Genomic DNA, 72,089 nt, shown 5'->3' with positions numbered 1-72,089 from the left:
TCTAGGTCTACTTCATTCTGAATATCACTACTGAAATCAGCCACAAAGTCTGCTAGAGCCTGAGACTTTATTGCATTTCTAGGTTCATATATCGAATCATAGGCACTTAATTTTACCGACCACTTAGCCATTCTACCCGACATCTCCGGTTTCCTAAGCACATTCTTAAAGTATAAGTAGTTTTAACGTGAATCCTATGTATCTCAAAATAATGTCTAAGCTTTGTTGATGCCATAACTAGCGCCAGTATTAACTTTTCTAGGTGAGAATATCTAGTTTCAGCATTTAACAAAATTTTGCTAACATAATAAACAAGATACTGCTGACCTTCGTGATCCTTTACAAGGACCGCACTTACTGCATTCCCTGATACTGCAAGATACAGGGATAATGGTTCACCATCTTCGGCTTCATCAATAGAGGCGCGGTCGAGAGATACTGCTTCAATTCCTGCAGTGCTGCTTCATGCTTCTCACCCCATTCAAATTTCTTATTCTTTTTCAAGATATCATAGAACTCTTTACATTTTTCCGAGGATCTTGAGATAAATCTATTCAAGGCTGCCACTCGTCCTGTTAACCGCTGAACATCCTTCATATTCGAGGGTGACTTTATATCCAGGATAGCTTTGATCTGCTCCGGGCTTGCCTCTATCCCTCTTTTTGTCACCATGTATCCTAAAAACTTTCCTGCCCCTACTCCAAAATGGCACTTTGCAGGATTTAGTTTCATATTATACTGGTCCAGGATATCAAATGCTCCCTTAATATCCTGGAGATGATCCTCAGCCTTCTTGGATTTGACTACCATATCGTCAATGTACACCTCCATGGTGTCCCCCAGTTTGTCTTTAAACATCATGTTCACCAATCTTTGGTACGTTGCACCTGCATTTTTCAAACCGAAAGGCATAGCAGTATAACAGTAAATACCTGTTGGTGTCATGAAAGCAGTATCCTCCTGGTCTGAAGGTTCCATTTGGATCTGCTGGAATCCTGAGGATGCATCCATGAAGGTTAACATTTCATGACTGGAAATGGCATCCACCATCGAGTCTATATGAGGCAGAGGTAATGGGTCTTTTGGACAAGCCTTGTTCAGGTCTGTGTAGTCTACACAAACTCTCCACTTCCCATTCTTCTTTTGAACCACTACCACATTTGCTAGCCATCTAGGGAATTTGACTTCTCTGATCATCTTGGACTTCAATAATCTTTCAACTTCCTCTTGGATAATCGCATTCCGCTCAGGAGCGAATTTCCTTCTCTTTTGTTGTATAGGCTTGAATGACCTGTCAATTCCAAGCTTGTGAGTAATAATGTCTTTGGATATACCTGTCATATCTTCATTCTTCCATGCGAATGTTGACATCCTGCATTTCAAAAAGTTAGTTAATTGATCTTCAATATCCCGAGGGATATTGACTCCTACGAGCACCGAGATATCAGGATTATCCTGATCCATGATAACTTTCTTCACATCCTGCTCCGAATTCTCCACGATATCCTGGGCCCGGATCTTTAATTGCTATGCTGCACTTGGTTTCGTCGAGGATTTCATTGAGGATGAGTAACATTCTTTTGCTTCCTGCTGATCGCTATCGACTTTGACAACTCCCCAAGGGGTAGGGATCTTGATGCATTGGTGATATGTTGATGGTACGGCCTTCATATCATGGATCCAGGGTCTTCCCAGTATGATGTTATAGCAGGATAGAGAGTCCATCACACAGAAACGTTGTATCGAGTTGACTCCTTCAACATATACTGGTAGCTTTATCTCTCCCACTGTGTTCCTAGCCTCTCCACTGAAACCAACGAGCACAGTAGACTTCGAAGTGATATCCATCGAAGACACATTCATTCTCTTCAAAGTCTCTAGTTGGATTATATTGACGGAACTGCCATTATCAACCAGTATCCTGCGTACAAAATGGTTAGCCACATATAACGTTATTACCAGAGCATCAAGGTGAGGATCCTGGACAGTATCCCTGTCATCAGCATCAAACGTGATCATTTTGTCAGTTGTGAGGGTAGTCATCCTGACAGGTTTGTCTCCCCTCTCAGCCTTAGCTTCTTTTGCATGTCTCTTCACCGCCGAATACGAAGTCCCACAAATGTCGGATCCTCCCGAAATGAAGTTGATTATCTTGGCATCCGCGGGAGGTGCGGCTGCTCGTTCAAGATCCTTCTCAGTATCCTGACCTTTATTCTTCTTCTTTCCCAAGAGATCTTTTAAATATCCCTTGCTTAGAAGATAGCTTATTTCCTTCCTCAAGGCAACGCAATCCTCCGTAACATGTCCGAAATCCTCATGGAAGGCACACCATTTGGATTTATCCTTCCAATCAGCTTTTTGTTGATTCTTCCGAGGCCACCTGGCTTTATCTCCCAAACCCTGCATAGCATACATTAGTTCAGGTATATTAACAGAAAAACAATATTCGGATAATTCAGGATATTCTTCAGGATCCTCATCTTCGACAGCATTCACTCTCTTGTTATCATTTCTGCCATATGGCTTGGAGCGGTATGGTTTGTACGAGGATTCTGACTTCCTGTTAGTCGATTCGTATGTTGAGGATGCATTCATCCTTTCTTGCATTTTCTTGTCATCTTCCAATCGAATATATCTTAGAGCCCTGTTACGAGCCTCGTCAAGATTCCTGCAGGGATTCATTACAAGATCCTGATAAAACTGAGAATCCTTTTGCAACCCCATCTTAAAAGCTTGCATGGCTGTTGCAACATCAAGATGTGGGATATCCAAGGATTCTCGACTGAATTTGTTCATATAATCCCTCAAGGATTCCTGAGGCCCTTGAGTTATCCTGTAAAGATCACTGGTTAGTTTCTCAAAACTCCGACTGCAAGAAAATTGACTGTTAAATAAATTCACTAAGTGAGCAAATGATGTAATCGAATGCGGAGGAACATTCAACAGCCATTTTAAGGCTGATCCTGTCAGAGTAGAACCGAAGCCCTTGCACAGGCAAGCTTCCTTGAGCTCCGGAGGGATAGGGTTGATCTCCATCCTCTCCCTATACTGGGCAATATGCTCTTCAGGATTCGTGGTTCCATCAGAAAGCTTCATGTTTAGAGTCTAAAATCTTTTTGGGATTTCAGCATCACAAATAGGACGTACGAACCGAGATATCCTGTGGCTATCCTGGGATACTTCAGGAATTGGCTGAACCGCCCCAGGTACACTGGATATCATATCCTTTAGTTTCTGAAGCTCCCTGGATAATTCTGATGTTACGGCTGTATCCTGCAAAGATCCAACACTGTTAGTGGCAATAGTATTATTATTATTAGACACGTTACCAGTCGGAGGATTCTGCCCATATCCTGAAGCATATCCTGAGCTCCTCAAGGTTGACATCCTAACCGAGGAGGGTATTTCAGGAGTATGATTCTGAGGAAGGCTGGGCACAATATTCCCCCTATTATCCTCAGTATACACAGCTGAACTAAAGTTCAAAGCTCTGGGCTGTAGTGGAGTGATGATATCCTCGGCAGATCTGCTTGAACCGGACTTCAGGAGTTGTATTTCCCTCAGCAGCATCTGGTTTGTTTCCGGTTGCTGCCTCATTTGTTCCTGCACACTCCCAAATAAGGTTAGAATTTCATCATTAGAAGCCAAAATCGGAGCAGATCCCTGAACATTCCGAGTAGGGATAATGTCCTGAGGTTGTGAAGAAGATTGCATCCTTGGAGGAGGTGGTGGAAGCACCGGACCAGTAGTAGCAGAAGTTGTAGCAGACACAGTGGAGGAGCTCATGTTTGATCTCGAGGCAATTGTAAACAATGTGGCAGAAAGTTTTGAAAACAGAAAACCAATTAGCGATTTCACAAAAATTGTTATCAAAGAGAGCACCACTTGCCCCACGGTGGGCGCTAAATTGTTTTGGTCAAAAATTACCGAAGCAATTAAGTGACCAAATTAGTTAAGTGAGGTAGTGTGCTAAAAAGTGTGTTGAAAATATGCCAGTTATCTTGTTTGGAAAAACAGTGTTTAGGATACGGCTCAGGATATTGAGCTGTATCTATGATCAAACAATGAGCAAAAAGTAAAGGGGGTTGACACGAGATGTACGAGGAAAGCCCTTAATCAATCTAGATCGCCGGCATAAAACCTCGGGAGCTGACAATCGCAGCTGCCTAGTTCTTCTTATTGCTTCAAATTTCAGGATACAGTGCAGGATGTGGTGCGGATCGACTAAGTGTTACAATATAATTTGGATACAAGTGTGGTGTTTGCAGTAAGCTAGAGAGTGAAAGTGTACGAGAGTGTTAGTGAAAAGTTGTGTGCCTTAAACTGATCCGCCCCCATCTATTTATAGCAAAGATAATGTAACTAACTATCCTCTAAAACCGGGGTCCAACGAATATTCCTTAGCCGAACGTTGTACACCTAGTCTTTCGGATTCAACGTCTCTCCCTCAACAGATACACCCGAGTCTTGAGGAGAAGAAGTCCAATTGACCATTAACAAGTCCCAGCCTTTAACCTGCACGTGATTAATTTGATATACCTCGGCATATTATTCAGGATGTTAGCAATATCCCCGTCCAGTATCCTGATCACAAATAAACAATCACAATCAGAATATCAGTCAGGATATGGTTTCAGAAAATGACCCATAACATTTGGTTTGGCAGACTTTAGCGAAATAGATGTCGAGTGTGTCCTTTTAGTTTCAGATGTTTAAAGACTGTATCATCTGTTAAGTAACAACAGATGTTAGCTTCATGATGCTTTTGTATTCATATTCAGCAGCAGAGGTGGTGTTTATCAGCAGAGGTTGTTTGCTACAACAATCTTTGTGTTTATCAGCAGAGGTTGTTTGGAACAACAGACTTTGCTTGAACAGATTTTCTGTTTCACAGAGCTTTTGGTTTGGCAGACTTTATCTAAATAGATGTTGAGTGCATCCATTTTGCAGATGTTAAAAGACTGTTATTTGTAATTAGAGGTTAATTCAAGTGAAGTTATGAAAATGATCACCCATAAATTTGTTGAAGCCTTTTAAGTGTCGATGACTACCCATAAATTTGTTGAAGCCTTTTAAGTGTCGATGACTGCCCATAAATTTACATAGTATAATTCAAGTTGTAATGTATCATGAAGAGCCAATTAAAAAATATGAAGAATGTACAACAAAAGTTTAAGTTAATATAAATAACAAGATAAGCATACATGATTATAATTTAAATATTCGTAAATCGTAAGTTTTCAAAATATAGAAGTTTGATACATCACCATCCCATAATTTATCTCAAATGAGATAATACCAACAACCACAACTATCTGTAGACTTTCTATAAGATCAGCTTGACTTTTTCTATAGAGTAGAGAAATTTGCATCTCAGATTTCTGTAGATACCATTGGGCTTCGTGAACTTCTTGGTCCATTGACAAGCCGCGTATCTAAATCGCTTACCATGCTTCTCCCGTCGAAAGTCAATTACAGTGTCAACTCCATTCAGATTTTCAACTGTCATCTGCAATGATCTATGAATCCTTGTTAAAGATGCTACTTTCACATTCAGACGCTTAAAAATAAATATAAAATACCAATAATTAATAAGAAATAAATAATATATTTAAGGAAAGTAACAAAAAAAAACAGCTTAATTGTAACAAACATTTAACATCCAAAGAATGAGGCATAATATATTAACAGAATAAACTTACAAAATGTTTGCTGTAGTACCATATGAATTGTAAGGGGTATACATCAGGATCAGCTTCATAATCTGAGACAGCGGCATCAAAATTTGCGCTGTTTCCGATACAACATAATCACTATCAGAATCTGCGTCATTGGATTCTTCAACATCCGACTGGTGATCCAAATCCTCGGTAATTGGAGCAACTTCTAAATTGGGTGAGGAAGTATCATCTTTCGGACTGTCATTCGCTTTGGGTGCAACAATCTCACATCCATTCAAATCAAAGACAGTAAGCAGAAAGATGTAATCCGCTACGTATCTTAAAACAAGTACAATTCCTGTTTGCATACCCATGTAGCGTACAACCTTTTCCCATCCATCGGTTATAAAGTAACAATTTCGAAGAGGATCACGTTGAAGTACTACATCAAAAGAGTCCTACTGATTCACATAGATCTTAAATGTCTCTTTAAGTTTACCAACTCCAATACTGATGTTAACTAAGTCCTTGGGTATTAGCTGAATAAAAAGATATAAAATTATGAAATCAACAAAGGTACAGTAAAATTAACAACTATATCACTAATTACTATAGTAACATTTAAGTATTGGATTAAAATACCAAAACTTACCAACACGTCCTTACAAACATCAGTAAAACTATAGGAGAATGAATCCATACATCCAAAGTTCCTCTCAAACGATATTGATGTGAATATAGAAATCATTGGGAGTTTTGTTGGATATGATGAACTTTTTCCAAAGGTGTCAACAGATATGTATATGGTGCAGTTTTTTTAAATACCAACAGACATCCTTCTTTCAATGAAAGGTCAGAGACAACCGAGGACCATCCTTCTTTTACAGCAAAACTTCCACTGTGTTTTGGGAATCCGTAATCCCATCTTATACCGTTTACACACTCTATAATGCCAACAATACTAGGAACTTCATTGAGTAAATGATTATTTGCAAAGTTTTGTGGTATTACATGTTGAGTTAAGTATTTAAGTATTGGTAAGTGTTATATGTGAATTAATTGTTAACAATAAAACCGTAGAAAATGGTTTTAATGTAATAATCTTACTAAGATTTTGGAATTAAGAGAGTCCAAATATTTATAAAAAGACATCTTCCAAGATATGATGTTTCTAGTTAAAAATCAAAGAAACAATGAGACAATGTATTTTATCAGATACTTCATTATTTATAAAGACTGTGATAACAAATATGAACCAACAATGTTTAACATATCTATGTCATTCAGATAACACATTTAATATTTATCGATTTATTTAGAGCATATCAATAAATAAAGATTCTTCTAAAAACTGTAGAATCGAGTAGCAAGGAAATAACTTTTCTTTCTGCAAGTCCATAAATAAAAGATTTGTCATTTAATCATATTATTTAATATCAAGTAAGAAAAACAACAAAATATACCTTATCGATTGCTTTCAAGAAACCAAATGTAGCACCATATCAAAGAAAACTTCAAATCAGAAACATTATAAAAAATAAAAAAAACTTGTAAAATTAAATTGATACATCATCTAAAACATGCAATACATGAGAACAGTCTTCATAACAGTTGTTAATCATGTGCATATGAAACTAATGTGCATACAAATTTTAATAAATATTATTATACCTTGATCAAAGTTGTTGATGATGTCAAAAGTAAGAAGTATTCAAGTGGAGTGATTGAATATTGAAATGGACATTGGTGATCAAAACTTGAAGCACTTTTATGAGATCAGACAAACAATTTTGTAAAGGGATGTGGAGAGTCGTTAAAAAGGAAAAGTATGTTTCTATCTGCCTCTATGTAAAAAGGTAAACCGCCATTGGAATAATAAATTACATTTTACCGCCATTGAGATAAGGAAGTTACATTTTACCCCCTAATACAGCTGTCATTTTCAAATAATTCAAACCATTTTCAAAATACATTGAAAGTCTTTTTCTTTAGTGCTCAACAATCTTCTTCATTTAGGTATTTGAAATTATGGATACAGATAATAGAATTTTATATAATAACAATTGATGAAAGGCCTTAGAAACAGTTCAAGTTTCCAGGTTTATCATGACTGGCATATGTCTGTCTTCCACCCCACCACTGAAGACACGCAGCCCCATCTTCTTCACCTACATCTGCCGAGATCTTCAGTTGTTGCATCCACCTCCGAAAACACTCTCTTCTCCAAGCTTAGCCAAATCACAAGTTTCAGCAGATTCTTTGTTCCATTCAACGGCCCCATCGTCCACCCTTTAACGATTTCTCTTTCATCAAATCCTTATTCACGTTAATTCGCTTAAAATTGCTCTGATTGTTCGACTTAACAGACCTAATTTCCAAAAACACCGGCGATCAGCGCTATTGATAGCGTATTTTTGCTACGACAAGTAGTGATTGCTAATCTGCGCCACTTCGGAGCATCCTACAGGTCTGATTGTAAATCTTTGAACTTTTTATGGTCTTTGTATGTATTTATAGGTTATTTGTACTTTGCATAATGCAGAAGTATTGAATTGTTAGGGGTTTTAGTTGAAAGATAGTTGTATAATCTTGAATCGTTGAGAAAGTTAGAGGTTTTGTGTGGGATTTGAGTGTGTGTTTGATTGGTATTTGATAAATGGAATGTGATGGTGACAATCTTGGATCAAATAACGGGTTGTTGGAAATTGGGTTAGGATTTCATGTGAATTGTGTTGTTGGTAAAACTAGGGTTGAGAAGATGGGTGTGAGGAAATTGGTGCAAAAGAAAAGATCTACTAAGATTGATGGCGTTGAGTCTGATGATGATGAACCGATTTGGTCGTTTTTTAAGGTTGTTAAACAGTAGAAAGAACATAACATTTCGGGTAGATCTTAGGAACAGTGTATAGATTGGACAGAAAAAGTATGTTAATTACAGTTATGCCATTACTTTCAATAAGGAAGAGAGCGACTAAGAAACAGGAGTAAGAAGGCCGGCCACAAATCCTTACGGCGGATTCACAGTGGTGCACCGGCGGCAGTTCTATTCCCATGGTACGGATGGTGTACAAGGCCGACCGGACATCGCATTTCTTCAACATATAAGTAAAGGCATTATATGTTTATGTCTATATGTCTACCTATATATAATCAAAAGCAAAATAAATTAAATAAAAACTAGCTACACTTTGGAAAACTAAACACCTTTGACATGTTCCTCTTAGAATTAGTGTTTTCTTTCTTGCATGGCCAGTTGAGTTGAGCTGGAAAGAAAACCCAAATCGAGTCAAAATTGCCCATGCCTAAGTATGCTACACTAAAGATGTAACAATAGCTAGGTAACAAACGTAAAGAGGACAAAGTTATCATACTGAATTAAAACATCATAATTACGAAATACATAAATTGTTTGGAAGATTCTAAGATATTGTTCAATTTAAGAATCTTTGTTTAAGACAGATACCCCAAAACCTAAAAGAAAAAAAAATTATATAAAAATACTTGATCACCTATGTTTTGTTTTGATACATTATGTGATATGTTTCCATATGTATGAGTTCGCAAGTTGTTCCCAGGTTATCAACAACCTCATAATTTAACATAAAAAGAGTGTATGTCTTAGATTGATACAAAAGTATATTTAAAAACTAAATATCCATTCGATTGCTGGAGGAATTGGCTCATGTTTTGACTAATTAGCGAAAGAGTCGCTTTTGATCTTGTACTTTTTAAAAATAAAAACGAGCAGTTGAAGAAAGAGGCATTAATCAATAAAGCTCATTAACGTTAACATTATTAATGAAGTATTTCACTATTTAAATCCAATTATTCTTACTTGGCAGTAATTTTGTATGTGTTTTTAATAATTTTGTGGATTACAGTTAATATATTTCTTTCTGTAGTTTTCAGTGTGCAAGGAGCAGTTGATCATAGAAAATGAAGCTATGAAGCAATTGTCTTGAAAACACATAATTGATAGCCTCTAATTTAGAGTTGATGTTGGCTTTTTTATTGTTTTAATAATAGCCATCAAACATATTTTATTTAGTTTAGTGCTATATATTTTGTTAGAATTTACTTCAAAGTAACAAAATTAACAAAGCGTCTTTTCATTCTTTTGGTAATGTATGTGCTGGCGAAGAACCCAACAAGATCGCTACTCCAAGATCCAAGCAAGATTGATGCAAAACGCACGTCACTAGCGCTAACCTTTTGGCCAACTACACAACAATGGTCTACTTTTCAAGTAATGGTTTTTTTTAGATGCCATCCATGTGAATCACTATCACTTTTTTTGCTTCACCTCCTTTCATTGTCATGCATATAAATGTCCTCCAACAATACATTTTGAAATCATTGAATGTATCATCATTTGTATAAACTTGAAAATGTATGCCTGCCTCGAAAGGCTGATGTAGTTTTGCTTTAAAATTCAGCACTTATTTTTACACCATGTACCTAATTTTCACGTTGCGTTCGTGAGGTGGATGTAGCTAACCCGCCGCGAAGCGCGGGGTTCCTTTACTAGTTTCAAGTAAGTATGAACTGTTCTTCAACCAAGTCAAAGTCAAGTCTGTGCAAAGCAAGGAAAAAAAGGAAGCGTGTTCTGCAACAAAAGCGAAACAACAGTGGTTTTCATCGTACATCAATATCCGATTCTGTTAAAAGGATTCCATTATTAAATACTCCAAGTGGTATGCCTTATAGGTTTGCAAACAAAATTTTACAAGAAATATATATTTATATGTTATGTTTTGGGAATCCTTACACATGTTTCGTATTTTACAAGTTTCAACCACCAATGTTTAAAGAAGGAATGTGTATCATCTTCCTGCTTATGCTACTCCAAATATTAGTAGTAATTAGTTTCACTCATGTACAAAAGTAAAAGGTATATTTACTGTAGATATTTTTTGGTAATTTTAAATAATTTTCACAATAATTTCAAAGTTGTTTTCTTGAGTGGTCAACAATCTTCTTCATTCAGGTATTTTAAATTATGGATACAGATAACACAATTTCAAGTAAGTATGAAGTGCTCCTTCAAGCAAGTCAACGTCAAAGCTGTGCTGAAGAAAGAGAAAAAAGGAAGTATGTTCTTCAACAAAAGAGAAACAACAGAGGTTGTCATCCTACATCAACATCTGATTCTGTTGAAAGGATTCCATTTTCAAATACTTCAAGTGGTATGTGTTATAGTTTTGCAAACAAAATTTAAAACAAATATGTATGTATATGTTATGTTATGTTTTTGGAATCCTTACATATGTTCTATTTTACAAGTTTCAACCACCAATGTTGAAAGAAGGAATGTGTATCATCTTCCTGCTTATGCTACTCCAAATATTAGTAGTAATTTGTTTCACTCATCTACAAAAGTAATAGGTATACTTAATGAAGATATTTTTTTGGTAATTTCAAATAATTTTCACAATACTTTCAAAGTTCTTTTCTCGAGTGGTCAACAATCTTCTTCATTCAGGTATTTTAAATTATGAATACAGATAACACAATTTCAAGTAAGTATGAAGTGCTCCTTCAAGCAAGTCAACGTCAAAGCTGTGGTGAAAAAAGAGAAAAAAGGAAGTATGTTCTTCAACAAAAGAGAAACAACAGAGGTTGTCATCCTACATCAACATCTGATTCTATTGAAAGGATTCCATTTTCAAATACTTCAAGTGGTATGTGTTATAGTTTTGCAAACAAAATTTAAAACAAATATGTATGTATATGTTATGTTTTTGGAATCCTTACATATGTTCTATTTAACAAGTTTCAACCACCAATGTCGAAAGAAGGAATGTGTATCACCTTCCTACTTATGCTACCCCAGATAATATTAGTAATGTATGTTACTCATCTACAAAAGAAAAAGGTAAACTTCCTGCAGATATTTTTTCCTAATTTAGTTATGAATTGTAGTTTTGTTCATTTATTTTATATACTTTTGTCTTATAAGATTCATCAACAAAAATCTCATCAAGGAATGTACATCACACTCCTTTTGGAAGTACTAAGCAAACATCCTATTTTGTTGAGAGGACTCGATTATCAAATATTACAAATTGTATGTTTTAAATTTTTGGAAATAAAATATTTGTTTAATCTTAGGTTTTATGAATTGTTATATATGTCTTATTTTACAAGCTTCAATGTAGGTGGAATATCTAAAATTGAATTATCAATGAGTGATGAGATGTTAGCAGATTTTGTGGTTAAGAAGATTCATGGAATTCCTAAAGGTATAAGATACGAATGTAAATTCCTGTTAAGTTTTCAATATGTAGATAACTTATGTTGACTTATAAATTTGCTAAGTCTGTAGATTATATTGATCATGGAGATGCCATCTTTGTGTGTTCTAAATGTGATGCAATGTTATGGGAAGATGAAATGCTTAAGGGAAATAAAAAACGTAAGAAAACATCATATTCTCTTTGTTGTTCAAATGGAGATGTTGAGCTACCACCACCGCCTACACCTCCTCCATTACTACATCATTTATATAAAAGTCATACCTCACAGTCTCATAATTTCATGAATAATATTCGAGCATATAACATGATGTTTCCTTAACATCTCTTGGTGTGAAGGTTGACAAAAGTTATCAGAGAGGCAAAGGTCCTTATGTATTTACACTACAAGGTCAGAATTATCATCAAATGGATAGTCTACTTCCGAACGATGGGGAAGAACCCAACTTCTCACAGCTTTACATATATGGTTCACAAAACGAAGTGGTAAATCGTCAAAAAGCAGTAAGGTAATTTCTTTATGATAATTGTGGTATTTATGAATATATATTTTGCTTCTTAGTATATTTACATTCATTATCATTTGAAATGAATGTAAATTTTAACATTTTATATTTCTGGCAGTTCTCAGATAGAATCCAAAACTACAAGAAACAACCAGCTTGATAGTACAACCATCAAAGGTCTTAAAGATATGTTGGATTCTTGCAATCCTCTTGTCCATTCCTTCAGAATAGTAAGAGATTGTTTTCAAGAAAATGAGTGGCAAGAGTAAGCTTGAAGCTTATTGGAACAAGAGATAAGGGTGGAAGAGTTCACAATTTGCCAACAGCATCAGAAATTGCTGCGTTAATAATTGGTGATTTTGATGGAGCATTTGATAAATGGGACATTGTTGTTAGAAAGAAGTCTGGTGGTCTTCAAAGAGGTAGTGAGCTTCATCCCTCTTACCTTGCTTTGCAATATCCACTTATATTCCCATATGCAGAAGATGGTTATAGAGTTGGTATTAAACATAGAGGGTGTTGGATCTGAGTTTCCTTTTGATTGTACCTTTGTTTGTAAAATAAGATGGAAATGAATGAGTGTGCAGCGGAAATTAAGATGAACACAAACTTTGTATACAATCAAACGAGAGTAATACTTTTAATCAAACATCTTTACACATAGAACCGAATGATTGAATTTATTTCAAACACGATTACAATGATGATGTATGAATGCAAACTCCCCCTCAGCCCGAGCTCAGTAGTTTGTTCGTGCAAAGAAGACGAATGGTGTGAAGAGCTAATAGAACAGTACAAAGTACTGTACTATTTATAAGCACTTGCAATCTACTGAGCATCTTTAGCTGACGTCACCATGAAAGTGACATCTAACCTCCTAACAAACTCTAACCTCTGATCTATATAGACACTGCTTGTGTTAACTACTGCTATTACATTCTATTACATAACAGACTATAGAACAACTGCTGCAGCCTTCTACTGCTGTGAACCCAGCAGCACTTGTCCGGATCAGCAGTGCTTGAATCAAGGCAGTAGATTGAATCAGCAGGACTTGAGTCTTCATCAGATCTTTAATTGAGCAGCAGTTATTGGTCAGCAGTTAGTAAGATCAGCAGATAGGAGGTCATCAGTTGTTGTAATCACTTTCAAAGGGAGAGATATGCATATCAGCATCTGCTTATTCTGAATCCACTGAGCTGACCCAGTTTTGGCTTTACATTATCTGTTCCTCTGATAGGGTTCAATCCAAACAATCTCCCCCTGGAACAAATAATGCCAAAACTCTTCATTATTGTGGATATTTTATTGCCTCATCAACAGCTCCCTTATCTGGCCTTTAAATTGCAATTCAAAGCTAAGGGAATCTATATCTTCATCATCCCTGCTAAGTGGAAGATCAAGGAGATCCTGCAAATCTTCAAGACTCAGGCCAAGAGCTTGTTCCCTTGATATTATCTTCATTTCTCCACCAGACCTGAGCAAAGTCAATATGCGGGTCTGTTTGTCAGTTGCCCACTTTTGTATTTTTGAGCCTGGTGGGTTTCTTGGGAGATGCTTATTTGCAGAAGTATTTGGAGAGGCTGGCCGGTTCATCACTGGCTGAGCAGTGGGAGCATAATTTTCTTGTTCAAGTTCTTCTTTCAACGTTCTTAACAGACCTTCTTTTACAACAGCATTGCCAGTAAGAATATCTTGAACTGTTTCAGCACCTAGCCGGCTTTGACTCCTTCTTTTGTAAAAGGCAGTACCAGCTGGAGCAGTGGATCTCCTGATTTGCAGCTTTGATGGTCCTTTTGAAACCGCTGCTTCAGGGTAGTCAGGTTTTTGAGGGATTTTAGGATCTTTCTTCCTTAATTCCTCCAGCCTTCTGTAGGTTGACCTGACCAAATCTTCCTTCCATCTAGCTACTTGTCTTTTGGTGCCAAATTCAGCAACAACCAATTCTTCTTTCATTCTTTTCAGTTCCAACTGCTTTTCAGGTACATTCTTTTTGAACTTTGCCCAATCAGGAAGAGTGTGAGTGACTTTCCTTTTTATCATAACTTGAATTCTGGCTGATTCAGCTTCAAGCTCTGAGATAGTCCACTCTTTGTACATGTTTCTCTCTCCTTTGTATTTCTTGTAAAACATGATGCTTTCAATGTAGTCTTTCTTCAGAGTTTCAGCTGCTCTTTCAGAAATTTGTTGACTAACATTCTTTGCAAAACGTTCCAGGGAATTGACTTGTGTAAGCAGATATTGGTAGTATCTTGAAACTTCTTTGTTAGATTTCCCTTGTGAGTTTCTTTGTGAGATATCCTCTGCTTGTTTGGCCTTTATTTTCAAATATTCATCAATATTTTTGGGCCATGGATATCCTTTGATTGAGGGCAAACTCCTTTTGGCAGGGTCATCCTCAGTATAGAAGGATTTTATCTCTTTTCTGACAGCTTCTAGTTCAAGAGGAAATTGAACACCTGTAGGAGGTAAAGGTTTGTGCATAGGAACAGAAGAAAGTGGAACTGGTTTTGGTATATTGACAAGGGCTAAAGGTTTTGAAGATGTTTGGGATGGTGAAGTGACATCATCTTTAGGAGTTAGCCTCCTCCTCTTTTTTTTGAGGAGGGACTGATGATGTTTTGGATGGAAAGGTGGTTGTAGTAGCAGTGGTTTGTGATAGACTAACAGCTGTTGAAACAACTGGTGTTCCAACCACTGTTGTCTTTACAACAGATGTTTTAACATCTGCTGTCTTCTGCCTTTTGACAGGAGGTGATTGTGATTTTGGTGATGATGGTGGTAAAGCAGTAGATGAAGTGTGTGTTGAGGTGGTGTGTGTTGAAGTGGTGTGTGTTGAAGTGGGAGCAGATGTTGAAACTACTGAGGTACCAACAGCAGTTGATACAACAGAGGTTACAATACTAGTTTTGGGAGGTGGTTTTTGAACAGACTTTGAACGCCTGACCAGAATGGATTTGGGTAGCCTTACTTTTCTAGTAGGCTTCTTCTTTTCATCAAAAAGATTTTCATCATCTCTTGACCCTGAAGTACCCTGATCCGGATAATCCACCTTGACTTTCTTTTTGGCCTCTCTATCCCTTTTTACACAAGCAAGTGCTTCTGCAAGTGCATTTGTAGTCTCATCAATCTTCTTACTACCATCTGGCAAGGGGATCTGCTTGGTCATATTTGAATTTTCTGGTGCAAGGTAAAGACCATCAGTTATTCCCTTTCTTCTCCATTCTTGAATTTTCTCCCCCTTTTTGGCATTATCTTCAGGGAGGTGATCAATGAAAAATACAGGTGGAGGAGCAGTGCCAGTGGTGTGCAGGATCTGAGTTTTGAGAGCCTTTAGATCAGCCTGAGTGTCTTTGAACCTAGACTCCATAGCATTTCTCAGCTGTTGAACATGTTTTTCATGTTGCTGATCTGCCAGTTGTGCCTGATGATGGAGATAAGGTTGAAAGAGATTCCAGAGCTCATTTGTAGCAGGTGCTTGTTGTAGAGCAGGTGCTTGAGGTGGAACAACAGTGGATTGTACCTTTTGTACCTGTAACAACTGCTGGAGCATATTTTTGAGCTCTGCAATAGAGTTATCAAGTTTTTCAACACGATCCGTCAATTTCTGGTACTTTAAATCATCACCCAATTTAATGGGATCATCTGATTTCCCACTAACAGTGGTTTTATCAGTGGCAGATGTAGGGAATTTATTCCAAACACTTACCACTGATGCCCCTTTTTCTTGGTACTGGGGTCTTCTTCCTTCAACACTTGACAACCTTTTGATGATGCCAGTTGGATATATAAATCCACTGGTGGTTGGCGGAGGTGCTATGTAAGGAATTGCCTCCAAGGAAGTCTTATTAATGAAACCACTGCCCAACTGTAAACCTGTAGGTTCAAAAGTTGTAGTGGCTGCTTCACTTGGATTACCACAAAGAGTTACTTGTAACTCGATGGGTGTAACCTCCTCAGGTTTTGTTGGTGGGTTAGCAATGGATGATACAGCAGGCCCAGTCATTTGTTGAGGTATATTCTCATTGACAGGTGATTGAGAAGGACTGGATAGTGCCTGGTTCAAGTCAATTGCATCCAACAGTAGTTGTGTTTTTGGGGGAATTGAGGATGTGATGGTGGGTTTAGAAGGCGGAATTGCTCCGGGCATTGAGCTGTGGATGATGGAGACAAGTGTATCCAGAGCATCATGATGTGGTGGCCCTTTGTGTACAACCTGTCCTTTTTGTGAAGAAGCAGGAGGAGTTATGGTTATAGGTTGAGATATTTGTACCAACTGCTGTAAGGAAGAAGCAGCAGTGGTTGCTAGTGACATTTGTGTTGTCACAGGCATTAACTCTGGTATCTCATCTGCCATTGCCTTTTTGATTGGTTTGGAGGGTTTTTGATTTTTCTTTTTGGATGGCCTTTTTGGTGTGGTAGGTGTGGGTTTCAAAACAGTTGTTCTGCTGCTTTGATCACCTAGAGATGTAGGCTCAGCAGCAGATACCTGAGGAGCAGTGGTAGCTGCTAAAGTCTGCTCAGGTACCCCTGCTTGTGTTTTGCAAGGTGCTAACATACGTGAAAACGTTTCAGATGTTAGACAGTTTATTGCAGTTATTTCACCTTGGTTTATTAGAGGCAAATCATCCTTACTGAATTTCTTTTGAAAATAATAGCTTAAAAACATTGGAAACAGCAAAAATGATTTACTTTCAACATTATTAACCAAATCTTTAAAGATTTCCCGAGAATAGTTATAATTTTCTTCTTGAAGAATCGCATATCCCAGATTTTGAATCTTTATAGGGATCTCATTGAAAGAAGTGGTTTTGTTTGAAACACATACTAGGAGGGTATGAAATAAAAATCTTGTTGCAGGAGGAAAATAACCCTTTTCTAATGTCAGTTTCGTCATCATTGTGGCTTCATACCCTCTTTCAATGAAGTCAATGTGCAACTCGTTTTTGGTGAAGGAAGTTTTACCTGCCTGGTCATCGAGTTGAAAGACTTCGGAGATGGATTGTGGTGTAATGTGAACAGCTTTACCCTTTATGGAAGATTTCATTTTAGTTGCAATGTCTCCTTGTTTTTCAAGGGTTGCATTCTTCCAAAACTCCCTTTGGGTTGCCAAGTAGATGGGTGCGTCAGCGGTAAGCAAAGTTTTGTACTTTGATTTTGCCAAGATGGTGATAATGGAATCGAAAACATCTGTGGTTCCTGGTTTTGTGAGAAGACCCAGGAGATTGTGAGATTTTTTGAATGGAATGTCAGTGATGATTGCCTTTTGAGAGGCTGTTTTCGAGGATTTTGATGTGGGTTTTGCAGATGACTTCGATTTTGTCATTTTTGAAACGATTTATCGAAGAAATTTTGTGGGAGATGGAAAGAAAAACTGCTTTGAGAAGAGAATTTTTGTGAATTCAATTCGACAGTAAAACCCTGTTTGGATGGTGAGTGGGGAGTTTTATAGGAGAAAGAGTGAATGCTGACGTGGCAGCCGTTACAAAAAGTCTGACTGCTATGTACTGCCCACGTGACAACCACTGGTGAAAATGAAGGACAGTACTTTTGGTGAAAGCAACGGATGAAAGCAGTGGAAAGGGGGCAGTAGATGATTTTTACTATCAGTAGATAGCATATCAGTGGATAAGACACTGCTTTTGAACAACAGTGGTTATCAAGGAATGAGAGAATAGAGGTTGCCTTTCAGCAATGGGCAGACTTCTTGATGTAGAGCAGACTTTTGAACAATCAGTGGTTATGGCAGACTTTTAAGGATTTTAATGAAATTTTCATTTTTAAGCTATTTTTAAGGATGGATTTTTGATTTTCTGAAAACATTTTGTTGCTTTTATTCATAGAAAACAAGATGTTGCTTGTTATTCCATGTTCAGCATCCCAATCCTAGAGACCAGACTTTCAAAAGTGGTTGTATCAAGTGCTTTTGTGAGCACATCTGCCAGCTGGTCTTTAGTTGGGACATGATGCAGAGAAATCAAACCTTTTTCATAGCAATCCCTCACAAAGTGATTTCTGATGTCGATGTGTTTGGTGGTAGAATGGGAAACTGGATTTTTGATGATATTTTCTGCTGCCTGGCTATCCAGCATAAGTGGTGTCTTTAAGGCAGTGATACCAAAATCCAGTAACTGATTTTGAAGCCACAGGAGTTGGGCTGTACAGCTTGCAGCAGCAATGTATTCAGCCTCAGCAGTGGATGTTGAAAATGCTGCTTGCTTTTTGCTTTGCCAAGAAACTAAGCAATCACCTAGAAACTGGCACCCTCCTGAAGTGGTCTTCCTTGTTGTGTGGCAACTAGCAAAGTCACTGTCTGAGAAACCTGAAAGCTTGATATTCCCATTAGCTGGATACCAGATACCAAGTGTGGGAGCACCTTTTATGTATCTGAGAATCCTTTTTACAGCAATGAGATTAGATTTTTTGGGAGCTGATTGACTTCTTGCACAGACACATGTTGCAAACATGATGTCTGGTCTAGATGCAGTTAGGTACAGTAAAGACCCAATCATGCTTCTATAAAGTGTTTGGTCAATCAGCTCATCCTTTTCATCAGACATGACCAGCTTATTTGTGGCCATGGGTGTGCTGCATGGTTTACAATCATTCATATCAAATTTGGTTAAAAGTTCTTTAGCATATTTGCTTTGATGAATGAAAGTTCCATTTTGCATTTGTTGTACTTGGAGACCAAGAAAGCATTGCAGCTCACCCATTGCACTCATTTCAAACTCAGCTGTCATGAGTTCTCTAAACTCTTCACACATTTTGGTACATGTGCTTCCAAAAATAATGTCATCCACATAAATTTGGACAATCATTAAATCTTTCCCTCTCCATTTAAGAAACAGTGTTTTATCAATGGTACCTCTTTTGAAACCATTTGAGAGTAGAAAGTTGGAAAGAGTTTCATACCAGGCCCTTGGTGCTTGTTTCAGGCCATACAAGGCTTTGTTTAGCCTGTAGACATGATCAGGATAAAATGGATCCTCAAAGCCTGGAGGTTGACATACATATACCTCTTCTTGCAATGTACCATAGAGGAAAGCACTTTTGATATCCATCTGAAACACCTTCATGTTGTGGTTGACAGCAAAGGCCAGGAACAGTCTGATAGCTTCCAATCTTGCAACAGGGGCGAATGTTTCATCATAATCAATCCCCTCTTCCTGTCTGTAACCTTGAACCACAAGCCTAGCTTTGTTCTTGACAACATTGCCCCTTTCATCTGTTTTGTTCTTGAAGACCCACTTTGTGCCAATGGGACTGACCTCTTTTGGCAGTGGTACAAGCTCCCATACTTGTTGTCTCTTGAACTGTTGGAGCTCCTCTTGCATGGCTTCTACCCAGCTGTTGTCTTTCAGTGCCTCTTGGTACTTGACTGGCCGATGGAGTGATAGAAAACCAGCAAAAAGACAAATGTTTTGGGTTTGGCTTCTTGTGAGCACCCCTTCATTGATGTTGCCAATGATTTGATCAGGTGGATGTGATCTCAAGAAGATTAAATCTCCTTGATATGGTATGATGGCATTTGTTGGTGAAGGCTGCAAATGTGTATCATCTGAGCTAACCACTGCTGGTGACTTTGATGACCCAGCAGTGGCTTCAAAAGGTGGTGGAATGGGTGGTAATGGAGTGGACCACTGCTGACTTTTATCCATTGTTTGAGGACTTTTGTCAGCAGTAGTTGAGGATATGGAAGCAGTGGTGGATGGGCTACTTTGATCAACAACTGTTGATGTAGCAGTGGTTGAGCTTTGACAGTTGTTTTGAACAACTGATGCTTTCCCTTTTGTGGCAGACCTTTGAGGGATGATGATTTCATACCCATAGTCTGGTGTTGTATCCTCTGATGGACCTGCACTGTTAGTCTTGACTGCAGTATTTTCAAAAGTGAATTTTTCAAGATCAAATAGTTCAGCAGGATTTGCTGGGATTTTCATTGATGAAAGTTCATTGAACTTTACATCCAAAGTCTCCTCCACTACCTTGGTCCGTGCATTGAACACTTTGTAGGCCTTGGCAGTGGTTGAGTATCCCAGAAAATAACCACAATCAATTTTGGCTGCAAATTTTGAAATGGAATCTTTTAAGTTCAAAATAAAGCATGGGCAGCCAAATACCTTGAAGTATGAGATCAGTGGTTTGATTTTATACAGAATTTCATAGGCAGTCTTTTTGTGGCTGGGGTTGATTAAAACTCTGTTCTGGACATAGCAAGCAGTGTTTACTGCCTCTGCCAAGAAAGTTAATGGCAAACCTGAATCTGCAAGCATGGTTCTGGCAGCCTCAATCAAAGTTCTGTTCTTTCTTTCAACAACCCCATTTTTCTCTGGTGTTCTAGGGATGCTGTACTGCCTTACAAACCCTTTCTTCACACAGAAGGCATCCAACTCCCTATTTTTAAATTCTGTGCCATTGTCACTCCTAAAGCTTTTCACTGGAAGATCAAATTGCTTTTCAACCTGTGTCACAAAGTCTTGCAAAATGCCTGCAGTTTCATCTTTAGAGTGCAAAAAGAAAGTCCATGTAAACCTAGAAAAGTCATCAACTTTAACTAAACAATATCTTTTCTTTTTGAGGCTCATGACTTGAACTGGGCCAAACAAATCCATGTGCAGCATTTGCAAGCACTGGGTTGTTTTGGACTCCTCAATGGACTTGTAGGAACTTTTATGCTGTTTTCCTTTTAAACAGGAAATGCAATGTTCAGGACATGAAAACAAGTTTTGTGGCAGGCCTCTCACCAAACCATTTTTTGAAATTTCTGTTATTGTCTTAAGATTTGTGTGTCCCAGTCTTTTGTGCCAAAGTTCTGTCTCTTTGTTAGAGGCAGCTGAGAACAGTCAGGCATCAGCTCTGGGACACTCTTTAGACATGTCAACAACATAAACATTGCCACTTCTTTGAGCAACAAGTTTTGTTTGACCATTTTTAATTATTGCTTCAATCTTTTTGACCATTTCTGGTCCAACAATCCTACAACAGTCTTTTGTGAAGAATGACCCAAACCCTTTGTCACTCATTTGAGACACACTCAGAAGGTTGAATTTTAGATTGTCTATTAGATTGACATTTTCAAATTTTACATTGCCAGATTGCACTGTTCCAGACCCCAGAACTTTCCCTTTACTATTATTTCCAAAGGATATATCACCCCCACCATGGATTTTAAAGTCTTTGAGGAGGGCTTTACATCCTGTCATGTGCCTGGAGCCTCCACTATCTACATACCATAGACTATCAAAGCATGCAGAAGCTCCCTGCACATGAAGTAAAAGGATTAGTTCATTAAGGACTCCAAAGCCAACAGGGCTTTGGATGGGGTCTCAACAGTGTCTGGTATGGATGCAGTGTGATGGGCAGTGGTTAAGTCAGGGGTTTGGACAGTTTTAGTACTGTTTTTTGCTAACCACTGTTGGGGGTCTTGCCCAATCAACTGCTGGTAACCGAAAGGATGCCTATTCACTCTGGGTTTAGAGGGCTTTTTGTAGACCTCATAAACGTGTGGAATCCTTTGGTAAGACTGTTTTTCCTTGCCCTTTCTGAATTGATTGGCAGGAGGTGCATCAGTAACCTGAACATTTCTTTTGACAGATGTTTGGTTCAGCTGTTTTGTGACAGCTGTTTGAACTGGCACAAACAGTGGTTGTTTCTTTGTGAACTTGACAGATGGTGAAGATGCTGATGAACTTAAGGATGTTTTAGCCATGTACTCATTCTTCTTTTCATTGAAGTTTTTGAGGTACACACATGCCTGAGTTTTATGGTTTGTTTTACCACAAACACTGCAACTTTCAGCTGAAGTAGTGACACTTGTTTTGGTTAAGTCATAAGCTTTTAGATGGAAACAATCTTTTGTTAGATGGTTCCTCTTCTCACAGAATTCACAAAAGAAGTTATCAATTTTCTCTTTCTTCTTCCTCTTTTCAGACTCCTTTATAGCAGAGGTTTTGACCACTGCTCGAATATCCTTAAGAGGAATGACTTTAGCTTTTGGAGCCTTAACACCATCAGTTGATGTAAAGTCCATTGGCTTGAAATTTTCAAGGATATCACACTCATCAGACCATCTTGGTTTAAATTGATGATTTTCAATCTCCTCAAATGCAGAGGGACCCACTGGTCTGTCAAGTGTGATTTTGTTACCAAGTTTGTCAGTGATTTTCACTTCTTGGCCATCCTTGTTTGTTGGGATGAACTCAGTAGTTTCATCAGTGGTTGAAACAGATTTTCCAAAAGCAGTGTTTTCATCATCATGTTTTCTATAACCAACCCCAAATTTTACATTGCTTTTTATCTGTTTCTCAAGCATAACCTCATACCCTTTGCATGATTCCACCCATTTTTCACAAGTGATCTGGGTGGATTCTAACTCCTTTTTGCAAACTTGGTATTTTTCTACCATAGTTTGGAGTTGGGTTTTAGTTATGCTTTGCTCTTCTTACAAACTGCTAATCTCTTTTTCCTTTTCAGTCAACTTGTTTTTAAGTTCTTTTAAAGATCTTTCAAATTTGACTTCATCAGTTAAGATTTTGTTCCTAAGGTTTTCATTCACCTCTTTGATGTTAGCAAAAGCAATAATGCAATTGTCAGAACATAGTTTTTCTAGAACGTGAGGTGATACCTTGGTAGCAGCCATCATTGCACAATCACATTTAGGATTCTCTTCCTCATCAGCTCGCTCTTCTTTCTTGTCTTCTTCAGACCATAGATCTATCATTGGTTCAATCAGGGCACCTGAACTTTCTCCCAGCAGTATTTCTTCAGTCACAGCAGTAACCACTGCTTCAGTCACCTCTTCCACTGTTTCAACCTTCAGCTGTTCCTCCTCATATTCTACCCCCTCCTGTATTAACTCTAATGCCATCAAACAAAATTCATTGTGAGAAGAATCATTTGAAGCATATAGTGCAAAATTTTCATCATTAAGATTTTCAGGCATACTGCTCCAGTCAACAAACTCTTGACTAAAGAAACTTTGTTGTTCAGGTTGTGTAACTACTGGAGCAGTAGTTTGAGGTGCAGATTGCACTTGTGCCTGGGGAGCAGGGGTTTGAACAAATTGGATTTGTGGAGCAGCTGTTTGGACATAATGCACTGGCATAGGAGCAACATCATAGTGAGCAGTGTTCACATGTGCTGCTGGGGCATATTGGGCATAGTGCACAGTGTTTTGAGTTTGAGGTCTAGGATTTGAACTAGGGTGAGTAACTATGGGACCAGTTGTTTGACTCCTACATTCCCTAGCAAAGTGTCCCAACCAGTTACACTTGTAACACTTGATTTTCGATTTATCCAACCCAACCCTTAGGTTCCCATGAAGACCTGGAAATTTTCTCCCAGTTCTCTTATAAAACTTGCTAGTTCTAACACATAGCAAGGCCAGTTGGTGTAGGATGTCCATTTCTTCTAGGTCAGTGGGGTCGAAATGCTGTAAATCATTGAGTTCAAAGCTTAAATTGTCTGACATCTGGTTTTCATTTGCAGTGAATGCATAACCTGTAGAGTGAGGATCAGGGTTGTTGAAGTTTGCACCAGCAGTTATGTCAATGAAGTGATCATAACCCTGATCCTTACCACTACCACCAGATTCTTCTTGACCCAGAAGAGCAGTGTTACCGAATGAATAATCATCAACGGTTTTCCCTGACTCTTGTAACTTCCTTTTCTGGTTCAACTCCCTCTCAAAGGTCAGGAGTCGACCATGGAGTTGGGTCAAGGTCAGATCCTTGAACTCAGGTGCAGTTCTGGTGACAATAGCTATTGTGTCCCATTTTTCTGGCAGTGATCTGAGGAACCTGCTATTTTGAGTCGAGTTTGAAAACGTGACCTTAACAAGCCTCAGTTCACTGATGAGACAACTGAAACGCTCAAATTGTTGAGTCAGTGATTCACCTTTAACATGACAAAATGTTTCATACTGTTGGTTCAGGATTTCCCTATTGTTTTCTATGACCTCTTCGGTACCTCCAAACTGTTCCTTAAGTGCGTCCCACAACTCTTTGGCACTGTTACAATGTAACAGTCCAGCATATATTTCGTTGGGGAGCGCTGATGCAACAATACTAAATGCTTTAGCATCTAGTTCAAATTTTTGATAATCCGTTTCAGTATAATTTTCAACAGGTTTAGGAACAAATTTTTTAGCATCTTCAGCGCTTGGCACTGTAGGAACATGAGGACCAAAGATAACAGACTTCCAACAATCTGTGCTTTGTTGAGCAAGGATGTGACCCATCCTCCTCTGCCAGATGTTGTACTCATTTCTTTTTAGCATAGGTGGTTTAAAAAGCGAGCCAATGTTGTTTTTATCGTCCTGAGATTGTGACGTCATTCTTGTTGTTTTACAGGTACTGAAAAATCAACTATAATGGTGATTAATCCTTACTCTGTTTTTCAACGACGAACAAACGATCAGTATCAACTGTTTTGAGCTGAACTATTTACGTCAAAATGATTGTTAAATCAAATTTGACTGTTCTAGCTCTGATACCAATTGTTCGATCTGAGTTTCCTTTTGATTGTACTTTTGTTTGTAAAATAAGATGGAAATGAATAAGTGTGCAGCGGAAATTAAAATGAACACAAACTTTGTATACAATCAAATGAGAGTAATACTTTTAATCAAACATCTTTACACATAGAACCGAATGATTGAATTTATTTCAAACACGATTACAATGATGATGTATGAATGCAAACTCCCCCTCAGCCCGAGCTCAGTAGTTTTTTCGTGCAAAGAAGACGAATGATGTGAAGAGCTAATAGAACAGTACAAAGTACTGTACTATTTATAAGCACTTGCAATCTACTGAGCATCTTTAGCTGACGTCACCATGAAAGTGACATCTAACCTCCTAACAAACACTAACCTCTGATCTATACAGACACTGCTTGTGTTAACTACTGCTATTACATTCTATTACATAACAGACTATAGAACAACTGTTGCAGCCTTCTACTGCTGTGAACCCAGCAGCACTTGTCCGGATCAGCAGTGCTTGACTCAAGGCAGTAGATTGAATCAGCAGGACTTGAGTCTTCATCAGATCTTTAATTGAGGAGCAGTTATTGGTCAGCAGTTAGTAAGATCCGCAGATAGGAGGTCATCAGTTGTTGTAATCACTTTCAAGGGGAGGGATATGCATATCAGCATCTGCTTATTCTGAATCCACTGAGCTGACCCAGTTTTGGCTTTACATTATCTGTTCCTCTGATAGGGTTCAATCCTAACAGAGGGATTGCGGTTGATAATGAGGTACTTAGAACCAACCTTACAATTAGAGAATTCTTTTGTACAAAATTCAAGATAGACAGAATCGGTTTTCATTGTTACTTAATGCGAAAAAACTATTTCAGTAGTTTTTGGTTGATGGATACACGATAATAGAATCTGCCAGGTTGAATTACATAAGGTCACAACAACCTAAACTTAGAACGCAAAGTCTTAAGAACTTGAATGCTACTGTTGAAAGTGGAGAGAATAATGCCTCAAGTTGTGGTAAACCTATACTTTTACCTTCATCATTTACTGGTGGTTCCAGATATATGATGCAAAAGTACTTGGATGTTATGGCAATTTGCAAGTCTGTTGGATATCCCAATTTATTCATAACGGTGACTTGTAATCCAAACTGGCCTGAGATTTACAGGTGTTTGCACGACAAAGCTCTTAATGTTGAAGACAGACCGAATATTATCTCTAGATTATTCAAGTGTAAATTGGATCATCTTATAAAAGATTTCAAGAAAGATAAATTCTTTGGTGATATACAAGCAGGTACCCTTTAGTTATATTTTTTTTACTTTGAACATCTAATTATATTTATCTAACAACTCACTGTTGAAAAATTTCAGTTATGTATACAGTGGAATTTCAGAAGCGTGGACTCCCACATGCTCACATATGTTTGTTCTTGGGTGCTGAAAGCAAATTTCCAAATGCATCTGATATTGATCGTGTTATTAGAGCTGAGATACCAGATAAAGAAAGAGATCCTGAATTATATGAGCTTGTCAAGCAATTTATTATTCATGGACCATGTTGTACAGACAACCCACTTTGTCCATGTATGGTTCAGCAAAAATGTTCTAAAAAGTTTCCCAAAAAATATGTAGATGAGACTTGTGTTGATTCTGAAGGATATCCTGTCTATCGTCGTCGTCAAACAAGTAATACATTAGTAAAGAATGGTGTGGCACTTGATAATAGATTTGTAGTTCCTTACAATGCTCTCCTGCTCAGAAAGTATCAGTGCCACGTTAACATTGAATGGTGCAACCAGTCAGGTTCTATCAAATATTTGTTTAAATATATTAATAAGGGGCCTGATAGAGTCACGGCTTCTGTTTTTCAAGCCAATAGCACCAACAATGATACGGAACAGAATATGTAGCTGTAGATGAGATAAAAGCATACCTTGATTGTAGATATATCTCTGCTTGTGAAGCTGCTTGGAGAATATTCAGGTATGATATACATTATAGATATCCAGCTGTTGAAGTATTACCATTTCATTGTGAAGAGGGTCAGAGTATTATGTATAACAATCATGATAATTTGTGTGATATTGTTACTGATCCAACTGTGAAAATGACAATGTTCACAGAGTGGATGAATTGTAACAAAGTCGATGAATTTGCTAGGACATTGAGGTATGTTCAGTTTCTGGGATATTATGTATAGAAACCTAAAAATCGCAAATGGAATCGAAGAAAGCATCCGTATGGATCAATTGGGAGGATACATTATGTCTCACCATCACTTGGTGATTGTTATTACCTAAGGATTTTACTGAAACATATTAAGGGACAAACCTGTTTTGAAGATATAAAAACAGTTGATGGACAAGTTTTTGAAACATTTAAAGATGCATGTTTTGCACGGGGACTGTTGGATGATGATAAGGAATATGTTCATGCTGTCAAAGAAGCTAACATATGGTCAACCGGAGATTTCTTGAGGACTTTTTTTGTAATGTTGTTGCTGTCAAATTTGATATCTCGTCATGGTGTTTTTTGGTCGGAAACGAAGTCCCTATTATGTGAAGACATTCTGTATCAGCAACGAAAGATAACTGGTATTGTAGGTAATGTGATTATTTTATTAAAGTTATATACAACTACATTAAAATTATGCAATAGCTCTGTTATTGGGAAAAAAACTAATACTTTTTTCAACATTTGTTTTAGATTTGGATCTTCAACAAGAAGAACTTGAAAATATCTGTCCATCTGAAAATGAAAAGTTGCTACTTGCCAATGGAAGTACAGTGAGAAATTTTGATGATATGCCAAGTGTTCCAGACAATTATATTTCATCGTCGAACAATCGATTGATAATGAAAGAACTATCGTATGATAGACTAGCTCTTCAAAGGGAACATGATGTTATGTAAAGTGTTTAATTGCCGAACAGGAAAGGATATATAAAATTGTTATGGAAGCGATTGAAAAAGGTGATGGAGGTGTGTTTTTTGTATATGGTTATGGTGGAACTGGAAAGACGTTTCTTTGGAAGACATTCTCAGTTGCATTACGATCAAAAGGTGAAGTTGTATTGAATGTTGCATCCAATGGAATTGCTTCACTTTTGCTTGCTGGATGGTGGTAGAACTACTCATTCAAGGTTTGTAATTCCAATCAACATTAATGAGAATTTAATATGTTCGATAGAGCCTAATACTGAGTTAGGTGATTTAATTAAAAGAGCAACTTTGATTATTCGGGATGAAGCACCTATGACTCACAAGCATTGTTTCGAGGCTCTTGATAGAACAATGAGAGACATATCACGTTCCAGTCAACCGAACATGGAATCCAAGCCTTTTGGGGGAAAGGTCATTCTATTTGGTGGTGATTTTAGACAAATTCTTCCGGTCATCCCCAAAGGTACTAGAACAATGATAGTCAATGCTTCTTTGAATTCTTCTTATATATGGCGATACTGTCAAGTACTAAAGCTAACTGAGAATATGAGATTAAGAGTTGGTTGTCAGAAAGCATATTTGAATGAAATAAAGGAATTTGGAGAATGGATTTTAAAGCTTGGTGATGGGCTGCTTGGTGAAGAAAATGATGGTGAGATAGATATTGAAATACCAGATGATTTACTTATTCATGACCAAGTCAATCCTATTTTTTCTCTCATTTCATTTACATATCCGGACATGAATAAGTTTTTGTGGGATTTAACGTATTTCCAACAAAGAGCGATTCTTGCTCCAACTAATGAAGTAGTGGATTCGATAAATAAAGAGTTGTTAGAGAGTCTGCCTGGTGAAGAAAAGGTTTATTTTAGTTCAAATAGTTTATGCCAATCTGAGGAAGAATCGGAGCTTAATATGGCATTGTTTCCTCCTGATGTGTTAAACAACCTTCGTTTATCTGGTTTACCTAACCATAAACTAGTACTGAAACTTGGTGCTCCAGTGATGTTACTCAAAAACATTGATCAGGCAAATGGATTGTGTAACGGTACACGTTTACAAGTCACGAAGCTCGGAAAAGTTGTGATTGAAGCAAAAAATTATCACAGGGACTAATATAGGTCATCATACTTTGATTTCAAAACTGAAGATGACACCTTCTGATAAAAGAATACCAGTGAAGATTTCTCGAAGACAATTCCCACTTTCACTGTGTTTTGCTATGACAATAAATAAAAGTCAAGGACAATCATTGGAGCGTGTTGGTTTGTATCTTCCACGTCCAGTGTTTAGTCATGGCTAGCTCTATGTTGCTGTATCTAGGGTAAAAAGTAGGAAGGGGTTGAAAGTTTTGATTTGTGATAAAGAGAAACGAGTCTGTATAACCACTACTAATGTGGTTTACAAAGAAGTTTTACAAAATCTATGATGATACTAAACATCTGTCAACCAGACAACGTCTGTTGGGTATAATGGAGGAACTGTTGTTAGGAAATGTTTGTTGGAAAGAAATACAACTTTTTGAAAGCATCTGATACTTGCTCTGCATTAAGCCTATCCTGAGAACACATGCTGCGAAAAATGTTTATATCTGGTGTTGTAGTAACAAGTTTACAGGTCTCATTTTTAATGAGAGTACTAAATTCTTTGTTAATAACATTATTCTCTTAACATCTGTTTACTAACCTTTGTAATTTCTGTTGACTGACCTTTTTAACATGGGTTGACTAACATCTGATACTTACTATCTATCCATCTGGCAAGCTCTGTTAGAGATAATGGATGACAGTTTTTAGGAAAGTCCGTTGGAAAGCAATAGAGATTTTTAACAGTTAATAGACAACAGTGGTTTGGTTATCAACATAATGGAATTCCTGTTGAATAAACCTATTGATCATTAGTTTATATCAATTTTGTAAGAAACCTATTGACAACAGTGGTTTGGTTATCAACATTATATCAACATAATGGTTATCAACATATATCAATTCCTGTTGAAAGTCTGTTGGAAAGCAATAGAGATTTTTAACAGCTAATTATTTTTTTACTTTCTGTCAATATTTGTTATGCATGGTTTTCTAAGAAACGACCCGTGTTTGCACACGGGTCTTACCACTAGTACTAATAAAAGAGTCTACATAATGCCACATGGCATTCTCATACTAATAAAAGAGTCTACATAATGCCGTCTGGCATTATTCTCTCTTTTAATTTACTAATAATATTATTATTAATTTAATTAATACAAAACTATGAAAAATTCCTTAACAACTTAATAATAATAAATGTTTTATTGTCTACTTAGATATTGATCATTTACTTTTGAGTTATCTAAAATATATAATTAGTTATTAGTAACAATGATACTTATAATAAACAATTTCAAATAATGTTAATGTGACAACACCTTCTTATTTTTTAAAAGGATTTTTCTACTATATGTTTAAAACATCTATTAAATAAATTATTATTTTGTATTATAATAATAAAAATGGTAAAGAATAGGTTAGTCCGATACTTGAAAACCGGTTTACTTCCATGCTTTAAAAACACTTTTAATGTTATTAGACTCGTGTAATACACGGGTTTAAGGATAGAATATCTTCATAGTAAATTTGATGCAAGTCTATACTCACCGGATGACATAAATGGAGTTATATTGATCGAAAGAATAGTTTATGTAATGGAACTCTACTACAGGTCCTATCACTGGGTGATCATGTTATTGAGACACTCATATTATCTGGAAGTAATACTGGCACTCGAATGTTTATCCCTAGATTTCGTTTAATACTGCCAAACAAAAGGATACATATTGAAAAGAAGACGATTCCTCTCGACCTATGTTTTGCAATGACGATAAATAAAAGTACAAGACAATATTTATGTAAAGTTGGTTTATTTCTAAAAGAATCGGTTTTTACGCATGACCAACTCGTGCGTCATCTATGGTATAAAAAATTCACTTATATAAATTTATAAGATAACATAAAATTAAATAAGTTATAACTTTATATCCTTAAACTCATATAGTACACGGGTCTAATAATCTAGTTACTAAATAAAACAAACAAAAAATTAAACAGAATGTAAAAAGAACCTAAAGCTCCAAGTCCTAGCACTCCAATAAAACGTGTTGTTATTAAAATTATAAATTAATAAAAGAGCAACAATAAATTAGAGGTTTTACCTAGTTATATATATACTTATCAAAATTAAATTAATAAAAAAGAAACAAAAAGTAGCAGAATGTAAAAGAACCATTGAAAACATAAGAGAAAAATGTCTGGATAGTCTCTGTGTTTTGTCCATTTTTCACCTTTAGTCCCTAACTTTCTAAAATTACTGCTATAGTTCCAAACTTTTGCAATTTCGTTCCCGGATAGTCCCTAGCGTGGATGAGGGTTAGTTTTTGGTGCTAAGTGGGTTTGAAATAACAAGATTGCCCTTAGTATCAATAAATATAACTAAAACTCTCAACCAATTATAATACTAAAAAAAATAGTGAGCCCCACCTTATCTTATTGTCACACCCCGATATTTTCACATATTACTGGTGGGCCCGACGGGGAGTATCGTGACGTATTTGACATCGTCATAGTCAATTATACACAGTTTAAATGCATAGCGGAAGTCTTGGAGGTAAAATATTATTACAAACCGAAATGCAAAGTATAATAAATATTATACAAACGGATGTAAGAGGATCCACATGCGGATCTAAAACAGAAATATAAAATATTGTTCAACAGACTTTAAGCGTTCAGAACTTGCAAGATTCTTTACTAACGGCCAGAGCTCCCAGCCAATTACGTACAGTACCTATCACTTAATCTTTTTGAAAAATACGTCAGTTTACACTGGGTAACCGACTCTTTTGAAAACATTTATGAAAATTGATTTGAATGTACAAGGCACAAACATTTTATAACTTGGGACAATTATATTGATAACAATCTTGTATCAGATTTACATGTTTGTCCAACATTTAGGGCCAGTATAAATAAACCGAACAAGATTAAATAACACACCACAAATATAAACTCACGGCAGGTCACCCCAGCAAATGAGTATATCTTTTACATACGCAATGGACAGGTGTATGCCTACACCTCGTGCTTAAGTCGTGGCCATTTACGCTTTTTAAATGAGCCGAGGATATCCAGAACACAGTCGTAAACCCCCAATGTTATATGTTATCAAGCAATACTGATTAAAACGGGATTATACAATTTAACCATATCCGATTAAAAGGTTTCTACACCCGACCAAGCGGTAATAATTTACCGTATCCCAAGCCCGTATAAGGGAAAATAAGTTAAAAGTATTTACCTGAGCTTAAAATGAAGTTTAGTTATTCTCAACCGTATATTCTACTCAAGCAAGTGCAAATAACTTCTACCGGGGCTCTTAATCTGGAACGAAGGTTTTATCAACCTATTAGATTCCAAACGGGTCTTATTTAAGTTATAAACTTAGACTGGTTAGTTTAAAGAAAGGTTTACGGTACGAAACGCTAGGTTCAGCGGTGACTGGATTGGAATGTAATTTAGACCCAACAAGCATGAAGACTTGTATAAAATGGGTAAACTAAATACATTCTGAATTTTGAAGTAAAAATGATAAGGTTTGACCCGTTTTGGTTAATTTATGCAAATTAGTTACATAAACCGTACCGAACGCGTATATGCATAACGGGTAACCGGATGAGTCATGTACAAGTTCCATAAGTCATTATGCTTTAAATATGTTATGATATCAATATGATATCAACAATTATGCCCCAAAAGAATTTAAAACCAAATTAAGTCCCGAAGGGTAATTTAATCATTTTAAAGTTTATAAAAGAGGTTTAATACTAAAATGAGGTTGTGGTCTTAAACATTCAGTAAAAACATTTATTTCATAAAGTTATAATAGTAGGATATCATATGGCCAAACTATGCACCGTAGGGGCATTTTGGTCATTTCACATATGCTTTTAGGGACAAAATTGGAAGTCTGAGTTCAAGACTTATACTTACTGTGAAAGTATTAAAATTTATTTATAAAATCAGTAGGTGATAAGTTTTAGGTGTTAAATATGGTTTTAAACTATACTATGCACCTAATTAGCGTAAAGTCGATAATTGACGATATTTGAGATGTTTATGAAATTCTGAGATTTTTATCAGTCTTGAACGCTTAAAATATTTTATTTAATATATAACATCAGTAGGAAAAGGTTTGGCATGTTAATGATATGCAAATCTCATTTTATTAATGAAAAGGGCATTACCGTCAATTACCGAATTCATACAAGAACTCTATGTTATGGTCAGTATAAAATCTGACCAAAAATTCCAAAAATCCCTAAAAATTATATCAAAACAGTAGGTAATGAGTTTGGTGCCAAAATTTGGGTTTAAATATGATTTATGCTAAAAAGCGCAGTTTAATTAATAAAAAGTTCTATTCTACGATATCTTGCATAACTTTAGTTTGAGACCAGAAATTGATGTCAAATTTATTTGACATGCTTATATATCAGTAACAAAGGTACTTGTATACTCATATTTCCAAAAATCTCGTTTTTACATCATAAGGGCATAATAGTCAAATTTTAAGCAAATAACGGAAACATGCAAATGAACTCTGATTTCTAAGGGACCACGTAGTATAACCTCAGAGGGTTATACTAACATATAATATGGTCACAAAGGAACCTTAAGGCATAAAGATACTAAGCTAAATCAGGTCAGAACTGAAAGTCAAAGCAAAAGTCTACTTTTGCGACTTTCGGTTGCGAACCGAGCCTAAACTCAGAATTGCCGGGTTGAACATGCCTAAACATGTTCTTATAATATTTACCAAGTTATTGAAGTGATAAAACGTATTTTATAGCTTCTACATTATCAGTTATGAATTCTTTTGTAAAAATTGACTCGTTTGACTTTTCAGATTATTATTTTGACCCGACAATTGACTAAGCAAATGTGATAATTAGGAGGTGCCCTTTTTAGGGATTAACACCTATATAATTACCAACACATAGCCACATTAAATTAGAAATATGGCTGGACCGTTTAAGATTAAACTATTAGTCAAAGCAGAATTACGCTATCTTTGACTTTCGGTCCTTAGACTAATAAAAACTAAACTACAGGAGCCAAGAACACTTACAAGGGTCCTTAACACGAAAATTTAAACTTAGAGAGCTTCCTTTTAGATCAGGATGCTCCAGAGAATGCTCCAAAAGCTTGAGCAAGTGAGGAGTGTGAAAGATTTGAAATGAACAAGAATTGTGGCTGCTTCAATGCTCTATTTATAGTGTTTGATAGCAGCCCCATATCATCCCAGCTGTTACAAGATGTTTTGTTGGTGCACGATGTCTAAAGCCTACGTCTTATGTCTAGGTCATAATGTATAGGGTCTAAAGTGTCAAAACTGTAAAGTTTAGGGTTGTTTATGTAATTTCGCATGAAAGCTTCTTGTCTAATTCCGCACGGAATTACAGAAGGTAATTCCGTTTGAACTGAAACGTATAGTTTCGTGTGGAATTAGAAGGGCTATATATATGTATGTTGTTTTCTCATTTGGCACGAAATTAGGAACCTTGTCACGAAGTGCTGCCAAAATTCCACTGTGTAATCACGTTGATATTTGAATAAGAAGAGTGTTTTAAAGTGAACTCTCTATTTTCTCCTCCATTCTTCACTGATTCTTCTCTGTTTGTTAGTTTCCGCCTTTTAAACAGTGTGTATTGCCTCTTATTGACTCAATTGGTCGGTAAAACGATCCTACAATTGGTATCAGAGCCAGTTATGAGTCAATACACTTGAATCAGTGCCTTTTTCTACACTTTTTTTTGGACTTCTGGACAATTTAACGGACAAAATGGACTGATTTTCTGATATTGTGTGTAAAACAGTGTTTTAACAAACCCTTGAGAGTTTTAGATCAAAATTTGAAGTAAAAGTGACAAAAATGGGCCAAACAAGTAATTTCGTTTGAACGAACAACATAATTTCGTTTGAAAAGTTTTTAGTAATTCCGCACAGAATTACTGTCTCTGTTTGAAAAACTCACTCTGTTTGGCTAATTTCGCACGGAATCACTAATATCGCTTCAAAATGACACCTTATTTCTCTTCAAGGTGTAATTTCGTGTGAAAAAGGGTAATTTCGTGTGAAAAGACAATCTCGCTTGAAACTGATTTCATGTGAAAGTCTAATTTCGCACCAAAGTCCATCTTGTACGTAATTTCATTTGAAGCCTAGTTTCGTGTGGAGCTAATTTCGCTTGAAAGTACTGTATTTTCAAAACTTGAAAAATTTTTCAGCAAACTGATTTCTTAAAATGGACAATCAAGAATTTTATAACTTTTTTGCCCGCGGTGGGATGACAGCAGCACAAAACCCACCCAGTATAGTACAAAACGTGAATATGGAGAATGAACTTGGAACGATGAGAAACCTCCTAAGTTGATGAATATTGACGAGTATTCGGGTAGGTCTGGAAGGTTTAAGGCATGGGTTCAAGCAAACCACTTTGAGTGCTGGATGAAGATCGAATCGAAATATATTCTTCCTAAAGATGGTTTGGGTCTTGAGAAGTCGATTGGTAGTTTGACACAAGCTGAACAAGAAGATTTAAGGCAGAAAAGAAGATGATGAGTATTCTTCAACAGGCGATTAAAGAGGATATCTTGGTGTTGTTACATCATGAGGATAATTCACAATCTATTTGGCGTCGCTGCAAGTAAAGTTTCAAGGGAGTGTGTCTATGATCAAAAGCAAAAAGGCTTTGATAAAGAAACAATTTGACATCTTCACTGGTATGAAAGGTGAAACTACAAAACAATTGATTGAAAGATACTGCCATCTAGTTGTGGAGATGAAGAGATTGGAAATAACCAAGACTAATGAGGAGTGGATGATAAATTGGCAGATGCATTGCCGTACGATGAGTGGGGTACATATTTGCTGGTGTTGAAGAACAATTCAGATTATGTTAATTTGAACCTTAGTGCGTTCATTGAGAAGATCGAAGCACATGAGTTAGAGTTAACAAAGATTAGAAAAATGAATTCTTCCAATGTTCAACAAGGTGTCTCTTTGTATTACAAAGGCAGTTCTCCGGCAACAACGAATCTAAGCCCGAAGATTCAAACAGCGTTCAGTGCAGATTTAACATCCGGTGCTTCGTCTAGTACATCAAGCAACAACAAGCCTTCACCGTTTGCAAGTTATGAGCCGAATCCCAAAGCTCACGAACAAGTGACTCCACAAAGCTCTTCAAGCTCGAACAATCAGGGTTATGTTTCTGGGATACAGTGTAATATTGCTGTAAACATCAAAAATGGACAAGAGTTTACAGAAGCAGCTGCAAAGCAACACATCGCACTGTTAGCTTTCGTTCTTGAGTCATATGAGAGTTTGATAGCTGGGAGGATCGGTAATCCAGACATGACAAAGGAGGATTATGACCAAATCGATCCAGAGGAGTTAGAATTGATTGATATCAAGTGGGGGATGGCTAGTTTGGTTAGAAGAGCCCAAAGGTTTATGGAAATTACGGACCAAAACAGTTTGTCAGGTCCGGATCAAAAGCTTGGTTTTGATAAGTACAAAGTGACTTGTTTCAGGTGTACAGAGAAGGGTCATTTTAAGCGGGAGTGTCCGAATAGAGAGGTCAATAACCATCAGAATCCTTTCACCAATGATTACTACAGACAGGCGATCTATCACAAGACAAATCAACAACCTGTCGTTCAAAGACCTCAGATTGAAGATAAGCCGGAAAAAGCTCGTATTGTCAACCAAGATGATGAGAAGGTAGCTGAAGGTTTCAGTGGGGACAAGTATATCCCGGGCAATGAAGGTAGAGCAATGATGGCTGAGATTGTAGAGGTTCCGGAGAGTGTTGTTGAAACAGAGGTTGTTAGTGAAGATGTATCTGAAGAAAGTTCGGTTGATCTCGAAGAAATTGCTACAGAAGTCTATTATTATCAGTCCGAACAGGAGGTTTTAGCTAGTTCTTTAAAATCAATTATGCCTCCTAATGTGTTTAATTCTTTTGCAGGTTTCTTTAGTGAGCCAACAACAGGATCTTGCCCACAGTATGATGTTGTGAAGGCTCCGGTTGAAGAAATAATTGATGTCTCCAAAGAAATGACTGAAGAAACATTGAAAGAGATTGCTGACAAAGCCTAAATGGCAAAGCTGAAAGAGGTAGACACAGAATCTGTAAAACCAGAGTCTGTTGATACTGAGTCGGTCAAAACAGAGTTAGGTCAAAAGGAGTCAAACGGGAAATTCGACAGTGAGGAGATCAAATCAAAAAGGAGTATCTGAGTCAGAGTCAGAGTCTTACGGTGTCGGTAAACAGGATGTTAAAATTGATCAAGAGGAAAAGACTGTTGAAAAGATTGATTCAGTTTCTGAAACTTCATGCAAAATCTGTTTAAAACCATGCATGGAATGTCTTGAAAAAGACACAAAGTTTCAGGAATTGAAACAATACACTGATGTGATGAAATTTGATCTAAGTCAAGTAAAAGAAGCTTATGACACGTTGGCTAGATCTATAAAAATGATTCAAAACGAGAGTCTTGAAAACGATAAAGCCACAAGATTGTTAAAATCGACAGTTTTTGATAAACAAAAGGAAATCAACATTCATTTGGACACGATTGCTTCATTGAAAAAGGAGTTAGAGTTAACAAAAATTGAGAATGAAAGAATTGAGAAAAAGTTGATGAGTTATATTGCATCTTCATATGTGATTGAGCAGATTGTCCCGCAACAACCAGATGCAACACCTGTCTTTAACAGTGTTCCACCCCCAATGTGGAATCATTACACTCAGAAGTATACAGATGGGATGGAAGCTGCTTTGAACCTCAAACTGAGAACCATTGAGAATGAATTGCCTGAGAGCATTGATGTTACATTCTCTCCGTCTGACACTGACAATGAGTCACAGGTGATCAAGACCGTTGTTGACCAAGTGTTAGACGAAGAGAGTGATAACTCGGAACCTGAGATTGTGAAAACTCATTCTGAGAATTCAATTTCTGATTCTGAAGAAGAGGGTAACTTCTTAGACAGATTTATACCAAAATCAGACAAAGCCGCGAATGATGATTCTATCATTGTGGTTTACACAATGGTTGGAACTGACAAACTTTACTCTGATTTTGAGTATCCGCTCCAAAATGCCAGAATTGAGAATGTTGAAAAGGTGTTTAAGTTGGTCGAGATTGACATTTCAGAAGTGAACAACACATTCTTTTCAAAACCTAAAAAGTATTTTGTAATTCAACAACCTAAAAACTCTGGAAAGAAAGGGTCGGTGGGTAATCATGATCAGAACAAAAGACAAGGTAACAACTTGAAAAAGAAAGGTGTTGGTTTTGAAAAGAATATGGCAAAAAATGAGGGTAAACCAAAGGAAAGGTTGGGAGAGGTGTTTGTCGCTGGTAAGAGTACTGTTGAGGAAAAAGAGTACATTTTCAGTCAAAAAGCCATTGATGATTTCAATGCAGCGAAGAAGTTAAGAGAAGAGACCTACAAATCAACTTTTGTCGAATATGACAAAAGAATTTGTTATCTCCGCAATGAAATTGGTCATATGGCAAAACAATGCATGGAAAAGCTTGAAAAACCTATTTTGCAAAAATCAAAATCTAAAACTCCAAATGATAACAAGGGTAAAAAACCAATGATTTCACCAGTTCGTATTCTAAAAAGAGGTGAATCTTTGAAGTCTGAAGAAAAACCAAAATCAACTTTTGAGGTTGGCGAATCTTCGAAAGTCCAAAAGACTTCAAAGATTTTATCCAAAGACGAAAGTTTTTGAGAATCAATCTTGGGTGGTGAAACCAAAATCGTCAGTTGAAGAGAAAAAGATGGAGAATGTTTTGAAAACTGAACCAAAAGTTTTTAAGGATGATGTTGATAAACTTGAATTTGAACTTGATAAACTTCTTGAAGAGTTTCCACCGATTAAGAAAGAAAATTTAAAATCAACAGTCAAACCTGTGGTCCCAAATGTCATTTTTAGTATTCCGAAAGTTGAAGTAGATTGTGATCTTGTATTTAGAAGTGTTCCAAATGTAAAGAAATCATGGGCGTCATTGTTGAATAAATTGCTTTGATGGTTGTAGGGGCTGCCGAAGTCATTTATCTCGAAATGGATCATGGACAGCGGAGCTTCAAGACACATGACTAGAATGCTAGCTTTGCTCTATGACGTCAAATCTCTCAATGGAGGATATGTGGGTTTTGCTGGGAATCAGGGTGGAAGGATAGTTGGTCAAGGAACTCTGACGAATGGAGTTATATCGTTTGATAAAGTGAACTACATAATAGAAATTGAAAACAATCTGCTGAGTATCTCACAGATCTGTGACAAGTCTTTTACCGTACATTTCACTAAAAATGAATGTCTTGTCTTAAAACCTTGTTTTAAAATTCCTAAGGATATGGTGTTGTTGCGAGCTCCACGAGAAAATGACTTGTATATTCTTGATATGAGTGTCGCAACAACAACAGATCATCAGAAACAATGTTTTGTGACAAAAACCAAAGCGACCGAAAAAGAGTCGAAAATGTGGCATCGAAAGACGGGCCATATTCATGTTAGGCAAATGAACTTTCTTGTACACAATGATTTAGTTGAAGGTGTGAATCTTAAAAGTTTTCATTTAAATGATGATTGTGTAGAGTGCAAGAAAGGAAAGCAGACAAAGAAGTCACACCCGCAGAAGTTGCTGAATTCTATCAGAGTACCGCTCGAGAGACTCCACATGGATCTCTTTGGGCCGGTTAATGTGAAAAGTATCAGTGGAGACTTATACTGAATGGTGGTTACTGATGATTTCACAAGATTTTCGTGGGTGGTGTGTTTGGAGAGGAAAGATCAAACGTTCGAGTCACTGATGATTCTATTCAAGAAGATGGAAACGTTGTATAAGCTGCCGATCAGGAGAATACGAAGTGACAATGGAACGGAGTTCAAGAATAATCGCATGCTTGAGTTTTGTAATGAAAAAGGGATTCTTCATGAATTCAGTGCACCATACACTCCACAGCAGAAAGGTGTAGCTGAAAGAAAGAATCGCACCTAGATTGAAACAACTCGAACAATGCTTGCCGATTCCAAGTTGCCAATATTTTTCTGGAGCGAAGCAGTGGCAGCAGCGTGTTACACATTGAACCGAGTTCTCACAGTGAAGAAATTCAAGAAAACGTGTTTTGAACTTCTGCACCGTTATAAGCCGAATTTGAAGCTTTTAGAACCGTTTGGATCTCCGTGTACTTTTATAGATCAAGATGGAAAATTTGGTGCTAAATCTAATGAGGGTTTCTTTGTAGGTTACGCGAGCCCACTGAAAAGAGTGTTCGTACCATGCTTGGGGAAGGTAATTCAAGTTCAGCATGTGGATTGTCAGAAGCATACTGCTCCACCACAACTTCCCAGACAAAGATTCATGTTCGATTATGACAAACTCTGGGAGTCTTTCCAACTTCCGACTGAGCCAAGTATCGAGGAACTCGTACTATTATACCAACAGTAACAATCTAGTTCACAAGATCAGGTGCCAAGACCGTTGGTAGTTTCTCAACCCGACGTGGGTACTAATGATCTCGAGGCCGGTCCAAGTGGAACGACACACGAAGACCCAGAAGAACTAGCTCCAACATTTGATAATTCTGACGACTCAGAATTGGAATCCGGTCCGACTTTTGACAAGGAACCAGATGTTGCAACGACAGAAGCTGGGGATCACACCGGTGATCTAGACATCACGAACTTGCAATCGGAAGTTAATGTGCCTGACACTGCAATGCCAAGAACTTTGTCTTATCATCCTTCAGAGAAGATAATCGGTGACCTGCAGAGCGGAGTAAAGACGAGGGATCAGATCAACAGAGCACTTACATGTTTTTATTCATCTGTTGCTCCTTTACAAGAAGAATTCTCACTTAAATGTTTTATCTCGCAGATTGAACCCAGGACGTATAAAGAAGCTTTGACTGAAGACAGCTGGGTGAATGCTATGCAGGAAGAGCTACAGCAGTTCGAAAAACTGGGTGTTTGGAGATTACTAGATCTGCCTGAAATCAAAAGCTGATGAAGACAAAGTGGGTTTTCAAGTGCAAAAGAGATGATAGAGGAGTCGTCGTTCGAAACAAAGCACGATTGGTAGTATAGGGATTCAGTCAGCAAGAAGGCATTGACTATGATGAGGTTTATGCGCCTGTTGCTAGACTTGAGGCTATTAGGATCTTCCTGGCGTTCGCGTCGTGGAAAGGATTCAAAGTCTACCAGCATGATGTGAAATCTGCATTCCTGTATGGAAAAATCAAAGAAGAAGTGTATGTGGGACAACCGCCGGGTTTCACTGATCCACTACACAAGAACAAAGTCTATCTTCTGGATAAAGCGCTTTACGGTCTTCACCAGGCCCCGAGAGCCTGGTACGAGACGCTTTCCCAACATCTACTGGCCAGCGGGTTCACCAGAGGGACAGTTGATAGCACTCTGTTTTGCAAAGGAAGTTGCAGGCCATCTCTTAATCGTGCAGATCTACGTCGATGATATCATTTTTGGTTCGACGAATGACGACTTGTGTAAAGAATTTGAGAAAGTTATGAAGAAGAAGTTCGAGATGAGTTCGATAGGGGAGATGAAGTTCTTCATAGGGCTGCAGGTAGAGCAAATGCTCGGAGGAATCTTCATTCATCAAACTAAATATGTGAACGATGTTCTGGAAAAGTTCAACATGGCTCAATCTAGTCCAGCATCAACCCCGCTAGCACAGAATCACGGGATTTGCCCAGACGAGAGTGGAGATAAAGTGGAAGAGACGTTGTATCGGTCAACCATTTGATCCTTGATGTATCTTACTGCTTCCCGCCCGGACATCATGTATCCGACGTGTTTATGCGCCCGATATCAGTCAAGCCCACGCCAGTCACACTTGACGATTGTGAAACGCATCTTACGGTATTTGAAAGGCTGCCCAAGCATCGGCTTGTGGTATCCTAAGTCTGGCGACTTCTCTCTCACAGGTTTTGTTGATTTGGACTTTGGGAGCTGCAAGCAAAATGCTAAGTCCACCACTGCAGGCTGTCAGTTCTTCGGAACTCGACTAGTCACTTGGCAGTGCAAGAAACAAACCTCAGTAGCGCTCTCTACTTGCGAGGCTGAATACGTTTCGGCCTCAAGCTGTTGCTCTCAGATCCTTTGGATCCAACAGCAGATGCGAGACTTTGGTTTGCAGTTCTTGGACACGCCTATTTTTGTGGACAATGAAGCAGCAATTAATATAACGAAAAACCCGGTTCATCATTCCAAAACAAAACATATTGAAATCCAATATCATTTCATCCGTGATTATCATGAGAGGAAATTGATTCGGATAGAACATATTCACACCGATGAACAGAAGGCTGATTTTTACACCAAACCGTTTTATAAAAAGAGATTTAATTATCTTTTGAAATTAAATGGGATGAAAAATTTGTTTTCTGGGAGGGTGGTGGAATGTGAAGCCGAGGAGGATGGCGATCTGATGTGATCCACGTTGTGTTGTCAAAGTTTTTGTACAGTTTATTTTTTGCTTTCGATAAAAACAAAAACACAAAAATATGTTTTTATTTTTAGGGGGAGAAAGGTTGCAGAAAAATACAAAAACATGATAAAATTTCAAAATCCAAAAACATTAGAAAATCTGAAAAATCCAAAAACATTGAAAAAACTGAAAAAGAGTTTGTGTAAAAAGGGGAAATGATAGTACATCAGCTAGACAGATACAGTACGCTAAAGAATTGTATTGTTAAAAATGTGTTAAACAGTCTTGTGAATGATGTGTCGATAGGTTTTTACACATTTGGGATATAAACAAAAATAATAACTTGCTTTTACGTGGGGAACATCTCCAGGATATATAGGTAACCCCTGAAATCTTGTTTGAAAGGTCCTATTTCTGACATACTAGGTCTTTGTACGTGATGATATCTGGGGTATTATACTAGGACTTCTGATTTTGCGGAAGCAATAGCCTAGTCCTCGTATAATACTCTGCACAAGCTTTACTCGTAAAGCCTCCCCTCAACATAAAAAATGATGAAACATTGCAAAATGCTAATCATGTGCTGTTATAAAAAGATACCCAAAGGGAACCCACCGAAAGTCGAGCCGTCATCTCTTTGCTGAACGGAAGTTCTGACCTGAGCTCTCACGGTCTTGCATTCACCCCATTACAGATATCATTAGTGTACATTCACATGTAAGATTGAATATAGTGATATGGATACGGGAGTATATTCTGAGGTGGTACATGCGTAAAAGTCAAGATCTTAAAACACTAAATCTGTATCCCGAATAGATTGAACTTTGTGTGAGAATTTAAGAGGATCAGTATATCGACAATCAAAGCAAATTGTTTAATGCTGTGTATGAAATCTAAGCTTAACGGTACTCGTATCTTGTCCGCAGCTGATATGATCCCCTAACACACTCGCAAAAATATTGTGTGTACAATATTCTGTTTATCTTAATCAAAAATACAAAAAGATTTGCATTTCATCTTGTTTTCGACAACGGACGTTGGGGATCAGATGATCAAAGTCTTATGTGCAGAACATGTCTGGATCATGAGGTTTGGGTAAGCAGAAGATTGAAAATGTGTTGGTAAATTGCTTGAAAGTTCAAAAGTTCATTAATTTGAACCTAAAATTGTTTCAAAAATCAGCATCTTCATAATCTGGTCAGCCAAGGTCATTAACTTGGACTTGGCAGGCTAAACAGTTGATCATGGTCATTAATTTGGACTTGGTTAGCTGGGTGTGTCGGTAAATTATCAAAAAGTGAAAAATTTAAAATTTTGAAGTTAATTTCGCTTGAAGTTATAATCTTGTTTGAGCCTAATTCCGTTCCAAACATGTAATTCCGCGTCAACCATAATTTCGTGTGAACATAATTTCGCGTGAAGAACATCAGAGGTAATTCCACGCGGAATTATCCTGTCTATAAATAGGGTGTAATATCGTTTGAATGGTTCATTTCTGTAATTCCGCTTCAAGTTATCTTGTTCAAGGCGATTTCAAACGAGATTTCAAAATCATCATTTTATAGCCGTTACTCTGTCCGATTGTTGATAGATTCTTGATCTTAGTTGGCTGGTTCAACTATTATCATGGGAAAGGTAGGAGATCTGTGTTGATTTAACCCGGATTTGTCTGATTTCGTTTGAACGGTGATGAACAGTTGATAAATCTTAGATCTAGGGTTTGCTTGTGATGTTTAATAACTGAATAACATACCCTTGTACACGGAATATGATCTTAAACATGATCAGGGTTTCAATTTTGTCTGATTTAAGTGTTGTCGGTTATTCAGAGTGTTTAATCTTAGATCTAGGATGTTTCAGTGGACCAAAATGTATAAAAATCATACTATAGTGCTCGGATTTCATCAAATAACAAACCCAGTTCACCAATTTGATCATCAGTTATTTAAAATGGATTGTTGGTTAATTCCGTTTCAAAATGGTAATATCGCTTGAACTGTAATTCCGTTTGAAAAATGATACCGTTTGAACTAGTGATTCCGTATGAGACCTGATTTCGTGTGTAGATGTAATTTCGTTTAAGATGTGTTTCCGCATGGAATGTGTAATTTCGTTTGAATAGGAATTGAGTTGAAAATTTTCTAAGTGTTTGATCTGGTTATATGTTGTGATTTTGTAGACTTCGAATGTATTGTTTGATCCACTGCACAACACTTGTTGTGTTTATGATAGAGCTATTCCAAACATGGCTGGATTTACAGGAATTCTGGAGTTCATGGAGAGATTGCCAATTCAGAAAGCACTGTCGAACCAACGTTTGGTGTTCAGATCTCATATTAAACGTTTTTGGGAGAAGGCAACTTATGATGAAGCAAACAAGACAATTAATTCAGTTGTGAGGGTGAATGGAAAAAATGAACCGATTATTATCACTGAACAGCTTGTAAGAGAGGTGATGAATTTTCCGGATGATGAGAACTCTCCAACGAAGTTCCCAGAGAGGATGGTAAAAGGGTGCATGTTAAGGATGGGTTACAACGGTGATCTGAATAAAGCAAATTATTTGAAAGCATGTTTTCCAAGGTTGTACAAGTTTCTGATTCATTCTATTGTACTTGCTCTCAGTCACAGGAAAGGAGGGTACGATGTGATGAGAGATTACCAAATGAACATGGTGACAGCTCTAGTGCTTAACAAGAAGTATAATTTTTCGAAGATTGTGTTTCATTATCTGGTTAAGAATGCAACTTCAGAAAGCAAGACTTGGGTGTATCCACGTTTTATTCAGATGATATTAGATCATGCTTATCCTCAGTTGGAGAGAGACGAAAAGAATGATTTGTTGGTATTATATCACATGGATAATGAATCTTTGAAGCAGTTGGCTAGATATCATCCAAATCATCCAGAGCCATCGTCAAAAGTTGAATTCTTTGGCTTCATTAAAGATAAGAATTATCAAGATCCAGATCCAGTTAATCATCAGAACTGGAGGAATGAAGCAGAAATGAAAGGAAAGAGTTATGCTGATGAGCTGAAAGTTCTTAAAAATTTCAGAGAATCTCGCAATGAATGGTTCTTAAAAGAAGTGAAAAAGAAGAAAAGAAAGAAAGCAACTCCAAAAGTTCAAACTGAAGAAGGTTCTTCATCTCAACCTAAGAAACGTCGAAAGAAAACAGTTGAGACTTTGCTTGTCGATGAACCAGATGAAGAAGAACCAGAAGCAGAAGCTGAAGCTGAAGTTAATGTGGGAACTGATGTTCGTTTATCCCCTAATTCTGAAAAGTTGTTGAAAGATCTTAATGCTTTTAATTCTGAAAAAGAAAAGGAAGCTGGTGAGAAAGAAGGTGACGATGGTGATAAAAGCTCTTCAAGTTCATCTGATGAAGAAATTGATGAGACAGAGGGTGCAAAGAGAATTCAAACTGAGATTGCAAAAGAAAAGCAGCTGAAAAGAAAGAGGAGACAGGAGAAGGATGATGATTTGTATGTTCCGTCTCCTGAGCATGTGATAGAGTCTCAGACACCACCATCTGGTGGTAGAAAGAAAGCAAGTACTAGAAAGAGTATTGCATCTCCAAGAGAAGCGAGACAAAAGTTAACTCTTAAGCTGCCAAAACGTACACCAAAAACAAAACAACCTATACCACCACCTTCACCACCACCTGAACCATCACCACCAAAATCACCACAACCATCATCACCAAAATCACCACATCCATCACCACCTAAATCATCACATCAATCACCACCAAGACAACCATCTCCTATCCAATCACCACCACATCAAACAACATTCCAAGAACAACCTATTCTTTCTTCACAACAAATCTTCCAAACACCACCAACTTCACAACCACATGTTCAATCCACACCTGGTTCGTCTGGTTATAAAATGTTTCCAAACGTTCCAGAAGGTATTTCTCTTGAAGAAATTGGAGATTTTGACTTTGCGAATATTGCACAAGTAAAGAATGTGGAAAAGAAGGTTGATGCAATTTTGGTTGAAAATAAGAGATTGGCAGATCGTGAAAAAAATACTTGAGATGTGTGTTAAGAAAGTTGAATCTGAGAACAAGTCTTTGCTAAAGAAAATTGAAGCATATCAGACAGAAATTGATATTCTAAAAGTTAAAGTAGCAGAGTTAGAAGAAGAGAAAGCGCACAGAGACGAACAAAATAAGTACTTTGAATTGAAGAACAAAGAACTTGAAGCTGCCAAAGCAATGAAAGAACATGAGTTGTATATGATGAATAAAGTGCCTGAAAATATGCTCGGAAAGTCTATAGAACAGAGGTTTGAAGAGATAGAAGTTGAAAAGTTAAGAGCAAAATGTCAAGCTGAAATTGATGCTGAAATGAAGTATAAAGGAAAGATGATGTGTTCAGAATCTCCTGTTCAGAATCCTCGCCCGATATCTGCTGTGTCTGCTATCTTTAAGGAAGATGTGTTACTCGAAGATGTTATTGATGAAGGAGATGATGAAGAGGATGATGAAGAGGATGATGTTAAAGAGGATGATGAGGATGAGGATGATGACGAAGAGGATGATGAGGAAGATAAAGTTGATGATGCAGATGATGTGTTCTCTGCAAGCAGTCATAGTGACGATGGTAATGATGATGATGATAGTCAGGGTGGTACTGGTGTCAAAGTTACTGAAGCGTCAAATGAACAGAATGTTGATGATTATATGCATGATGATGCGAATGAAGATCATGAGAGTGCTGAAGGTGAGGGGGAGCAAGTGGATGATCAAAATGTTGATACAGTTGAAAAGTTGATTTTACGTCTGGAGCCTGAAATAGAGGAAGGTGAAATTAGGCACACGTATACAATGGCTGAGATTATCGAGCTGACGAAAATTGATGATCCTGATTTTAAGTTTGATTTTGAAGAAGAGTTGAATGCTTTCGATATCAACCAACAACCTGAGTATGAGTACAAGTATGTTGATGAGGCTGATAACTATGATAGGGTTGAGGTTGAGGATTGTACTGATGAAGATAGTGTGAATGAAGATACTTCAGAATTTCCAACTCTTGTAGAGTTCTTCATTCAAGAGAACATAGATGAACTAAGGAGAAAGGTTGCTGAAATTCTGAAAGATAAGAAATTTGATTGTACGACAAAAGATCCACAGAAGGAAGAAAGAAAGAAGTGGTTCCGTAAAGATACTGAAAGGAAGTTCAAGCGTCCTTTGAAGTTTTACAAGAGAGATAGAGATGTTCCGCTTGGTGATATCATTAGCTGGGGATTTCTACCTCAAGTTAATGCATATGCTATTCGTAGAGAATACGGTGTGCAATACTTTGAACGTCTTTATGATATTATGTCCCTACCTTGGTGGGATGTAGAAGAGTTGTCAAAGGTTAGAACATTGGGCTACCCAATCAGAAAGAATGATGTGCCTATGTGGGGTTTGATAAAGTATGAATTGTTGAAAAACTTCAAGCACTAGAAGCCTCATTACCCGAAGAAAGTTCAAATGGTAGATCCAGTAACTGGAGTTGAAGAGACAATTTTACATGTGAAGAAGCCTAGAGTGATCAAGAATATCCCTGTGCCGAAAATGGAACAAGAGTTTTATAAAGGTTTTGTATGTTGGGTTTACAGCTGTATATCGACTGAAGCTGTGATTACTTACAGGGCAGAAAATGAAGTTAGAGAAATCTTTGTGTATGATCCTCTATGGCTGGTGAACTATTCAGCTAAAGACATAGAATGTTTGTTCGTAAACAAAATCTGGTTCAAAGCTGAAGATAGAGATCAGGCGATGCAATTTCAGAAAGTTGTGTCTATTTGCTTTCAGAAGGGTATTAATGCTGAAAGTAAATGGAACTCAAAGTGGCGAAAGATTGAAGAGGAAGAGAAGTTAAAGGCTGAGAAAGAACGTATAGCACGTGAAGACAGAGATAACATGATGCGGCATACTGTCGTTCAACGAATGGCCGCTGAAGAAAAGAAGAAAGTTGATGAGAACGAAAAGCTTAGGAAGATATTGCTGCGAAAACCTAAGCAAAGGGAAGAGAAATTCAAGTCGCTGTGAAGAAAGCGGTGAAGACCAGACTAAAGACTCCGGCTATATCCAAGGGGGAGTTTGTTGGTGCACGATGTCCAAAGCCTACGTCTTATGTCTAGGTCATAATGTATAGGGTCTAAAGTGTCAAAACTGTAAAGTTTAGGGTTGTTTATGTAATTTCACATGAAAGCTTCTTGTCTAATTCCGCACGGAATTACAGAAGGTAATTCTGTTTGAACTGAAACGTATAGTTTCATGCGGAAATAGAAGGGCTATATATATGTATGTTGTTTTCCCATTTGGCACGGAATTAGGAACCTTGTCACGAAGTGCTGCCAAAATTCCACTGTGTAATCACGTTGATATTTGAATGAGAAGACTGTTTTAAAGTGAACTCTCTGTTTTCTACTCCATTCTTCACTGATTCTACTCTGTTTGTTAGTTTCCGCCTTTTAAACAGTCTGTATTGCCTCTTATTGACTCAATTGGTCGGTAAAACGATCCTACATGTTTTCTGATGAGTACAAGTGTCCAAAGTGGTTTTTAGAAACTATTAGAACCCATAGAATTCGAGTCATGGTTGGATTGGATAAGAAACATGCAGAAACCTGCACCTGTGCATGTAGTCTGACAATATTATGCCGTCGCGTCGTGCGACAGCAAGCACACTATAAGGTCGCGTAGCGCGACGCTATGGAGACCAGCTCACCAAGTTTTAAACTTGGCAGAAACGACCCCTGAACCTTTTAAAGCCTTATAACTTTCATTTCAATCACTTTTAACCCTTAAAGTTAGTACATGGATGATCTTTTAGGATATAATCAAACACCGTTAGTTCCGGTTTCGTTGAACGGTATCTGGAAACATTAGTTTCACCTTGTTGACGCTTTTAATCCTTTTTCTTGGGATTTGCAATTTAAATCGTTTGTTTGCGTCGAAACTCCACGAAATCATTTTCCGACAATCGGGAGAGTATAATAAAATATTACAAAGCCTCGGGATCGTTAAAAGGTCACTCAGTGGTAAGAATTTACATGTTGACACTTTTAACCCCTGTATTTTGTAAATTTTTGATTTTAAGCACAAACGGCTTCTGGTGTTCGACAATTTATTCAATAAAGAATACGAACATCATATGAGGTCAATCAGAGGCACAAGTTTGGCATATTGACACTTTTGGTCCTTCCACATACAACTTTACACTGTTTGACAACTTCAGTCCCTCAAGTTAACTTTTAACATGATCAGGGTTTATGACACGTGTCATCATTGTATTGGACATGATTTTTGCGAGGTGTTACATCCTCACCCCCTTAAAAAAAATCTCAACCTCAATATTTACTGAAATAAATGAGGGTATTTTTGTTTCATCATGGATTCAACTTCCCACGTAGATTCTGGGCCTCTACGGGCATCCCATTTAACTTTTACAATTGGCACATTCTTTCTTCGAAGCTTCTTAACCTGTCGATCCTTGATCGACAAAGGTTTTTCAACAAACTTTAAGCTTTCATCAATCTGCACGTCCTTATGAGACATTGCTAGCGACTCATCGGCTAGACATTTCTTTAAATTACATATGTGGAACACATTGTGAATTCCACTAAGCTCTTCAGGTAGATTCAGCTTGTAGGCCACACTTCCGACACATTCGATAATCTCGAATGGTCTGATATATCTTGGGCTCAGCTTGCCTTTTTTTCCAAATCGCATCACTCCTTTCCAGGGTGACACTTTAAGTAGTACCCTATCACCTACCTCGGATTTTAGGGGTTTATGCCTCTTATCAGCGTAGCTCTTCTGCCTATCCCTGGCAGCTTTCAGACGATCACGGATCTGAACAATCTTATCCGTCGTCTCCAAGACTATCTCAGGTCCTGATAGTTGGGTTTCTCCAACTTCCGCCCAACAAACTGGCGTTCTACATTTCCTTCCATACAAGGCCTCAAAAGGCGCTGCTTGGATGCTCGAATGATAACTATTGTTGTATGAAAACTCAATCAAAGGAAGATGGTCATCCCAACTTCCACCCAAATCAATAACACAAGCCCGGAGCATGTCTTCTAATATTTGAATCGTACGCTCACTTTGCCCATCCGTCTGGGGATGGTAAGCAGTACTGAATTCAAACGAGTGCCTAAAGATTGCTGAAAGCTTTTCCAACAGTGAGATATGTATCTTGTATCTCTATCAGAGATAATAGATACTGGCACTGCGTGGAGAGATACATCTCATCCACATATAGCTGGGTTAGTTTATCGGAGCTATGCGTCTCCTTTATAGGTATGAAATGAGCTGACTTCGTCAGTCTCTTGACTATAACCCATATCCTACCATTTCCATGTTTCGTCTTTGGTAACTTGGTGATGAAATCCATAGTTACCATTTCCCACTTCCAAGTGGGAAGTTCAGGCTGTTGTAGTAAACCTGACGGCTTTTGATGCTCGGCTTTAACTTGTGCGCACGTCAGACATTTAGCCACATATGTGGCTATAGATTTCTTCAAACCTATCCGCCAGTAATTTGCCTTCAGATCCTGGTACATCTTATCACTACCCGGATGAACTGAATATTTAGAACTATGCGCTTCTTGGAGGATTACATCTCTAAGTCCTCCATGAATTGGAACCCAGATTCGACCATTCAATCTAAGGATTCCATCTTTGCCAAAAGACAATTGATCAGCAGTTACACCTAACTTTTCATTCGGAAAGTTAGGTTCCAGTATAGCTTCCTTTTGAGCAGCTAACAGCCTTTCATTTAAGCTGTTCTTTAGTTCAATGCTTTTAGCATTGAACCTAATAGGTTTGATCCTTTCTTTCCTGCTTAACGTCAGCAACAACATTCGTTTTGCCCGGGTGATAGCGAATTTCACAATCATAGTCGTTCAATGTTTCCATCCAACGACGTTGCCCCATATTGAGATCTTTCTGGTTAAACAGATGTTGAAGGCTCTTGTGATCTGAATAGATTACACACTTGGTTCCATATAGGTAATGCCTCCATAATTTTAGTGAAAATACAATGGCACCCAATTCTAAATCATGGGTGGTGTAATTTTTCTTGTGCACCTTCAGTTGATGAGATGCATAAGCAATCACATTGCCTCTCTGCATAAGCACACAACCCATACCAGTGTGCGATGCGTCGCAATAAACACCAAACTCTTCTATCCCTTCTGGCAATGTTAACACAGGAACATTGCTTAACTTCTGTTTAAGAATCTCGAAAGATTCTTGTTGTTTGGGACCCCAATCAAACTTTATATTCTTGCGAGTTAACGAAGTTAAAGGTGCAGCAATTCTGGAAATGTTTTCGATGAAAATCCTGTAGTAACCAGCCAAACCTAAGAAGCTACGAATTTCTATGGGCGTCTTAGGTGCTTGCCAATTCATAATCGCTTCAATTTTAGCGGGATCCACCTGGATACCACGCTCACTACCACATGTCCAAGAAATTGGACTTCTTGAAGCCAGAATTCACATTTAGAGAACTTTCCGTAGAGCTTCTCTTGTTTCAGAAGTTTAAGGATGCATCGAAGATGTTTTTCATGATCGGCTTGACTCTTGGAATTAATAAGTATGTCATCAATGAATACAATGACAAACTTGTCTAGATACGGCTTGCAGACACGGTTCATGAGATCCATGAATGTTGCAGGTGCGTTAGTAAGCCCAAAAGGCATCACTAAGAATTCTTAATGGCCATATCTTTTTCTGAATGCGGTTTTGTGTACATCTTCGGTTCTGACCTTCAACTGATGATACCCCGACCTCATATCGATCTTTGAGAAGTAACTTGCCACCCTTGCAGCTGATCGAACAGATCATCGATCCTGGGCAATGGATATCAGGTCTTGATTGTAACTTTGTAATGCATAGACGCATTGATCCATCCTTTTTCTTTACAAATAAAATAGGCGCTCCCCAAGGAGACGAGCTAGGTTGAATAAAACCTTTCTCCAATAGATCATCCAACTGTGTTCCTAATTCTTTCATTTCGGTCGGTGCCAAACGATAAGGAGCTCGTGCTACTGGTGCTGCTCCTGGAATAATATCAATTCTGAATTCCACTTGTCTGTCGGGAGGTAAACCATGTAGTTCTTCAGGAAAAACGTCTGAGTATTCAGAAATAACAGGAATATCTTCAATTTTGGGCTTTGGTACATCCACCGTCACCCGTGCCATATAAATGACACAACCTTTCTTCATACACTTAGATGCCTTAAGCATTGATACTTGTTCAGGCAATCCATACTGCGTGTCTCCTTGAATAGTAAGTGATTCACCATAAGGGGTCTTGATAACAACTTGCCTTTTATCACAGGCAATTTGAGCTTGGTTAAAAGATAATCAATCCATGCCTATAACTATATTGAATCCTGCCAATTTCATCGGTAACAAAGACAACGGAAAAGAGTGATTCCTAATGGATATGAAACATCCATCTAAAATTGTTGAAGCAGTCTCTAAGGTACCATCGGCCAATTCTACCTCATATTTTATGTCTAGAGTTTTAACAAGCAGATTTAATAGTTTACAAAATTTATTGTCTACAAAGGACTTATCTGCACCAGAATCAAATCGAACACTAGCATAAACATCATTTATGAGGAAAAGTACCTATTATAACATTATCATTCTGCACTGCCTCCTGGACATTCATCTGGAAAACTTGAGTGTTTGTCTTCTTAGCCTCTTCAGGCTTCTTTGCAAATTTAGGGCAGTTGGTCTTGATATGCCCTTTCTCGTTACAATTGTAACAAGTTGCATTTTTCAAATCTTTGCACTCTAAAGTTTTATGCCCCTTTGTCTTGCAAACTCCACAGAGTTTAGCCTGTGGGTCTATCGTGCACTTTCCTGAATGGCGCTTCCTGCAGTTCTTGCACTTGGGTCTGTTATCTGACTAATTTGAGTTTTTCTGAAACTCAGAACCTTTCTTATGCTCGGAATTACCTTTCTTTTTCTTGTCGGAGCGATGTTAGCTCCCATCTTCCCTCTTCCTCTTTCCCTCATCAGAAGCCTTAACAGATTTATTTCTAATTGCATCAAGAGTGAGGGATAAGGTCAAATCCACCACTGACCTATAGGTGGTAGGCCTGGAAGCATTGACGTTTCCTTTAATTTCCGGGGCTAGGCCTCCAATGAAGCACGCGATGCGCTTAGGTTTAGGTGTAACCAAATAGGGAAGAAGTCGGGACCTAGTGTTGAAACTTGTGACATAAGCTTGGCAATCCAAATTCTTCATGACTAGAGTCAAGAAGTCTGTTTCAATTTTCTCTACCTCATGCTGAGGACAAAAGTTTTCTTTGATTAGTGCCACAAATTGCATCCATGACAATTATAAAGAGGGATTTTCCCCGTGGCTTGGATTAACGATCTCCACCAAGCTAATGCCTCCCCTTTAAATGACTAGGATACAAACTTCACAATATCCTGCTCGGCGCATCCACTGATATCCACAACAGTATCCATTTCATCAAGCCATGTCATACAGTCTATGGCACCCTTTTCGCCTGTAAAATCCCTTGGTTTGCAAGAGACAAAGTATTTATAAGAACAGGTCTTTGAACGCGGTTGCTGATTAAGCACAATTTGCTTAGACGACAGACTTTTCTGGTTCGACGAATGCCGAGAACCGTCTTTCTTTGATGTATGTGTTTTGGAAGGGGGCTTTGAATGAGCTAGAGTCTGTGTTTTGGTGTGAGTATTACTTGGCTCTTTGAATATTCTGCCAACGGCTTTAGAGACGGCATTGTCTATTAATGCTTGTAGATCTGCACCAGTTACATTCATTCTAGTGTTATCATTCCTCACATTGGGAAGACTATTAACTTCTTCTGATTCAGGCATGCTGAAGCTTGATTTGCTATAAAACAATTGAAAACAACTTGTTTAGCAGTCTATTTTGGAATCATCATTTTCGGTGATTCATTAACCATGGTACAAATAGACCATATTTGGTTAATTTGTAAACATATTTATTTAAATTTTTCATCATAATTAATCCCAGTTATAAACTATTAAGATATTATGGTGGCACAAAAGGCCTGGTCACAAGGACAATTTTTAATTTATAAGCCATGATCTTATAGGATCGAGGCATTAAGGTTTGAACATAGTTCATTACCTTTCTTGATAGGGTGTCATAGACTACAACTGTTGTTTGTCTTATTGGCCAATATATAGCCCGTAGGCACTTCATCACAAATGGATGTTTATAATGTGATCATCGCATTGATGATACTCATCATGATCTTCTCTGACCATTTAGGTTTTAAGGCTTGGAAATAGTCCAAATACCCAGACGTCTAGTGTGGTTGCTCAGGTCACACTCCCAGGAGTGTTAACATGTTCTTGGATGTTAACAAGATTTATAATATTAAAGAGGATTTACCATCATGGCCATGTCTAAAATGACATATAGGCTAGGTTATACCTTTAAGATTTTATTTTGAGATTTCATGGCAGATCAATTATAAATCGAAATGATATTTTGATTTGGGACATAATACATATGTATATGTTTAATGCCAAAGTAAATTTCAAAAAGGAAACTTTTCATAGAAGGTCCTAAAATTACAGTAATCGCCCTAAACGAGTCTTAAACAAATAAATTCGTCCACGCAGGAACTAAAAAGAAAAATATGTCCTTATAGGGACTACTAGGAAATGAAATACAACAAAAGGAGTTTATTCTTCATTTTATTTCTGAAAGTTTTCTCCTTGGTTCACTGTGTGCAGGATAGACACTGAAGGTTTTTGGTGGATAGTCAAAATCTTCCATATAGGGAACTTTTGCAAAAGTGGAATCTAAGGATTCTATGGTTAAAGAATAATATGGATCACAAATAGGGCCAGGACAAGTATAATCCAAGTTTGGGATTCCAAGACTTGGAGGCAAGAAATATGGATCATCTGCGTCCATAGGTATCATCTTTGGAGTGGGAGCCTCAGGGACAGTTGGTATGGACCCCCCCCCCCCCCGATGTAGGCTTCTCATTTAAAGTTTCAAAAGTCTTAGGTACAAAATTTGCAATATGGTTAATGGTTTCAACAGGTTTGATTTTGGGAATGGGTCCAAAAAGGTCCTTCCTCCATACTGGTCGTACGCTTATTCGAGCTGTGGTACGAAGCTTAACATTCTTAGACTTCGGGTTTGGAGAGCTTCCACCAATGGCAGCTTTACTTGGCGACATGTTCCTGAAATACATAAAAATCGAAAACAATGTATACTCAAAAGGGATGAGATCTTTCCTAGTTCATGTTTAGACTCGGAAGTCAAGGAATGTGCAACTGTGTGATTGAGATTAAACACAAAAGGCTAGTATTTACTTCACTCAATGTTGGCTCTAATACCAACCTGTCACACCCCGATATTTCTACATATTACCGGCGGGCCCGGCGGGGAGTATCATGACGTAGTTGATATCGTCACAGTCAATTATGCACAGTTTAAATACACAGCGGAAGTCTTGGAGGTAAAATATTATTACAAACCGAAATGCAAAGTATAACAAATATTATACAAACGGTTGTAAGAGGATCCACAGGCGGATCTAAAACAGAAATATAAAATATTGTTCAACAGACTTTAAGCGTTCAGAACTTGCAAGATTCTTTACTAACGCCCAGAGCTCCCAGCCAATTACGTACAGTACCTGTCACTTAATCTTTTTGAAAAATACGTCAGTTTACACTGGTAAATACAATTAACCGACTCTTTTGAAAACATTTATGAAAATTGATTTGAATGCACAAGGCACAAACATTTTATAACTTAGGACAATTATATTAATAACAATCTCGTATCAGATTAACATGTTTTCCAACATTTAGGGCCGGTATAAATCAACCGAACAAGATTAAACAACACACCACAAATATAAACTCACGGTAGGTCACCCCAGCAAATGAGTATATCTTTTACATACGCAATGGACAGGTGTATGCCTACACCCTGTGCTTAAGTCGTGGCCATTTACGGTTTTTAAATGAGCCGAGGACATACAGGACACGGTCGTTAACCCTCAATGTTATATGTTATCAAGCAATACTGATTAAACGGGATTATACAATTTAACCACATCCGATTAAAAGGTTTCTACACCCGACCAAACGGTAATAATTTACCGTATCCCAAGCCCGTATAAGAGAAAATAAGTTAAAAGTATTTACCTGAGCTTAAAATGAAGTTTAGTTATTCTCAGCCGTATATTCTACTCAAGCAAGTGCAAATAACTTCTACCGGGGCTCTTAATCTGGAACGAAGGTTTTATCAACCTATTAGATTCCAAACGGGTCTTATTTAAGTTATAAACTAAGACCGGTTAGTTTAAAGAAAGGTTTACGGTACGAAATGCTAGATTCAGCGGTGACCGGATTGGAATGTAATTTACACCCAACAAGTATGAAGACTTGTATAAAATGGGTAAACTAAATACATTCTGGATTTTGAAGTAAAAATGATAAGGTTTAACCCGTTTTGGTTAATTTATGCAAACTAGTTACATAAACCATACCGAACGCGTAGATGCATAACGGGTAACTGGATGAGTCATGTACAAGTTCCATAAGTCATTATGCTTCAAATATGTTATGATATCAGTAGGATATCAACAATTATGCCCCAAAAGAATTTAAAACCAAATTAAGTCCCGAAAGGGTAATTTGATCATTTTAAAGTTTATAAAAGAGGTTTAATAGTAAAATGAGGTTCTGGTCTTAAACATTCAATAAAAATATTTACTTCATAAAGTTATAATAGTAGGATATCATATGGCCAAACTATGCACCGTAGGGGCATTTTGGTCATTTCACATATGCTGTTAGGGACAAAATTGGAAGTCTGAGTTCAAGACTTATACTTACTGTGAAAGTATTAAAATTTATTTATAAAATCAGTAGGTAATAAATCTTAGGTGTTAAATATGGTTTTAAACCATACTATGCACCTAATTAGCGTAAAAGTCGATAATTGACGATATTTGAGATGTTTATGAAATTCTGACAGTCTTGAATGCTTAAAATATTTTATTTAATATATAACATCAATAGGAAAAGGTTTGGCATGTTAATGATATGTAAATCTCATTTTATTAATGAAAAGAGCATTATCGTCAATTACCGAATTCATACAAGAACTCTATGTTATGGTCAGTATAACATTTGACCAAAATTCCAAAAATCCCTAAAAATTATATCAAAACAGTAGGTAATGAGTTTGGTGCCAAAATTTGGGTTTAAATATGATTTATGCTAAAAAGCGTAGTTTAATTAACAAAAATTTCTATTTTATGATATCTTGCATAACTTTAGTTTGAGACCAGAAATTGATGTCAAATTTATTTAAAAATGCTTATATATCAGTAACAAAGTTATTTGTATACTCATATATCCAAAAATCTCGTTTTACATCATAAGGGCATAATAGTCAAATTTTAAGCAAATAACGGAAACATGCAAATGAACTCTGATTTCTAAGGGACCACATAGTATAACCTCAGAGGGTTATACTAACATATAGTATGGTCACAAAGGAACCCTAAGGCATAAAGATACTAAGCTAAATTGGGTCAGAACTGAAAGTCAAAGCAAAAGTCTACTTTTGCGACTTTCGGTTGCGAACCGAGCCTAAACTCAGAATTGTCGGGTTGAACATGCCTAAACATGTTCTTATAATATTTACCAAGATATTGAAGTGATAAAACGTATTTTATAGTTTCTCCATTATCATTTTTGAATTCTTTTGTAAAAACTGACTCGTTTGACTTTTCCTTTTATTATTTTAACCCGACAATTGACTAAGCAAATGTGATAATTAGGTGGTGCCCTTTTTAGAGATTAACACCTATATAATTACCAACACATAGACACATTCGATTTGAATTATGGCTGGACCGTTTAAGATTAAACTATTAGTTAAAGCAATATTACGCAATCTTTAACTTTCGGTCCTTAGACTAATAAAAACTAAACTACAGGAGCCGAGAACACTTACAAGGGTCCTTAGCACGAAAATTTGAACTTAGAGAGCTTCCTTTTAGGTCAGGATGCTCCAGAGAATGCTCCAAAAGCTTGAGCAAGTGAGGAGTGTGAAAGATTTGAAATGAACAAGAATTGTGACTGCTTCAATGCTCTATTTGTAGTGTTTGAGAGCAGCCCCAGATCATCCCAGCTGTTACAAGATGTTTTCTGATGAGTACAAGTGTCCAAAGTGGTTTTTAGAAACCATTAGAACCCATAGAATTCGAGTTATGGTTAGATTGGAGAAGAAACATGCAGAAACCTGCACCTGTGCATGTAGTCTGTCAATATTAGACCGTCGCGTCGCGCGACGCTACGGGGACCAGCTAACCAAGTTTTAAACTTGGCAGAAATGACCCTGAACCTTTTAAAGCCTTATAACTTTCATTTCAATCACTTTTAACCCTTAAAGTTAGTACATGGATGATCTTTTAGGATATAATCAAACACCGCTAGGTCCGGTTTCATTAAACGGTATCCCGAAACACTAGTTTCACCTTGTTGACGCTTTTATTCCTTTTTCTTGGGATTTGCAATTTAAATCGTTTATTTGTGTCGAAACTCCACGAAATCATTTTCTGACAATCGTGAGAGTATAATAAAATATTACAAAGCCTCGGGATCGTTCAAAGGTCACTCAGAGGTAAGAATTTAAATGTTCACAATTTTAACCCCTGTGTTTGGTAAATTTTTTATTTTAAGCACAAACGGCTTCAGGTGTCCGACAATTTATTCAATAAAGAATACGAACATCATATGAGGTGAATCAGAGGCACAAGTTTGGCATGTTGACACTTTTGGTCCTTCCACATACATCTTTACATTGTTTGACAACTTTAGTCCCTCAAGTTAACTTTTAACATGATCAGGGTTTATGACACGTGTCATCATTGTATTGGACATGATTTTTGCGACGTGTTACAATTTGATCAAAACACAGGGGAGCGACCAAACTCTCCTTCAAACCCTAGTTCTAGCAATTTGATCAAATTAAAAGCTCAAATCTGTTCCAAATCGATTTCCAAGCATAAATTAGTGATGATCTCAGTGAAGTAATCATAAGGTATGCTAAATTTCATCATTTAGTTCCATCTCAAATTCTTGATAATTTGTGAAATTGAAATCTAAACTTGATATGTTGATGTTTAGATGAATTTAGAGTTGGAAACATGTTTAGAAGTAAACCCTAGCTAATAATTTGCGAAATTGATGCTCAAATTATGAATATTCATGTTCACCCATCTAAGTGTTAAATGGGTTTTTGTGAATGATAAAGAACCCTAGTAATGTAATCAAAAAACTGGTGTTAATGGTTTGCATGAAGCGAATCCGGTGTTAATATGCATGTTAGAAGTAATGAACTTGCAAAAAGTATACGAATTCGGCTAAATAGTTAAGTCATGAACTTGATAACGGATTATGTAAAAACGATGCCCTTAAGGTGTTTGATAAAACGCCTAGGAGAAAGCTAACATAGTAAGTGCTAAATCGAGGATCTGGCGAATCTGACGGAGCTTCGGTCCAGATCCGACGTGTTCGGTGCGATTATTATGACTAAGAAAGGAGTACAAATAGAATACGACACCAAGCAATCACTTATAATCTGGTCTCTATTGATTATTCAATGTTACAGCACCGCGAGACCAGTTGGACAGCATGTCCCCTCTGGGAACCAAAAAGCTTGTCCAAATGGGAGCCCCAACCCCCTATTTATAGACACCACCTACCATGTGTCATCCGATCGGATTGATCTTTACAATATCAAAACCTGTCCGACTTTCTCCTATTCTATACAATATTCAACACACGCTCAATCTAACTATTCGCATAGTAGCAGACGTACGAAATATGCACCAACAGATTCCCCCTCGGATGTCACTGTCAAATCCTCTTTACAACTTTGAGAACCTTGAGTCGTGTTTGAATATTCTGCCATCTTCAACTTTTCTGCAACTTCAATCAGGTATCTTGAAATTTGACTATTCAAATTCCCCCCTTGATTGATGATTCGGGTTTGCTTTTGCCAAAGTAAAGCACTGGTTCCCCCTGGAATGAATCTTTAGGACTTTTGCACAGTTTACGACTCTCCTCTGATTTGCTAAAATGCAACCTTCACGAACAATCACCAACTTGAAACTAATCAATGCAGCATCCTCTATTTCAACTTTAAGCATATCCGAGCTCAGTTTTTGATATGACATGTAAGCACCACGATCTCGCATTCCGCCTGCTCGATCTAAGAATGTACAAAAACTCAACCGGCAACTGATTGAAACTTCAAATACCCCACTGGTTATCTTCAAATCCGTGATTCCCCCTGAAGATCTGATATCCCGTTTACTGTGATCCACGTTAACGCATCGTAAGAATGACAGATCCGTGTAAAGAGTATTCTCCACAATCAGCAAATCTTCATTGGAAAACAAATCATCTGGTAATGTAATCCGATCTCCGAAGCATTCGTCCACAATCAGATTCATCTCCTCGGATAATCTAGATCTCAGAAGCTATCATCCACGATCACTCTCGGATCTCTGATGCTCTCGTCCACGATCAGATATCAACACCTCTGACCATCTTGATCTCGGAAGTCCTCACTCACGATCAGATTCACATTCCCCCTGACAATCTGAAGTCGAAACTACCAGAATAGTGTTACAGTGTCACGAATTTCAAAAATGCCGAAATTTCATCATACGACAGTGAAATTTTTATTCCCCCTTATTTTTGAAAATTCTGATGTCTCTATCACTGAATTCCCCCTCAAACTGAATTCAGTTTATAATTCTCTTCTTCGAAAAACTTGACCAATCAAGAATATCACAATATTCGCCACAATTGTCAGTTTTTCGTCTTTGCGGATTTTACAATTTGGCCCATAAATAGTCAGAAACTTCGGAATATGACAATTCTGCATCGGTATTCTGACTACCCCACTAATTTCCACAATCCATGATCGCATCATCAAATCTATACACTGAAGCTCCCGACAGTGTCCCCGAACAACCCAGCTTGGTCATTAAAAACCCGAAAAAATGGTCAATCACCAAATTTTTTCTAGAGACTCTCCTCGTCGTTGCGATAGAAAAATGTCTTTTTTTAGGCATTTGATCATTTGGTCGAATGTCAAGTGTCGGATAGCACAAGTGTCGGTTGGCACAAGTGTCGGATGCTCATCCGATCGGATTGCCATCCGATCGGATTGCCATTCGATTGAAAACAACTTAACTTACAAACTCCTCATAGTGACATGGATCGGATGGTCATCCGATCGGATTGCCATCCGATCGAGTTACCATTCGATTGAAAAGCAACTTTAATAAACCTTCAAGTAAGATAGTGTTGTGGATCGAATGGTCATCCGATTGGATTGCCATCCGATTGGAAATCTTCTAACAGCTCAAGAACACTCCAAATCATGTTTTTTCGATCCAGAATCTTTATTTGTGTGAATTTCATGATGAAACTTCACAGGATTGTGCGCGATACAATTCCGAACAGATTGATGGCTTCAATTCCAAAATCCATCCGTTAATTGACCTTTAATTTGATGATTTTCTCTGTTTAACGTCAAAACTTCGTTTAACCCAAAATTGATGAGCTTTGGGTGATTTAACCGACTGTTGGATCGATTAAATCGGTACCGTAGCTCTGATACCACTGTAAATTGAGGATCCGGCGAGTCTGACGGAGCTTCGGTCCAGATCCGACGTGTTCGGTGCGATTATTACGACTAAGAAAGGAGTAGAAATAGAATACGACACCGAGCAGTCACTTATAATCTGGTCTCTATTGATTATTCAACGTTACAGCACCACAAGACTAGTTGGACACCATGTCCCCTCTGGGAACCAAAAAGCTTGTCCAAATGGGAGCCCCAACCCCCTATTTATAGACATCATCTACCATGTGTCATCCGATCGGATTTCCATCCGATCGGATTGCCATCCGATCGGATTGCCATCTGATCGGATTGATCTTTACAATATCAAAACCTGTCCAACTTTCTCAATTTCTATACAATATTCAACACACGCTCTATCTAACTATTCACACAGTGGCAGACGTACGAAATATGCACCAACAGTAAGTTTGGGATAAAAACGCGTGTTTGAATGATATAGCAAATTATGCGTGACATGTTGTGAAAAAGAGTTTTAAACAAAATTTGGTTGAACTCTATAGGCAAGGAAACCGGGACGTCAAGTGGACAAGCCGGTGGAGATATGCGTTTGAAAGGAGCGCTTTAAAGGTACGTGATGTGTGTAAAATGCAACATATAAATTACATCAAATGAGGCATAAACCTAACCCTTTTTAGTACTAATGTTGGAAAAAGTGTGCTTTTATCTTCCTTTTGTATTTTCAGGACCAAACGAGCTTAAATGAACAAAAGAAGCAAATATGCAGCAAAAACTAACATAAATACAAAGAAAAGGAATAAACGTGGCATGTCGGCCCCTCGACAGCATCTCCCCAAGCAAAAACAAGAAACAGAGGGCTGACCACGGCCCGTGCCCAGCGGACACGGGGGCGTGGTCAGGTGTCTGCATAAATGGACAAAGCTATGGAAGCTTCTACAATGATAAAACCTGTTTTCATTAAATTGGGATTCACTCACCAGTATTTTCCACTGACAAAATGTTTTTAAACACGTTTCAGATAACAAAATGTGAAAGCCAAATAGAAGCCAGCTAGACAGCACTGAAGGCTTGGAAAAGTGGCTATAAAAGTTATCTAATTAAAGAAGATGTTTTATTTCAATAAAATAGGGTTTATCCCTATAAAAATGTTTGTAATGTAAACTTGGGAATTTCCCATGTATTGAAAAATGTGGTATTTTACTTTGAAAAAATATTTTCTAACTACGGTCCTGATGTAAATTCCGCTGCCAAATTGATAAACACCGATACCACTGAATCTGAGCTCGCGGCCGCCCATTCCCACGTGATTAGGAGCCGGGGGTTACGACAACAACACAGCCCAATTTTCATTCGTGACATAATCAAAGACCTCTCTGACTCTATGCTCAATCAATAGCTTAAGGTTGGAGGGATGAACACTCGATTTTCCGAAGACGACGCGAAGACACTTGATTTTGGACAACGGAAGCCCCACGTGTGCGAAAGCCCACCTTCGTAAGAAGGCATCAGCTTCGTACGAAGCTTTTGTTTCCCACCGACACTCTAATTTTCGACCGTTTCAGCACTTTGGAGGACTTATGCTTCTATTCCCGTACGCATTCTGACCTGGTGCTCCCCTCAATCCATTAACGATCGTGTTTCTTGATTAGTACACGCTCTGTGAGTATACTCTAACCCATTTTCGTTTAACGCACTTTTGGGTGTTACATACGTTCTCTATCAAAACACAACACACAACACAAACACTTTATAAACGCAAACTGGCTCCCGCATGCTATACATGAGTTGTTGAAATCTTGTTACTATGCTTACACAGTGTTACACTAGACCGCCTTTAGCAACGATAGTACTATAGTTTGAATTCAGCACCTGTTGTGAACAGGGGTTGCTAAGGATCACATTACTTTACTTCACGTGTTCGCTTCGGTGAACATGTGTCGCGCATACTCTACATCTCAGTCACGTGGTTAGGTTGTATCATTGTTGATAGTTACATGCTTCCCCCGTTACGTGTTACATGTTGGTTATGCGTAAACACTTTTTATACTATATCTATGCAAACTTGTGTACTCACCTTTACTTTATGTATTGACTTTATTTTAACGTATGTGACAGGTTGATGGTCTGTTTGCGGCAATGGATTAGGAAGTCTAGAAACCCGCAAATAAAATCTAGGTTGTCGGACTTGTTTTGTTTGAGAGACATGATATGTGTTTTGACTGTTTGTTGGAATGTTTGTTTAATAGTATGGGATATTAAATGTGATAAATATTGGTAATGAATAGTTGTCATAGATTCTCTTGAGCAATCTGGTTCGCCTAGTGTTGCGCCCCGATGATTCCGCCATCGGTTAGGGTGTGACAGGTTGCTTCAATTACGATGAGTGTCGTCTCATCCAAGAAGTCATTTGCATGTATTGATCGTTAACATTTATTTGGATTTGTCTAGTTCGTTTGACCGTTTACGTTTAAAGTTTGTCTGATTCTTTGTTTGGTCTTTGGTTGGTTCGAGGATGATGATGATGAGAATAATCTTATCGAGACACCTGTTGTGGTTTGGGGCTTTGGTGACGTTATTTCTGTCTGTATTATTTTGTTGTTATGATGTATGATGTTTGGTATTTTATATGGAAGATTATTTGTTCTTATGATTTTTATAGGTATTTTTATGATGGTTGCTTCAATGAAGATGAGTGTTGTCTCATCCGAGAAGTCATTTGCATGCATTGATGGTTGACATTTTGTTGGATTTGTGTAGTTCACTTGACCATTTACGTTTAGTGATTCTTTGATTCTTTGTTTGGTTTTTCGGTTGGTTCGATGATGATGAGAATACTCTCATATGTGACCTGTTGTGGTTTGGGTTTTTAGTGACGGCGGTATTGTTACTTCGATTATGTTGTTATAATGTTTGATGGTTGGTATTTAATGGGGAGGATTATCTTTTTTTGTGATGTTTGGTGGGTGTTTTTATGAGGATGGGGTTGTCATTTTGTGTCACAACTCCTGACCACACCCTGAATGGGAGCCGTGAATAGTCAAGTGGTACCGGTGGTTATTTTGAAAATATTACAGTGGAAATTTCATTAGGGCCATGAGTTAGGAAAAATATTAGAGTTTAGAAACACTGGAATTTTATTTATAACAAATAGGAATAAAACCCACTCCTTTAAGCTTTTTGGTGTCCTATCACAATTCTTATTCAGGTCTACTGTAATCACCTAAAACATGTTTAAAAACATTTTATCAGCAGGAAATACTAGTGAGATCATTCATAAAAAGACGCATTCTTATATTTACAACATTAAGTGTTTTTTACATTTGTTTATATCTTTCAATTACTCAAATCAGTATTTGTCCCACTCCCATTTCGGTGACTGTGGTCATATCACTATTGGCTAACTCGTTGTCCTATAGCAAAGCTTATCAAGTAGTGTATACAAAACCCCACATACCGGCAAAATTTTAGAGTACAAAAACTTAATCACTATAAATATAAATGGAAAACATATAGGGTTTTGAAAACATTTAAGTATCACATAATGTGAAGCATAGAGAATCTCTCACAATGTTGTGAGAAAAAGAGAACGACTCACATTGCAAATCTATAGTTCTGCTTTAACATGCCTCCTGATTCTAAGCCTTCTGATACTAAGCCTCTTGATTAATAATAAGTTTATAGTTTCAAGTCTTCTGATAATTAAGCACCTACTTTTATCAGTGAATTTATAGTTTTATGCCTTCTGATTCTAAACCCTAATTTCACAAAATGTAATTCGTTTTAGTGTATAAAACCGACTTAAACATTAACGATAATCACAAGATTAAAACCTCAACGTAGTTAACAAATTACAGCCATATACAGGAAGCACTTTGGCATCCGTTGATTGGTTTATCGATCAATTGGACAGGGTATAGTTTCAGTGATTAGGGTTTAATACACGAGAATACAGAGAAACAGAGTGACGACGGATATAGAGATCGATTTCAGAAGACGAAAATGAGCAGATGAATTTATCCCTGACCTGACCCTTAAATAGCCTAGGTTGGTATCTCAGAAGCGTCGCGCGAGGAACCACGGTATCTCGCAAGACGCGCCTGGGCGGTCGGCTTGGCATAGGTCTGCCACATGTCTAGCATAGGTTTGACACTTGGCGCCTTGACGTGACACGTGTCCTCGGCCGCCTTTTTGTCCAATCGGGTGTTTTCTTGATTTTTGTTCCGGTTCTTATCGGCGTATGCTCGTGTCTTGATCCTAAATGGTTCGGTGTTTATTTATGAGTTTAATAAGGGTATTTTGTGCGGGTTTGTTCATCAACCGCCAAGTTTTCTTAACCGCTAAGTTTTCTGGTTCATTATTACAAGTTTCATCGCGCACACTTGGGGTTTTGATTATAGGTTTATTCGGAATATTTTTTAGGGTTGTTACATCCTCCCCACCTTGTTTTAAATCTCGTCCTTGAAATTCACTGAAACAAGTATGGGTATTTCCATCTTATCTTCGATTCCAATTCCCAAGTATATTCGGGTCCATCTTATCTTGGACCTATTAATGATTCATCGGTTCAACATTTCAATAAGTTGGGTACCAGCCATTTCTTCTAACAAGTTTAGCTGATAAACTACTGATCCAATTTACTTAATGATTTCGAATAGTCCAACAAACCTTGGACTTAACTTTCCTTTCTTGTCGAATTGGACTATTCCTTTTCATGGAGAGACTTTTAGTAGCATTCTTTCTCCAATTTGTAATTCTAACAGTTTGCCGATCTCATGGCCTAATAGTTGTTTTTTTCATATTCCTGCCCAGCATACTAGATGGTACTATAATCCATAAAGTGCTTCAAATGGGGCAACATTAATACTGGTATGATAACTATTTGTTTATTAGAGAATTCTTATGAGTGGTGGTGCGCGTTCGGTGCAATGTGATTTTATTAATATTTTAAGCCAATTTTACGCATTAATCAAGTTATAAATTTATAAAACACGATATTATACTAACACTAAACACACACTTGGGCAAGTGCATCCATCGTGAGCGTAGTATAGTGTTGGTAAGATACCGAAGTCGTCCAAGGACACAAGAGCTTTTAATACCGGTTTATTCTCAATGTCTAATCGATCTAAATTTTTGAGACAAGTTTTGAAACATGAAAATAAAACTAGAAAATGAAAAGATAAATAAAACAAAAACAGATATACAAAATAGAATCACTTGGATCCAACTCGTCTTTAATGTATCCTTTGATGATTTTCACACTTTCGAACTTTTTAAGAGATTCTCTTAGTTGTAGTAGTAGGCCCCTCTTTTGAAGGTGATGTTACCTTCAACCCAGTGGTTTGAGTCAGCAGAGATACAATCCCAAAGGGTCGGAATATTGAAAGACAATTAAGTAAGTTATTAGTGCGAAAAGTGGTAGGCCCCGCTTTTGAAGGTGACGTTACCCTCGGCTAAGTGGTTTGAGTCAGCAAGGATACAATCCCAAGAAGTCGGTTTAAAGTATTAATAGCAGTTTACATATGAGGGGTGATGCGTGTGTAGCGTTATATATTTTTAGTTATATTTTTAAACCATTTTTAACACTTTAGTCAAGTTTTAAATTTATAAAACACGATATTTTACTAACACTAAACACACACATGGGCAAGTGCACCCATCGTGAGGGTAGTATAGCGTTGGTAAGATATCGAGGTCGTCCAAGGAGAGCTTTTAGTACCGGTTTATCCTCAACGTCTAATCAAATCAAAAGTTTAAAAAAAGTTTTAAACATGAAAATAAAAACTAAAGATGCTGAAAATAAAAATAAAAATAAAACAGATAGACAAGATGAATCACTTGGATCCGACTCACCTTTAGTGTAACCTTTGATGTTTTCAGCACTTTTGCACTTTTTAAGAGATTATCTTAGTTATAGTAGTAGGCCCCTCTTTTGAAGGTGATGTTACCCTTAACCCTGTAATTTGAGTCAGCAAGGATACAATCCTAAAGGGTTGGATTATTGAAAGATAATTAATTAAGTTATTAATGCGTAATGTGGTAGGCCCCTCTATTGAAGGTGACGTTACTCTCGGCTAAGTGGTTTGAGTCAGCAGGGATACAATCCCAAGTAGCCGGGTTAATGTATTAATAGTAGTTTACATATGAGGGGATCAAGCCATTCGCACCCCCGCCGTCCAATACCAGTGGTTATTAAAGGAGGTCCTAGCAAGCTTGACCCAGGTCCTTGCAGGATCTATACACTGAACAAGGCAAGAACCTTACCAAACCATTCCCTTAACCCCCGACCAGGTAGCCAACATATCTCTATATAGATCGTAGAGATATGAATGGTGTAAATCTTTTATTTTATATAGACAGTAAAATAACCCCAAGACACCATGAACAAATGATAAGGAAGTTTCACATTCAACATAAGAAACTAGTTATTAAAGTCACTAATACAAAACCAAATAAAAAGTACGAAAAGATTAAAAAACAAAAGTATTACACTAAATGCTTGTCTTCACCAAGTGATGCAAGAGACTTAGGCAAACATGGCCTTTGATTGTCAAGAACTCCTACTATCAATCTTGGATCTCGAGACTACTACACACACTCTATGATGGATGATGGATGATGGATGATGGTGGTGGATGAGGGTGTTGTGATGGTGGTGGAGTATGGGTGAAGTGGGAGAGAGGTGGTTTGTCAAGGGATGCCTTTGAAGTGAACCAAGCACCTCTATTTATAGTCTGCACAGAAGCCTGGACACGGCCCCGTGTCCATTCGGCACGGCCCCGTGTCCATCCACTTTCTCTTTCTTCATTAATTGTAGTTTGTCCGCATTAGTTAACCACGCACCGTGTCCGCTGGGCACGGCCCCGTGTGCAGAAGCGTATCTGTACTATCAAGATTTGCTTGAATTCTACGAATCTTAGCCTTGACCATGGCCGTGTTGAGCTGGGCACGCCCTCGTGTTGGGGAATAGAAGCTTCTACGCTTTTGTCTTTTCTGCAGACACCTGAGCACGCCCCCGTGTCCGCTGAGCACGGGGCGTGTTCAACCTTCTGATCTCTTGTTTTTGCTTGGGAAGATGCTGTCGAGGGGTCGGGCATGCCACGTTTATTCCTTTTCTTGTATGTATGTTAGATTTGGCTGTGTTTTTGCTTCTTTTGTTCATTTACGCTCTTTTAACCCTGAAAATACAAAAGGAAGACAAAAGCACACTTTTTCCAACATTAGTACTAAAAAAGGGTTAGTTTTATGCCTAGTTTGATGTAATTTATATGTCGCATTTTACACACATCAAATACCCCAACACTTGAATCTTTGCTTGTCCTCAAGCAAAACTCTTTATAATGTGGCTTACACGCCCAAATGGAATGGGTAGAAGAGAAGGTTTTTAGGCTTGTCTTGAGTGTCGGGATTCCAAGATCTTTATTAGGCTTTATTTTTATGCTATTTACAATCCTATTCGTTATGATTTGTATAGAACGTTTCATAAGAGAAATTACTTATTTGGACATAACATGCCTCTTTAAAATTCTATTTACATACAAGTTCACATACCTCACGGGAGATCACTCAACACTCGGCCGAAGATGTATTTTCGTGAAACACTCGAGACCGGCATGGAACTTACTTCTACCATATGCTTGCCAAGCAATCAATCCTCCTCCTTTTTAACTATAAACCTTTGTAATTATCAAGAGGACTTTGGGGAAGGGTTAGGCTTGGGTTAAAGGTAGGTGGTTTTGGGTTAGTGGTTAGTAGAAAGGACGAAAGGCGTAAAAAGCGTCATTTTTGTAAAACTTTTTTGTTTTTGTGACTTTTTATTCAAGCGAGGCATTTTCAAACAAAGTTTCTTTTGATGAACTTGTTTGTTTATTACTAAACTTCATTCTTTTTTTTTCGATAAGGAAGTCACATGAAGACCGAGCTTTTTACTAAAATAAAGGGTTTAAAATGAAAAAGGGTTTTGGTGGGTAAAGGGTGTTTGTTTTGTGGGTTTAGAAACGAAAAGGTTTTGGCTCAAAGGGGTTAACTAGGAGGATTTTGGGTAGGTGGTAAAAAAAAGAAAAATAATGGTGTTGAAAGAAAAAAAAGGTTAGTCCTAATGCCTCCATCATTTACATACTTGGGTTTAAGTTGGTAAGGACCGGGAATGTATTGTCATGGCAAGTTCTAGAGTTGTAAGAAACCAAGCGACTATTCATACAAGAAACGAAAAATGAGCATTTAGTTTAAAGATGTGTATTTATATGCTCAATTAAAGGCTCACTTTTTGTGGGAATGAGTTTTTAATGTGATCAAGTATATATATACAAATTTTAACTAGATTTGTCATGCCGCTTCATAATTTTCTTATGTTGGTTCTTTTTATCACGACGCTATCGGTTGTAAATTCGTAAAAATATAACCTTTTTAGAACTTGTTATTCCCAATTTAAACCAAGACAAGTAAAAAAATGAAAAGTTTTTGAAAAAATTTGGGGTGTTTAGCGGTTCCAATAGAGTTTTGTGTAAGGTTTGTAATTAGGACTTGCAAAATTCAATGTTTTAGCATCCCCCCATACATAAATTACACATTGTCCTCAATGTATCCCAAAAATAAGTTTTTAGGTTGATTGAATGTGCAAAAAGGTGTGTTAAAAATAAAATTTATGTTACTGGGCATCTGGACACGGCCCTTGGTGACCGGGCACGACCCCGTGTTCAGATTGCCAGTAATAGAAAGTAACTGAAGGCTGGGCACGGGGGCGTGTTCAACGAACACGCCCCGTGTCCAGGTACCTGAACTGGGCGTTTTTCTACAGATCATTGAGCACGGGACGTGTTGGCTGAGCACGGCCCCGTGCTGAACTTGCTGTAATGAAGAAAAATTGTCGGGTGGCTCTATTTTCGTGCATGGTGTTTTGGTTCAAGCTTCCCTTAGTATCCTTCACCATCCCGAGTGTGTTTTATTCCTAAAAATTAAAACTAAACTAGAAAACATAAAAGTTAATCTAAATTAAACTAAGGATTGTTCCGGAGAATGCCTCTGTGGTGCGCCACGTTTATAAGGGTCCTTGGCTACGCCCAAAGCCAGTCATATGTTACTCAAGTGGGATGGATTGCATCCCATGTTGCACCGTCGGAGTGCATCATCCAAACTTGAGTCTATGACTTTCATGTAGTTGACTGGGTAGTCATCTTCTACTCTTTTTCCTACCCTAAACTTCATCTCCTTGTCCCTGGGTAGTCATCTTCTACTCTTTTTCCTACCCTAAACTTCATCTCCTTGTCCCCAACCCTCAATGTTAGTGTCCCACCATTCATGTCTACCATGCCATGGGCCGTGGCCAAGAATGGTCTTCCTAGGATGAGTGGCACTTCGGTATCTTCCTCCATATCTAGTATGACAAAGTCGGCCGGGAAGACAAAGTCTCCGACTTTTACCAATAGATTTTCGGCGACACCTTGTGGATATTTAATGGACCTATCGGCGAGTTGTATGCTCATTTTTGTAGGGCTCGTTTTCCCTAGTCCGATTCGGTCGAACATCGATGCGGGCATGAGGTTGATGCTAGCCCCAAGATAGGCTAGTGCATTGCGTATGGGTGAGTCCCCAATCGAACAACGGATGGTAAAGCTTTTGGGGCCGATCTTCTTTTGTGGGAGTTTGTTGACTAGCAAGGCGGAGCATTCTTCGCCTAAATTAAGTAATTGCAATGATTCAATTTTCCTTTTGTGAGTGAGAAAGTCCCTCATGAATTTTGAATATTTAGGCATTTGGGTTAGGACTTCTACAAATAGAATATTGACATGCAATTGTTTTAGTAGATTTACGAATTTTGTGAATTGCTCATCGGTCTTTTGGCGAAGTAACCGAACGGGATAAGGCACCGGAGGATTCTTGGGTGGCTCTTGGCTTGGTGTAGGAGTCGTCTCTTTTTGGGGTGTTGATGAAGCTGTGGTTTGGCTAGGTGAATTCCTTTTAGTCATGGGAAGCGAAGCTTCCTCA

At 37.7% G+C, this 72,089-nt stretch overlaps 2 protein-coding genes across 2 annotated transcripts; both read left to right on the top strand.

The window, feature by feature from the left end:
- The first annotated feature begins 28,163 nt into the window (after positions 1–28,163).
- Positions 28,164–28,967, top strand: LOC118487530. The gene has a single exon (XM_035984458.1). It carries the CDS (start codon positions 28,164–28,166, stop codon positions 28,965–28,967), a length of 804 nt encoding a protein of 267 aa, XP_035840351.1.
- Positions 28,968–46,460: 17,493 nt separating this feature from the next.
- Positions 46,461–47,876, top strand: LOC110914179 (FK506-binding protein 5-like). The gene is made up of 2 exons (XM_022158991.1): positions 46,461–46,877; positions 46,962–47,876. The coding sequence occupies exons 1-2, from the start codon at positions 46,461–46,463 to the stop codon at positions 47,874–47,876; spliced, it is 1,332 nt and encodes a 443-aa protein (XP_022014683.1).
- Positions 47,877–72,089: the final 24,213 nt, after the last annotated feature.

This window comes from Helianthus annuus, chromosome 15 (genome assembly GCF_002127325.2).
Source record: "Helianthus annuus cultivar XRQ/B chromosome 15, HanXRQr2.0-SUNRISE, whole genome shotgun sequence".
Taxonomy (NCBI): domain Eukaryota; kingdom Viridiplantae; phylum Streptophyta; class Magnoliopsida; order Asterales; family Asteraceae; genus Helianthus; species Helianthus annuus.
This window is presented reverse-complemented; position numbering and strand designations above follow the sequence as displayed.

What these genes read in the sequence shown, in the direction of transcription:
- LOC118487530 (XM_035984458.1), top strand. Translation starts at nt 28,164, where the DNA reads ATGACTCACAAGCATTGTTTCGAGGCTCTTGATAGAACAATGAGAGAC.
- LOC110914179 (XM_022158991.1), top strand. Translation starts at nt 46,461, where the DNA reads ATGTGTGTTAAGAAAGTTGAATCTGAGAACAAGTCTTTGCTAAAGAAA. An exon ending in AAGATGTGTTACTCGAAGAT is followed by an intron (nt 46,878 to 46,961) that starts GTTATTGATGAA and finishes GATGACGAAGAG; the next exon opens with GATGATGAGGAAGATAAAGT.